The sequence below is a fragment of the Panicum virgatum genome, chromosome 7N, assembly GCF_016808335.1.
Source record: "Panicum virgatum strain AP13 chromosome 7N, P.virgatum_v5, whole genome shotgun sequence".
Lineage (NCBI taxonomy): Eukaryota > Viridiplantae > Streptophyta > Magnoliopsida > Poales > Poaceae > Panicum > Panicum virgatum.
The window spans coordinates 19556208-19627264 of NC_053151.1; the positions used below are offsets into that span (position 1 = coordinate 19556208).

The 71057-nt window shown below is 46.6% G+C and overlaps 3 protein-coding genes and 1 long non-coding RNA gene across 6 annotated transcripts; 1 reads left to right on the forward strand and 3 right to left on the reverse strand.

Annotated features, from left to right (window-relative positions):
• Positions 1-7731: 7731 nt before the first annotated feature.
• Positions 7732-9945, reverse strand: LOC120680652 (alpha-1,3-arabinosyltransferase XAT3-like). 2 transcript variants are annotated; one of them, XM_039962171.1, is made up of 3 exons: positions 9612-9945; positions 9380-9484; positions 7732-9134 (listed from the first exon to the last, which is right to left on the reverse strand). In XM_039962171.1, exons 1-3 carry the CDS (start codon positions 9769-9771, stop codon positions 7903-7905), a joined length of 1497 nt encoding a protein of 498 aa, XP_039818105.1. In that variant the 5' UTR covers positions 9772-9945; the 3' UTR covers positions 7732-7902. The 2 variants fall into 2 exon arrangements, with proteins under 2 accessions (XP_039818105.1, XP_039818104.1); XM_039962170.1 differs by having other exon boundaries at positions 7732-9137.
• Positions 9946-33827: 23882 nt separating this feature from the next.
• Positions 33828-39888, reverse strand: LOC120681494 (short-chain dehydrogenase TIC 32, chloroplastic-like). Of its 2 annotated transcripts, none has more exons than XM_039962999.1 (8): positions 39635-39888; positions 39003-39234; positions 38608-38687; positions 38194-38347; positions 37946-38024; positions 35558-35642; positions 35027-35073; positions 33828-34171 (listed from the first exon to the last, which is right to left on the reverse strand). In XM_039962999.1, the coding sequence occupies exons 1-8, from the start codon at positions 39771-39773 to the stop codon at positions 34013-34015; spliced, it is 975 nt and encodes a 324-aa protein (XP_039818933.1). In that variant the 5' UTR covers positions 39774-39888; the 3' UTR covers positions 33828-34012. The 2 variants fall into 2 exon arrangements, with proteins under 2 accessions (XP_039818933.1, XP_039818934.1); XM_039963000.1 differs by having other exon boundaries at positions 39662-39886.
• Positions 39889-50133: 10245 nt separating this feature from the next.
• LOC120682208 lies at positions 50134-51426 on the forward strand. The gene is made up of 3 exons (XR_005678287.1): positions 50134-50449; positions 50667-50729; positions 50812-51426. It is a non-coding gene; the product is annotated as an uncharacterized LOC120682208 (long non-coding RNA).
• A 506-nt stretch (positions 51427-51932) lies between these two features.
• On the reverse strand, positions 51933-58371 carry LOC120682207 (protein root UVB sensitive 1, chloroplastic-like). The gene is made up of 7 exons (XM_039964009.1): positions 57599-58371; positions 57234-57509; positions 56997-57053; positions 55893-56091; positions 53144-53250; positions 52677-52850; positions 51933-52593 (listed from the first exon to the last, which is right to left on the reverse strand). The coding sequence occupies exons 1-7, from the start codon at positions 58295-58297 to the stop codon at positions 52321-52323; spliced, it is 1785 nt and encodes a 594-aa protein (XP_039819943.1). The 5' UTR covers positions 58298-58371; the 3' UTR covers positions 51933-52320.
• Positions 58372-71057: the final 12686 nt, after the last annotated feature.

Genomic DNA, 71057 nt, shown 5'->3' on the forward strand with positions numbered 1-71057 from the left:
GGGGTAGAATTTTTAGCAGACTTAGTAGTACTAAAGTCCAAGGGAATAGACGTGATCCTTGGAATGGACTGGCTAAGCCGACACAATGGCCTCATAGGATGTACTGACAAGGTGGTACACCTCACGAACCCAGAAGGAGTCCGAGTGACTTGTCATACCCGGGAGAGTGGATCGAACCCGATGGTGTTTAGCATGGAAGCTAAGTCCCTGGAAGAAGTCCCGGTAGTGAATGAATACCCAGATGTCTTTCCTGAAGAACTTCCCGGTATGCCACCGGATAGGGATGTAGAGTTTGTTATTGACCTTGTCCCTGGAACCGCCCCGATAGCCAAGAGACCCTATAGGATGGCAGCCTCCGAGTTGGCAGAATTAAAGAAACAACTAGAGGAACTACAACGAATTGGCTTCATCAGGCCAAGTTCGTCACCTTGGGGAACCCCGGTTCTATTCGTCAAGAAGAAGGACGGAAGTATGAGGTTATGTGTAGATTACCGGGCACTAAATGAAGTCACTATCAAGAATAAGTACCCCCTTCCCAGGATCGATGATCTTTTTGATCAGTTAAAAGGAGCCAAGTACTTCTCCAAGATCGATCTGAGGTCCGGATATTTTCAGCTCAAGATCAGGGAGAGTGATATCCCGAAGACAGCCTTTGTCACCCGATACGACCAGTTTGAGTTCATAGTGATGTCTTTTGGACTGACAAATGCACCTGCTTATTTCATAAATCTCATGAACGAGGTGTTTATGGACGAGTTAGATAAGTTTGTTGTAGTCTTCATCGACGACATACTTATTTACTCGAAGAGTATTCAGGAGCACGAGCAGCACCTGAGGGTAGTTTTGGAAAAGCTGAGAGTGCATAGGCTATACGCCAAATTCAGCAAGTGTGAGTTCTGGCTGGAGAAATTAGCTTTCCTTGGTCATATTCTGACCACGGAAGGAGTAGCAGTGGATCCCGAGAAGGTCGAAGCAGTCTCCAATTGGCAGCAACCAGCCAATGTCAGTGAGATCAGGAGTTTTCTCGGATTAGCTGGGTATTATCGGAGATTCATTGAGGGATTTTCCAAGATAGCCCGGCCCATAACAGAGCTACTCAAGAAGGAGAAGAAATGTCGGATATACACCTGGTGTTCCACATCTCACAATTAAGAAGGTGTTTGAAGGTACCCGAAGCAGAACACGTGCCAGTTGATCCATTGGACAAATTTACCAGAAGCAGAGGCCACATGGGAAGATGCAGATTTCATCAGAAGATTTTTTCTGTCATTCCATCCTTGAGGATAAGGATGTTAACCGGGGGGGGGGGGGGGGGGCTTTGTCAGGCAACGACATCGCCATTCAGATATTCAGAGGCCATTCAGTTCGTCAGTAAGCAGTTGTAAGGAGAAGTCGGCACTCAGCGTACCGTTTCAGCGACTACGGGGATACCGTCCATCTATCATCCTACGGTGACCAGCACGCGATGATCGGCTACAGCGCTTAGGCGCCCTGAGTTTAGTCCTTCTGTTGGGTTGTCTTTAAACATTGAATAGCTTTGTTAATTAAACGTTAATGTAATCAACAGCCATCTGTTAAAGGCGGAGTGGGGGAGTAGTTGAACCCTATCGTGGATGAAGAACTCGTTCTGTGAGTTAGGGTTGTAGCTGTAGGCGCCGTCACGCTGTCGGCGTGCAGATCAGACCTCTGCCATGTATCGGTACTGAATCTTCTTAATGCAGTTACTCCTAGCTGAATTTTGCCTCTCGTTCTTCTGATCCATCGATCAATAGTAGTGTAGTTCAGTCGGTTAAGTTCGATCCTCACAATGTGCGGCTGCCGCAGATCTGCTGCAGCTCCAGGAGGCCGCGCTCCAGCTCCGCCACTTCCCTTGCCGCCTCCTGTTGCTCCTCCGCCACTGTCGCCAGGAAAGATAGCAGCGCCGCGTCGGAATTGTCAGTGTGGGCGAGGAGGCGGTCTAGCTGCTCCTCGGTGGGCGTGTCCTTGGCGACGGTGAGGTACTGCCAGACCGTGCCTTCACACCGCTCGGCGGAGACCTGGCACTGAAGGACCTGGACGTCCCCGGTGAGATCGTGCACGCGGCTACGGAGCCCCACCGCGGGCTGGACTGCGGGGGCTGGGGTGCAAGCGCAACGGTCCATGGAGGCTAGGCGTGCCCGTAGGTGCCGCGCGGAGCCGAGCAGCCGGATGAGGCGTTGGCCGCTGCGCAGCTCTCGCGAAGGGGAAAGAAACAAGCGCCCCATATCAATGGCTAAAACAGGCGCAGCTTGAGATCCGACGGATAGGGAAAACAACCGACGTGGCCCCAGTAAAATGCCTAAGCATGGCTCAGGTTTCGTTAGGGAGAGATTCATGAAGTTTCAAGGGAGTAGTTTCGATTCGAAGTTTCAGATCTTTTGTTCTTTTCCTCTTTTGCTTCGGTTCTTGCACTCGATCTCGGAGAACGATGCCCTGAGGCAGGCGCTTCAGAGCAAGTATTATGGTGGGCTAAAAGCAGGCTGAATACTTAGGTGGAGAAGAGAGAGAGAGTGGAAGTGGGCTGTTAGCTTACAACTAGTTTTGACACAAGAACTAATAAATTTTATAAGATAAACATGTGGGCCATATTTTTATGATGGAGAACTAAATCATTATACAAGTAGGCTAAGAGATTTGCTGCAAAGGCTTTTGAAGCCAGCTGCAGACTAAATCATTAGGCTTGCTCTCAGACTACGCTGTTGCAGGGGCTCGGTGCCGTGAGTAGCCGGCTCACGCGTGGTGCCCCACACGTCGGCGGCCACACGCGTGGCGCAAGTGCAGCGCGGCGGCGCTCGCGGGGTGCAGCGGCGGCGCTCGACGCGCTGGCGGGAGGCAGGCACCAGCGGCCGCGTTAGTGGGCCAGGCGGGACGCACGTGAGCTCGGCCCAGCGAGCGCGCGGGCTAGTGCGGGCCCAGCTCGGACGGGCCAGGGCCCAAGCCAGGCCTTCACGCGCGGACAGCAAAGCGTGCACAGGCAGCAGGCCAGCAACGGCCAAGGCTCGCGGCCCAGGTTGCTGGTCACGAGGTGCAGCAGTCCGACGTGAGCCAGTGCAGGAGCAGGCCATCGGCGGCAGCTTGCAGCCCATTTTGGTTTGAGTCGTCTCGTTGCACTTGTCATAGAATTTCTGGTCATTTATATAATCTAGTTGATTAACTTTTGCTCCGACTCTGAACTAATTTGCATGCTTGGTTTAGCTTTAATTAATTAATACATATGCTTGATAATCTTTGCTTGCTCAATTGACTTGTGACATTTAGCTTTATTTGTGAATCTTTGAATGCTTAGCTAAGAGGACTCTTTTGCAGCGTTTAGTTCTAATCTTTTTAGTAAGACTCTTAATTGGCTTTTTGGTTAAGCTTTCCTTCCGCTTGGCTTTAAGCTTTACTAGTTACTGTTGAATCTTCGCATGCTTGGCTTAGTGAAGCTTTTGTGAAAGTGTTGCTCGAGTAGATTGCCTTGAGTTTGCTTCCGCATAGTCTCGAGCTTCCGGCGTTTTGATTAATCTTTGCTTCTGCTTTGCATCGAGCTTTTCCTAACCATTTCTAGGGTGATGTTGTCATAAGTTGGCTTATCTCACCTTAGCAGTTAGAAGAGAGACTTGTTAGGTTGAGTTCGAGACATATACCTTGTTTTCTTGAAGAATTTTTAAAGACTCTTATTCACCCCTTCTGGTCACCCGTTCCAATCCAACAGAACCTGCAGATGATGTAGAACAGAACTCCACCTTCCTTGATCATGATCCACGGCTGAAGAGCCCGTGGGCAGTGAGACGGATGGCATCACACCATTTTAGGCAGACGGAGCTGATGTGAATGAAGTCCTTAGGGTTGGTGAGGTGGCCGGCGACGCCCTCAAGGATGAGCCACGGGAGGGCTGGCCCAATCGTTGGATCCCTACATGAGAACTTGGAGAGGGTATTGGAGGTATGAAGCCAATGGCGAAGGGGAACAACCTAGATGCACAACACAAGATCAAAGCCATACAATGGCCGACTACATGTTACTAACAAAAAGCTATATACACAAGACAAGTGGAATTTGATGCTATTAACTGATATGCTATGGATCACTATTAACTTATATGCTATGGATCACTATTACTTCTTTATGTACTTTCAGAGTGCATTTTCATTGGTTTTGAATTCTCTTTATATTCAGATCTGATCAATCGGCAGCATTCATGCCAAAGCTTTCTGATTTTTTTTTATGTATGAATCCCACCCGATGCAGCATTCATCCAGAAGCTCTGAATTCTCTTCATATTCAGATCTGACCATATCTTTCTTTTACTTTTTATTCTTTCTACTTACAATCGTTGGAAGGTACTAAGTATTCATGCCAAAGCTTTCTGATTTTTATTGATTGGGCAAATCCATTATCTTACTTGTCTATACCAGACTGGTACAACCAAAAGATTGGGTGGGAGGTGTGTGCACTGGAGAAATCAATGGGCATGTTTGGATACAAGGACTAGAGCTATTTCTAGTCTAAAATAGCTCAAAATAGCCCAAAATTCCCAAACATGAGGGCTAGTTCTTGGCTATTTGCAAATAGCCTACCTCAAAAAACTATCCCACCTAAAGGGTGATTATTTGAGCTATTTCAGGTGGAGCCCACCATAGCAAGAGAGGTAATAGGGCTCCAATGATTGGAAAAAGATGATTTAAAGGCTAAATAGCTCTTGGATCCAAACATGTCAAGGGTTATTTTATTGGAGAGCTATTTGATTGAGCTAATTAGCTCTAGCTCAAATAGCTCTAGCACTCGGATCCAAACACGGCCAATGAGTAATTTACGTAGGGATGCTAATTTACCATTTCTAATTTCTTACACTAGAATATTTGTCACGTTTTGCGCACCCTATTATAATTGTTAAGATGCATTACAACATAGATAAAATAGACATGGGCACACTTCGTGGTGTACCTCCCTCTTCAGTACCCCTTCCTAGTCCAGATGATTCCGACGACTCCTCGTGTTTCCTGAAACATCATCACAACTTATATTATTCCTGATCACAAGCTTTTACGGTATGCAAAGGAACATTGCCAATAATCTTATTGAAAGTTTTAGTGATGCAAATGTCAATCTGAGTCCCTGTTTGTTGTTTGATGAATTAGAGATTACAGATCTACTTTCTGAATGATATTTTCCTTTTTTTTTTGAGAATGCAGGTAGATGTTTCCGGGTTCTACCTGCCATGATTCTGGGTTCTTTCTCGCATTATTACATGACACGAAGGCAAAAGCTTCGTGTTACGTACTAGCCAGCTTGTTCATGCTGTTCGTGCTGCTCTAAGATGATGCTATCCTAGTGACAAGATTGATAGTAGCAGTGAATTGCCTACTTTGTTTTAACCTGGCTACGATTTCCGGTTGCTTTTGACATTTTAACAGCTCGTTAGACTGCAATCCAAGAAGCTGCTACAGCAGAATTGCTAAGCCACGTTGAGAAAGAATGAGGCGAAAAAGTGATGGATCCAAGTGCAGGTCTAACAGATTAGTGTGTTGTCTGAACAATTGTCTTGACTTGTTACGAAATGGAAGCCTTACAAGGTTCTGTAATTTATAATCAATTTTAATCTTTTGAGACACTGTCACCCATGTCATCATCCGATCCTGGAGCATATTTTTTTCGTGATCGTGCCTGAGCACGTTTATCATTAAGAAGAAAGCAGTTACAAATACAATTTTGATGCGGCCAAACAAAACTTGACCAACATAAAAGCACAAAAAACTAAAAATAGAGAAACACTAAAGAAACGCACACACAAACGAGAAAACACAACGACAACACAGAACAGCAGCAAGCAACATCCGGACCCACGACCCTAGCCAAAATCACACAACTGAACCTGCTAAAAGAAACTACACCGCCAAAGGTGCAAAGATCTGCAACACAAGCAAGGTGGCAAAGCATCCACCTGACCAACCAACAGCGGAGGCAAAGCATCCACTCGGAGAGAACTCGAACCAACGACGATGGCGGCAAAGCATCCGCCAGAGCAGCAGCGGCAAAGTATCCGCCAACGAAGAGAGGGGAGGCAAAGCATCCGCCAACCGACGACCAACGCGACTCAGACGATGTAGAGGAAACTAAGCGAAAGCAGGCGCAGAAGTGGATCCTCTCGGAGTAGAGCAGTCAATCACCACCGACAAGAGCTTCTAAGACAACGCCTCCATGGAGGAAGCGACGCAAAAGGCGCCGTCGTCGTCCGACCAACATGGTCTAGATTTTCACCTGGAAAGCTCACCAAAGAGAAGAGCATAGAGAAAAAGAGTGATGCCTTCAACAACGTAAGCGACGCTCTGGGATGATGCTGTCACTGGCGCGCAAGCGAAGCAAGGTTTTCGCCTTCACTCCGATCCCAACCCAGAGCCGATGATAGCAGACACCGCCGCGCGGGGGAGCACAAGCCTAGCAGGTTCCTCCACGATGTCGCGGCTGAAGGGTAGAGAGAGCCAACACGACGCCTCTAGGGAGGTAACGACGTCCGCGGACGCTGCCGTCGAAAGCACCGACAGCATGTCGAGCATGGCTTTCGCCTGGGCCTCCCCAAGACCCTCAACCACACGGCACCAGAGAAGCAAGCACCTTCACCAGAGGACGATGAAGCAGCAGCAAGGCCATCGACTACCAAGTGCTCGCTGGTGGAGTAGCGACCCGGCAGCGGACAACCAAGCCACCACCACCCCCCGCACAGCTCCCCGCATAGGCACGGCCGGCGAGCACAGCCGAGGCACCGCCGGCCAGCAGCGCACAGCGGCAAGCACAGCCAAGGCACGGCCAGCCAGGACGCCGCTGCCGCGAGCCGCGCCCCGCAGAAGTGCAGCGCGCGCCGGTGAGGCACATGGTGGATCTAGCCCACACTGGCGAGTAGCGCCGGCCACTAGCGCCGGAGTCCACCGGCCACCATGCTCGCCAAAGAGATGGGGGAGAGGAAAACTAAATTTGTGGGAGGAGGTCCCGCCGCCGCCTTCCTGAGCCCGGGCGGACCTCCGCGCGAAGGGCCTCCGGCGGCGGCGAGGTGGACGGAGGGGAGAGGAAGGGGCTGTTAGCCGGCGGCGGCGCTCCGCCCGGGTCGCCTCTGGGCGACACGAGCGTGGGGGTGTATCCTGGAGCATATTTGTTGTACATATTTGGATTTTGATGTGTGCTGTTGCAAAATCTGGAGGTTATTCATATTTGAAATTTGGAGAAAAAACATTTTTTAGGAACGGGTGAAATTGTTGTCAACTTTTTTAAAAAAATAGGGCATTCCTACAAATCCTTGCTGTAGTATGTTAATAATAAAAAGCACGCAGGAACGCGCTGCTAGCTTACTAGCACGGACGGTCTTCTCGCAGTCGCGGCGGCATGCTCCATCTCTCGCAAAAACTTGCAGCACTATGCGTGCGGGCTGCCGCAACTCACGCCGTGAGAGGTTGCGGCGCGTACGGACGTGAGGTAAGCAGCCGCGGCCCACCCCGCTTGCATCCAATTTTGTTTTTTAGATGTTGCATCCATATTTCCTATGAACACGTCAAACGAATTAATCCTCTTGCTCTACAAGCTACCGCGTTCGTCATCACCCCTTTTAACTCGTCAAACCAATGACCTTGTCAGCCAAGCAAGTAATGTTCACGACCGAGCGAGCCAGTTATTACTAAACGATTTTTTTTAACAAAATAGCACTAGCTAATGCGCTTCGCGTCTTTTTTGTATCTGTATGTCTGTTTGAAAAACTATTTTCTGTCTGCATCTCGCATTCTGCTTGTCCTTGTACACTCAACAATGATACCCCTTTTGTCTTGGTTGGGAAACCGGGACAAAAGGGGTTTCCCAACTGGGACAACATTACAGTTCTGTAGTAGTGAATCTACCATTTGTTCTTGAGCGCAAAACTTAGTCACTCTGTCGTCCATGGGGCAGCAGCTTGAGCGCCTCCATGAATGTGTTCTTGAGCCTGCCCAAGTGAGGCTTGACGTTCTGCTTGTCCAGGTAAACCGACTTGAGAGCGTCCCATCCCTGCTTGTGGATTGAGTAGGGATCCTTGAGCACCGGGTCATCCTTGGGGTAGTCCTCGCTCAGGGTCGTCTCGTCCACCTGGATCATGTACTCCAAGTAGTGGATCTGCATGTCCGGCGACGGCTCCTTGAACGTGCCGCGGGCAAGCCACTCCAGCCCGCCGTAGGGCACCACCTGGATGAGCACGGCGCCCGCGGGGAGGAAGACCATGTTGGTGAGCCCCGCTCCGTGCACGCCCACCATCACGTCCGCCGAGTTCACCAGCCGCGCAAACTTGGACACGTCGGTGCTCATGTCCGGGTCCCCCACGCGCACGTCGAACCCCAGGCTCATGGCCATGTCCACCATGGCGTGCTCGTTCACGAACCGGCGCGAGCTCCGGCGCGAGATGATCAGCAGCCGGGGCCGGCGCCGAATGTCCCACCGGTCGCCGCTGGGCGTGGCCGTCGCGCGCTCCAGCCCAAACGCGCTGCGCAGCATAGCTCGAAAATCCACCATGGAGGAACCCGCCGGCGTCTTGGACGCGTCCATGCCGAGCTCCTTGTGGAACGTCGGCCCGACTACCACGCTCGGGTAGCACCGGACCTCATGGTCGTCGTCGATGTCGACAACCTCGTGCTTGCTCAGCAGCTGGATGATCTCAAGGTACTTGGTGGTCCACCACGACTTGAAGCTGCTCACCAGGAACTGCACCTCGCCCGCGTATCTGTGCGCGGTGATGAACGCCGGGATGAGCACGTCCGTGTAGTCGTGGAACAGGTTGCCCGTGAACCCGCCGGTGGAGAGCACGAACGCGGTGGCCGAGCTGTTGATCGTGCAACGCGGTGCGTCGCCGTGCAGGGGGCGGAGCGCCCACTCCTTGACGTGGGCCAGCGCAAACGCGTCGTGCTTCCGGCAGTACGGCTTCACCTTCCACTCCTGTTCCAGCGGGCTGACGTGGATGGTCTGGACACGCCCCTGCACGCGGACGTCGCCGGTGGCCTCGCAAGTGTCCGAGCGGCGGCTCGACTCGTAGCACACCGGCTTGCTCAGCCTGAGATGGTGGTCAGCGGCAAGGGCGGTGCTGCTTGAGTTATCGCTGGGCTTGGGCTGAGTCTCCTCTTCCTCCTCTGCTGAAGATAAAAAAAGTCAGCTCAAATTGATCGGATCTGCTACAACTTTTTAATAGGCATTCTTGTTGCCAGAATTTAAAGCAACCGCCGAGAAATCTTGAGCTCAAACTGTATTGCAGTAATGGGAAAGTTCTAGCAGCAATCTCGCGGTTATCGAGCAAATTTAGCTCAAATTTAGTTTCGTTAAATCGATGCTAAATTCAGGTAGAAATGCGGAAAAAAAAAATACTAGGAACTAGTACCAACTAAAGCTGCAGCCTCATCGGCGATGTCAAGAGTCTCCATCCTGACGCTCTCTTTCCTCATTGCCTGCTGCTCCGCTGCTTTGATGGCCTCCCCTGTTTTGCCTGCGCCGCACAGTTCAGATAAGCGAATCATCACCCAAGAAACGAGAGCCTGATAAATGGCCGGAATCTGACGAATTAAGCAAAGACGCATAAAACAAACGAAAACAATTGAAGCGCCGGTAATTACCAGTCGGAGAGAACCTGGGCCTGAAGAGGGAGAGCAGCACGAGGGATCCCAGCATGAAGGCTATGAGTGCCACATTCTCCAGTCTCCTCCCCTCCGCCCTCGACATGTTCCGGTTGGACTTCATGGCCTCCCTCCCACCTATCTCAGACGGCCTTCGCATCTATCTCTGTATCTCTCTCTCCTCTGAGCTTTCTTGCCTCGATATGCTTGTCTTCACAGGGATGGTCCTCAAGGAAGAATCAATTTGAGCCTATATACCGCCAGCAAATGGAAGAGGTGTGCGGCAGCACTATTTCGATAAAGTCGTTGAACGGGGCAAAGGGGTTGAAATGGTAGTTTGGTTGGCCTGGCGACAACCATTGCTTAACGCACACGGGAGGACAAGGAAAAGCGGAGGAAACTCGACTTAGGGAGAGCACACACGGAAAGAGACCGGAGTTGACCTGCTGCGGTCCGCCGGTCTTCATGGCCCTTCGCTAGGGATGGTCCATCTCCACGATACCCCTTTTCTCTAATAATACAATAATCTTTGAAAACTCTGCTTTATATTGAAATCAAATGACGAAGTACAACACTGGGGATACCAGTTTACAAGTCTACTCTAGCACAAAAGAGAGGACAAGCAAAACACTAGTTTATTACAGGACAAGCAAAACTCTATCTCCTGCATTTTGTCTTGATCAACAGCTTTCAAAAGCCGGCGCCATTTCTGTTGCACTTAACCCTCAATTGATCACCGACATGTACATAGCTTGAGTTTGAGTTAGTTTTTCTTTCTGTTGCTATTCTCTAGCCTGTAAGTGCACGTTCTGGTGCACGTTCCGCGTCTGTAGGACGGTGCTCGCGGTGACCATGAGATGGCATGGGCCAGTAGAGACATGCGCACCGCATGTTCTGGTAGTTAGTTACTTTGTTTTTCCTTAAGTACTCAACTAATACATCAGAAAACGCTGCTGGTTGTTTGGGCGGCACCAAAACTTTGTGTCCTCTGTGATCACGTTGTGTGTGTGCGTTCCCGGCGCTCCGTGGCGAGCTACGGTGTCCCCGGCATATCGCCGGCGACGAACTTCCAGCGAACGACGACAATTGGTATCAGAGTGGTTACGTGCCCGGTGCCATGTCCGCATCGTCTGCGCCGCAGTTCGGTGACTGCTCGCCCTCGCCGCCGCCACGCCGTTGAGTCTTGGCGTCGCCCGCCCTGCGTCGCGGGAGTCATCGCGGAGAGGTCATCGTCGAATGCGTTGTGAAGGAGAGCTCGGGCTCCATCCAGTGGCCCATGCTCACATGCACAAACTACTAGGAGTGGTCGCTCCTGATGCGCGTGAACATGGAGGCGCAGGGCTTTTGGCACGCCGTCGAGCCTGAAGACGGCGATGTCATCGAGTATCGCGAAGATCGTCTCGCCCTCGCCGCCGTTCTCCGCTCCGTCCCGACCGAGATGCTCGGCTCCCTCGCGCGCAAACGCACTGCGCACTCCGCATGGGAGGCGGTGAAAATCGTTCGTGTCGGCGTGCAGCGCGTGAGGGAAGCCAACGCCACACAGCTGAAGAAGGAGTTCGGGGAGATCGCCTTCAAGGATGGTGAGTCCGTCGACGACTTCTCCATGCGCATCGTCTCCCTAGCCAACAAGATCCGCGTCCTTGGTGCAGACCTCACCGACACCGAGATCGTGAAGAAGATGCTCGAGGTTGTCCCGAACTCCCTCTCCCAGGTCGCCATCGCCATCGAAACGTTCCTCGACTGCGACACCCTGACGGTTGAGGAGGTGGTCGGCCGACTGCGCCTAGTCGAGGAGCGCCAGAGGAAGAAGAAAGTTGCGGCGTCCGCCCTGGAGAAGACCTACGACAAGCAAGGGTGTCTTCTCCTCACCAAGGAGGAGTGGTTCGCACAACTCAGCCTGCGTTCCAAGGATGAAGGCGAGGAGGGCGGCAGTTCCGGGGGGAACAAGCGCCAGGGCAAGCCTCACAGTGGCCGCGGCCGCGGCAATGGCGCCGGTCGTCGTGAAGACCGGCCTCCACCCAAGACCGCAAGCTACAAGTGCGACAAGGTAGGCAACTGGGCCAGGGATTGCCCCAACAAGCCCAAGAAGAAGGGTGAGGCCCATCTGGCACAAGGTGAGGCGGAGGAGGATCAGCCCTCTCTCCTGATGGCCCAGGCATCCGTCTCCTTCAGCGACACTCCCGCACGTTCCCAGTTCACGTCCACGCCGTCGTCGACGACTCGCCGCGTCGAGACCCAGGAGCAAAAGGTCTTCGCCCAGCTTGGTCCGCGCGCAGATCGAGATCCCTATCAATGGGTTCTCGATAGCGGGGCCACAAACCACATGACGGGCATGCGCAAGGCCTTCGCCGAGCTGGACACCAACGTCCATGGAACCGTCCGTTTCGGGGACGGATCCATGGTGGACATAGAAGGTCGCGGCTCCATCATCTTCATTTGCAAGAATGGCGAACACCGCGCTCTGACCGGCGTGTACTTCATCCCGAGGCTGACGGCCAACATCATTAGCCTCGGCCAACTCTAGGAGGCCGGCTGCCGCATCATCTTCGACTCCGGCGTCCTGAAGATTTACGAACCAAGCCGCAGGCTACTCACGCGGGTGTGCCTGTCCGCGCGGAGCGAGGAGGCGTCTTGGTGCTGGCACGCCAGATTCGGCCACATCGGCTTCCAGTCCCTGCGTCGCCTTGCCCACCATGACATGGTCCGCGGCTGGCCACCGTTGGAGCAAGTGGAACAAGTCTGCGACGCTTGCCTCGCCGGCAAGCACCGACGCAGTCCCTTCCCCGAGCAAGCTCACCGACGTGCCACCGGCATCCTCGACATGGTCCATGGCGATCTCTGCGGCCCGATCTCCCCCACTACACCGAGCGGCAACAAGTACTTCTTGCTTCTCGTTGATGGTCTCAGTGTAGGAATATGGGGTAGCAAAAACAAAAATTTTCTACCGCATAAACCAAGATTACTGTAGTTATAGATCACGGGATTACCACTAGACGCGCGGTTGCGAAACTTCTGTAGCGCGTCGGTGTAGTGCAGATGGAAGCCAGCAGTGCAGTTGCGTGAACCTAATCACGAACGGCTCATCCTTGTGCAGCAAGTGCAGCACCTCCACGAAGTCGTCCCCAAACCCTTGTATTTATAGCCCCTTTGGGCACCCCCTAGGTGGGCTTCCATGGGCCCCACCTTGGGCATCCCCTAATGGGCCAACAGAAGCCCATTAGTGTATCTAAGCCCAGTCTAATTTGGATCTCATCCTCATTAGGCTTCTGGCCCTTAAGTGTGTGACCCTATGGGCTCACGCGTGAATAGACATGGCCCAGTACTCCTACTGGCCAATAGTTGATAGCGGTCTCTAGCAAAACGTGTCAACTCCTAAGCACGCACGAATCATATCTATCGAGCCGTCACAATCTTATGCATGTTGTTCCCTTTGCCTCACGATATTTGGTCTAGCTTGAAGTCGACCACTCTTTCTCGATCCTGTGATTCGGAATCTTTGGTTAACTCTTAACCCTAGCATGGCCATGCATTTCTTGATCCGAATCACTCGAGGGGCCAGAGATATCTTTCTCTCTTGTAGAGAGGGGCAAATTTCATCTTGACCGACTATGTCTCACAGCATGCTTCTTGACAGACCCGAAAGCCACCTTTATAACTACCCTATTACGGTGTAGCGTTTGATGGCTCCTAAGTAAGTCGGTTCACATCTTGAGTACATACGACGATCTCAGGTCTTAGGACACAGCGTACATATTGTGTAATGAGAAGTCATCATCTCGTGTTGGGTCAGTTCTGTCTCATGTCTCACATGAACTCCGACTAGGAATATTTTAGAATATCCATACAAGTAAAGAGTTTCACAAATACTTCACATAAGCATTAATCAATACAAGTTGTCATCCATGGATATTCAAGGAACACTTTGTTAATCATGAATACAAGGAAATATGATTATCTCTAGGGCATATTTCCAACACTCAGTCGCTATATGTGGCTGGTGCTGCTGCCGGGCAAGGACCACGCCGCCTCCGTGATCAAGAACTTCCAAGCCAGAGTGGAGGTGGAGACGGGGCGCAAACTGAAGGCGCTCCGCACTGACTGTGGGGGGAATTCACCTCTGTTGAGTATGGCAGGTACTGCGCAGAATGCGGCGTGCAACAGACGCTCACCGCCCCGTACTCCCCGCAGCAAAACGAGGTGGTTGAGCGCCGGAATCAAAGCGTGGTGGCCATGGCGCGTTGCATGCTGAAGGCCAAGAATCTCCCAGGACACTTCTGGGGGGAGGCCGTCACCATCGCTGTGCACATCTTGAACAGGGCGCCGACACAAGCGCTTGTTGGCAAGACACCGTTCGAAGCATGGCACGGAGAGCAACCACACGTCCACTACTTCAGAACCTTTGGCTGCATCGCCCACGTCAAGAACACGCGCCCAGGTCTCAAGAAGCACGATGATCGAAGCTCTCCGATGATCTTCGTTGGGTATGAGAGCGGCTCCAAGGCCTACCGGCTCTTCGACCCCAACTCCGAGCGCGTGGTTGTCTCTAGGGACGCCGTGTCCAATGAGGCAAGCGAATGGTAGTGGAACATACACGACGTCGCCGAAGTAGCGCAGCCAGAGTTATTCATCATCGAGTACACTAACGAGTACGTGCCGGCCGGAGCGGTAGAAACAGCGAGTACGACTCCCCGCACCCCAACACCTACACCAGCCGCTTCATCCTCACCAGCTGTCACAGCCTCACCAATCTAGTTCGTCACTCCCCCGCCGGACGATGAGCTGGACCTCGACAACGACCACGACGACGCACCGCTCCGGTTTCGCGCCATCGACACCATCCTCGGCACGTCCTCACCACCAGGAGTGGCGCTGCGGGACCTGACACTCAGCTCCACTTCACATCTGCGGAGGAGCCATCGACGTTCGCAGCTGCCGAACACAAACTGAGCTGGCGGGCGGCGATGCATGAGGAACTGGACTCCATCATCGACAACAACACCTGGGAGCTCGTGGAGCTGCCACCGGGTCACCGAGCCATAGGGCTCAAGTGGGTCTACAAAGTTAAGCGCGACAAGCACGGCAACACCGTTCGCCACATGGCTCGACTCGTCGCAAAGGGCTACGTCCAGCGCGCCGGCGTCGACTTCGATGAGGTGTTTGCACCCATCGCGCACATGTAGTCAGTGCGGCTTATGTTGGCTCTGGCGGTGCACCAGGGCTGGCAAGTCCATCATATGGACATCAAGAATGCATTCCTCAACGGCGAGCTCAAGGAGGAGGTCTACATCGCACAGCCACCGGGGTTTGTCTTCAATGGCGCCGAGCACAAGGTCCTGCGCTTGCACAAAGCGTTGTACGAGCTGAAGCAGGTACCCAGGGCCTGGAATGCCAAGTTCGACGCCACGATGCTGGCACTTGGTTTCCAGAGGAGCTATTCGGAACACGGTGTGTACACACGCACCAGAGGCGCGTCGAGACTCATCGTCGGCGTCTACGTCGACGACCTCGTCATCACCGACCACGGGAACGATGACATCGCGACATTCAAGGCGGAGATGAAGAAGGTGTTCCGTATGAGCAACCTGGGGTTGCTCTCTTACTACCTCGGCATAGAGGTCCACCAGAGCAGCTCCGGGATCACTCTTCGTCAAGCAGCCTATGCTGGGAAGCTCTTGGAGCGTAGGGGGATAAGGGCTTCAACCCGGCGTTGGCGCCAACTGAACCACACCTGAAGCTCAGCAAGGAGAGCTACACGCCCACCATCGACGCCACTAAGTACAGGTGGATCATTGGCGGACTGAGGTATCTTGTGCACACCCGGCCGGACCTTGCGTTCGCGGTGGGTTATCTCAGTCGCTTCATGGAGAAGCCCCACGAGGAGCACGTTGTCACTGTGAAGCGCATACTGCATTATGTGGCAGGCACGCGTGGGTACGGGCTCTGCTACAGCAAGGGGGAGGAAGATTGTACACTACAACTCATCGGCTACAGCGATGATGATATGGCCAGCGACCCCGACACACGAAAGAGTACAAGCGGCGTCATCTTCTTCCTCGGTGGCAGCCCAATCACTTGGCAGTCCGCCAAGTAGAAGGTTGTTGCTCTGTCCTTTTGTGAGGCAGAGTACATTGCGGCGGTCACCGCTGCATGCCAGGGCGTCTGGTTCGCCTGTCTTCTGAGGGACCTTGTCGAGAAGAAGATTGGAGCGCCGGAGCTCAAGGTGGACAACATGTCCGCCATTGCTCTCACCAAGAACCCTGTCTTTCATGACCGGTCGAAGCACATTGACATGTACTGCCACTACATCCGGGAGTGCATCGACAGGGGGGTGATCGTCATCGAGTACGTAGCCACCGAGCTGCAACTCGCTGACATCCTCACGAAGGCGCTTGGGCGTGTACGCTTCCAGGAGCTGCGCATCAAGATCGGCGTCAAGGATCTTCCAGGTGACTCGATCAAGGCTTAGGGGGGAAAATGTTGCACTTAACCCTCAATCGATCACCGACATGTACATAGCTTGAGTTAGTTTTTCTTTCTATTGCTATTCTCTAGCCTGTAAGTGCACGTTCCGCATCTGTAGGACGTCGTGCGGTGCTCGCGGTGACCATGGGATGGCATGGCCCAGTAGAGATGTGCACACTGCATGTTCTGGTAATTAGTTACTTTGTTTTTCCTTAAGTACTCAGCTAATACATCAGAAAACAATGTTGGTTGTTTGGGCGGCACCAAAACTCTGTGTCCTCTGTGATCGCGTTGTGTGTGTGCGTTCCCGGCGCTCCGTGGCGAGCTCCGGTGTCCCCGGCATACCGCCGGCGACGAACTTCCAGCGAACGATGACAATTTCTGCATGAAGGAGATACTTGAGTAAAACACTTGCACGGGGGATTTGGGAGGTGAATGTTCAATAGCCAATTTGTTGCGAGTGTTCCACAGTAGCGCCCAAGCGAACCCAGCAAAAATAAACATGCTAATCCATTTAGGCATGCCACAATCTCTACGAGACCAGCGCCCACGCCATCTTCCCAAGAGAGATGGTAACCTGACCAGCCCAAAGCATCTCAGATCCTACACCAGATGAAACGAGCAAAGGAGCACTCAATGAAAATGTGGTGAAGACCTACTTTTCCACACAGAAAACAAGAGGAGCTCCCCTTCCAGCCTCTTTGTTTCAAGGCATGAGCCGTCGGGAGTTTGTTGTTGTCAATCTGCCATAAGAACACCTTGATCTTTAGTGGCAGTTTGACTCTCCATACATTATCTGAATTCTTAATTAGGACACCTCTGTTGGTTAAGCAGGAGTAGAGGGATTTGGTTGTAAAGGTTTTGTTTTCTCTAAATCTCACTCCACAGTGTCCCGTTCCCTGGTTACTTGATAGGAAAGAAGTTCCTGCAGGGTAGAAGGTCCTCCCTTTCTACCAAGGTCAGGCTCCTGAAATCAATAAGCCAATCACAATCAACCCAATTGTCTACTACTCGGAATTGGGAGTACTGCACATGCAGAAGAGCTGAGGGAATTGCAGTTTCAAGGGGGTGTCACCCAACCAAGTGTCTGTCCAAAAGAAAGTATTCAAGTCATTTCCCACTTTGTGAATTGCCCCCCAATTGAAAAGGTGTTTCACTTTGTGCAAACCCTGCCAAAACCGAGAAGAGTCTCTAACTTTTGAGGAGAAAAAATGCCCATTCGACATGTATTTTGCCTCTAGGAGTTTGTACCAGGTGTCAGTTGAGCCTTTCATGATTTTCCAAATCCACTTGACTAGAAAATGTTGTGCGGTATGTCTTAACGTTTATAGAGAGATCCGCGAGCGCACAGATAATACCGTTGTCGCATTTTACCGAGTATTCGAGTATCATTATTTATATTTTTGCAAAGGATGGTATGTGGTAAAGATACTTTACTTGGTACATAATTAAGATAGTATGCTTAAGCTAGTCCACATTTTATACAGGGTTAAGTCATAAAAAATGAATATCAGGGCAATGTTACACACACGTAGCCAATCTCAAGAATGAAGAATAACAAATAAACCAAAGGGCACACCAAACCTTTGCTTTAGCATGGATTTCTAGTCTAAACATATGAATTGCATAACTGAAGGAAGCACTTATCATGGCATACAAACTATCAAGATAGCAAGGCAACCATGAAGATACTCTAAAATAAAGATAAATCACTGACAAGTAGGATACAAAGCCATTACCAAGGCAGACGATCACTCTCCAACCCTGAAGATGACTTGTATTCGCTAAGGGCTCCCTCAATGTAGTGAAAAAGTAGCCCATAGGAGATAAAATATTCTATCTAGCCACCTTGTCCCATTGTGGAAGTGGTCTATAGGAGAGAAATAACAAAAGCTACCCTTAGCACTATGGGCTGCCCATAAGCCACTAAAACATTATAGCTATCAAGGAGGAGATGGGTAGCACAGCTGGACTAGGAATATCTCTTTTATTTGCTATTGGGCCACACCTCACTGAACATCCAGCCCTTACATTGTGGAAGTAAAATTAACTAAAGCCTACTGACACAAAGCTGCCACATATGTACTACTTCAACCATATACATTGGGGTCGCCCTAAGAGAGGTTCTAGCCTAGCTCCACTAGCACCAAAGGTTACAGGTAGCAAGAGTAGGAGGGAGAGAGGCTTGGATGTGGTGTGTTTTGGATGAGGGCTCCTTCTCCTCCTTTTATCACTTGAGAGGTCGGTTCCTGCCATCCGCTTGTATGGAAGCCATAGTAACCAATCTTGGGAGGATAAGAGCAAATCTCCTGCCAAAGTGCACATGGACGAGAGCTTGGCCAATTCAGCCTACCCCTGGTGGGCCCCCTAGCCACCGACTTCATCCCACTAGCTGACAGGTGGGTTTTTATCTTATCTTTTGGGTGTTGCTGTCTTGGAACGTCGGTTTGATCTAACATATGGTCCTTCTTTTAAGTGTGACGCAAGGTAGAATCTTCTCTGTGTTTCTGTTGCATCTTCGGCATGCTTTCTTTTTATTCCAGGCTTGTGAGGCGGAAATGGCTAGGTATACAAAATAGCTATGAAGTTAGGTTAGTGATACAAATATGTAAGTTGGGTGTATAGTTTTCCTTTATTTATGAGTATAGTTGACGGTCGAATTTTAGCACTTAAGGGTCATCGACAAGCATGCCTGGGACCCAGCCTCCGACATGGCTATCCATCTTGTCGGGTATAAATGTCCCGAATACCTAAAGAAGGAGGATTAGTGGGCCAAGCTGCTCCGTCAGGCAAGCTAATGGCGGTATCAGTGAGCCCGACCTACACGGAGGGGCTCCGCCTCGTCCGACCTAGGGAGGAAGACTCCTTTCGCCTGACCTAAGGAAGGATTTCGCACCCCGCCCGACCTATCATATGGGCCCCACCTCATTAGGTGGTGGGGTGGACGAGGCAGCTACGCCCGATCTGTAGTAGGGACCCACCATGACCCATGCCGCGCGAGTCTGACAGCGGCACATGCGGACAGGGGACCGGGCGTGCTCTGCCAAGGCCTGCATTGACACGGTGCACAATGGAGCGCCCCTTCCTGTCACGTCCTACGGTGTTGTATATCGTAAAGTAGGGGCCGGACGTGCTGCACCAAGACCAAGACACCGCTGCTTATCCCGCTCCGCAGACCATGGGGTTAGACAGACCCGGTCACGGAGGCGGAGGGTGGTGACGGCAGGGTCAGGAGGACCCACGATGACTGGCACGACGGAGAAGGAGCACACTATCGCCGTTGGGAAAGAGGCAGGCGGAACTCCGGGCAGTTCTAGCCGGCAGCTGCCCTAACCAGATAGGAGCCACGAACACTCTTTCTTGTCACCGATTTTAGAGATTTGGGATGCCATTTGTTGAAGTATTAGGCAATTGCATGATTAATTTCTGAAATAAATAAATTATGAACATAACTAGATCTAGCATGAACAACTCTATCGTACTAGCGGCAAGGCACAACAGGATGATTAACTCTGAGAACATGATTAAGAACCGGATGGAAAAACAGATTACGTACTGAGCCTTGGATTTTGGAAAGATGAACGGAGATGGCCGGACGAAGACAGTCCTATTGACGGAGTGCAGCAGTCGATGTCGCAGACGACGGTTCGCCGCGGCGCCTAACTTGGACGAAGGACGGGCCGTGATGAAAATCTTGGAGCAGTCGCGCCGAGCGCTTCCCAAAAACCTTATTCGTCCTCTCCTGGTGCAGGATCTCGAGGACGGAGGTTCCGGAGGCCTACTCTCCCGATCATCGATGCACGCCAATGCTCAGGATGGATTTAGACTACGATGGCGGCGCAGCAGCGAGAAAGAGGCAAAACTCTAGGTTTTGTAACCCTAGCTTGGTTTTATAACCTTAGCTTGAGTTGATGTGTTCTCTTGTGGTAGCCTATGGGTTAGATATACAATTTCCCCTAGCAATGTGGGATTAAAGGTTTGCACCCCTCCACCACTTTCTCATGCCCACATGGGCCTTTTAGATTTATTTGGAATAGCTGAAATATTTAATGGGCCAAGCCCAAATTCCAACAATCCCCCACCAGATCTCAAATTCCCATTTAGAGGTTTGCATGTTTCTCACTACTGCTTAATATACCAATGTTTCGATGAGGACTATTAAGTTGAACTCTCATCTAGAACTTCAAGCTACACTTATCCACAACTTGAACAATGGACTATGCCTTGAATTGCAAGTTTGGTGCAGACAAGTTTCACTTAAAGTCATAACCAGTACACGGCTGCCAGTAGCCTTCTCCGCGGGTGGAGCATATACGTCATACTCTCTGGTCTCTTCAAGAGCTTGTTAGAGATTACCCAAATCTCATAGACTGCGACGTTCAACAGTCGAACTCATATCGGTATGTTTCTTTCAAGAATGCTCTGTAGGACAACATCTTTGCTTATTAAAGCCAATAGAAACACATTAAGGCATATAGCCATCCTACCTTACAGCATTTGAGAGTATTGCATCTTCACTTAGAGAGGGTTTAGAAGGAATTACTCTCCTCAGTTCACCAATAGCTTGTTCTTCCCAAGTCCTAATTCACGGGATCTCCGATCACATAGGTTGGGTTACTACTATGGCAACTTACACGGGTCTCATACCCATCTCCCTCGATGCACCTTCTATCACATTCCGTGATAGCCCTTTTGTAAAGGGATCTTCCAGGTTCTTCTCTATTGAAATATAAGTCATACTTATCACTCCGGAGTTTCTCAACTTTCTGACAAACTTCAGTCATCTCTTGACATGTCTTGATGACTTTGCATTATCTTTAGCACTATTAACTTTGACTACCACTGTTTGATTGTCGCAGTTCATAAGGATAGCCGGCACTGGTTTTTCAACCACAGGCAAGTCCATCAAGAGCTCACGCAACCACTCTGCCCCGAACAGTAGCTGTGTCCAAAGTAGTAAGTTCTGCTTCTATGGTTGACCGCGTCAAAATGGTCTAGTTGCAAGGCCTCCATGATATCACACCACCTCCAAGGGTAAACACATACCCACTCGTGGCATAAAGCTCATCAGCATCAGATATCCAATTCGAATCACTATATCACTCAAGCACAGTGGGGTGCCCAGAATAGTGAATCTCATAACTCTTAGTACCAACTAGATAGCGCATAACCCTTTCAAGTGTATGCCAATGATCAATACTCAGGTTGGACATGAACCTGCTCAATTTGCTCACAACAAATGATATATCGGGTCTCGTTGCGCTAGCTAAGTACATGAATGAACCAATTATCTAAGAGTATCATAGCTGATCTTTAGCAATTTTCTTGTTCTTTCGGAGTATCACACTGGGATCATAAGGAGTCGGAGAAGGCTTGCTATTCACATAGTCAAAGTGGCTCAATGTCTTCTCCACATAATGAGATTGCGAAAGAGTAATCCCATTCTCATCCTTGATTAGCTTGATATTCAGAATCACATCAGCTTCACCCAGATCTTTCATATCAAAACTCTTTGATAGAAAAGACTTGACATCATTGATCAGTTCAATGTTCATTCCAAAAATCAGTATGTCATCCACATACAAACATAATATGACTCCTGCACCCCCACCATAGCGATAGTACACACATCTATCAGCCTCATTTATGACAAAGCCCGCAGAAGTTAAAGTTCTGTCAAACTTCTCATGCCATTGTTTAGACGCTTGTTTCAGACCATACAAAGACTTTAACAATTTGCACACCTTGCTCTCTTGACCCTTCGCTACAAACCCATCAGGCTGATCCATATAGATCTCCTCATCTAACTCTCCATTTAGGAAAGCTGTCTTAACATCCATCTGATGAACGATAAGACCATATGATGCAGCCAGGGAAAGGAGTGCTCGAATAGTAGTCAATCTAGAAACAGGTGAGTATGTGTCAAAGAAGTCTTCGCCTTCCTTTTGTGTGTAACCTTTGGCCATAAGTCTAGCCTTGTACTTCTCAATAGTACCATCAAGCCTAAGCTTCTTCTTGAACACCCATTTACAACCCACAGGTTTGCAACCATAGGGTCGTTCAGTGAGTTCCCACATACCATTGGATATAATCGAGTCCATCTCACTTTGGATAGCTCTTTCCAATCATCTGCATCTAGAGATGCATATGCCTCAGCAATAGTAGTAGGTATGTCATCCACAAGGTACACAATGAAGTCATCACCAAAGGATTTTGCAACCTTTTGTCTCTTGCTCCTTCGAGGAGCTTCACTGTCATCCTTCTCAAGGATTTCCTCACGCTCAACTAGTTGTTTAGAAGTCTCAGTAACATTGGGAGCAATAGGTTCAGGAGTAATCTCAAAAGAAAATCTAGACGGGCTATGCATATCTTTCATAGGAAAAATATTCTTAAAAATGTTGCATCACGAGATTCCATAATACTATCAACATGCACATCAAGTATCTCAGATTTAACTACTAAAAATCTGTAAGCTATACTCCTCTGAGCATATCCTAGAAAGACACAATCCACTGTTTTAGGTCCCAATTTGTGCTTCTTGTTGATTGAGACATTGACTTTCGCCAAGCATCCCTATGTACGCAAGTAAGAAAGCGATGGTTTTCTCTCTATCCATATCTCATATGGGGTATGATCTTTATTTCTGTTTGGAACTCTATTCAGAACATGACTCGTAGTCAATAAAGCCTCCCCCACCATGCTTTAGATAAACCAGCAGTGTTTAACATGGCATTAACCAAGTCAGTCAACGTGCAGTTCTTTCTCTCAGCAACCCCGTTTGACTCGGGTGAGTAGGGAGGCGTCCTCTCATGAATAATACCATGTTCCTCACAAAATTCATCAAAGATTTTAGGAAAATATTCACCACCACGATTCTGACCTTAAACGTTTGATCTTTCTCTCTAGTTGATTTTCAACTTCGGTCTTATAGATTTTAAAGTAATCAAACGCTTCATCCTTAGTTTGCAACAAATAAACATAGAAAAATCTAGACGTATCATCAATCAAAGTTATGAAATATCTTTTTCCACCCTTTGTCAACACACCATTCATCTCACACAGATCAGAATGTATGAGTTCGAGTGGTGCCAAGTTTCTCTCCTCGGCTGCTTTGTGAGGCTTTCGAGGTTGCTTCAATTGCACACAACTATGGCACTTCGAACCTTTGACAATAGTGAAATTCGGAATTAAACTCATGCTGGATAATCGAGATATTAAGCCAAAATTAACATGATATAAACGAGAGTGCCAAATACTCACATCATCATTAACAGCACCGCAAATCTGATTCACTGACTTATTACAAAAATCTGCAAGGGAAAGACGGAACAAGCCTCCGCAATTATAGCCTTTACCAATAAATTGTCCATGTTTCGACACGACTAATTTATTGGACTCTAACACTACCTTAAACCCATCCTTACACAGAAGGGAGCCGCTCACTAGATTCTTGTTGATAGTTGGGACATGCTGCACGTTCTTCAGCTGCACGATCTTTCCCGAAGTAAACCAGCCATAGTAAAATCAACAGATTACCTAGAATAAAGTTTTTGGATTGTTGAAGTATTAGGCAATTGCATGATTAAATTCCGAAATAAATAAATTATGAACAACTCTATCATACTAGCGGCAAGGCACAACAGGATGATTAACTCTGAGAACATGATTAAGCACTGGATGGAAAAATAGATTACGTACTGAGCCTTGGCTTTTGGAAAGACGAACGGAGATGACAGGATGAAGACAGTCCTGTTGACGGAGTGCAGCAGCCGATGTCGCAGACGACGGTTCGTCGCGGCGCCTGACTTGGACGAAGGACGAGCCGTGATGCAAATCTTGGAGCAGTAGCGAGCCGTGATGCAAATCTTGGAGCAGTAGCGCCGGGCGCTTCCCAAAAATCTTATTCGTTCTCTCCCAGTGCAGGATCTTGAGGACGGAGGTTCCGGAGACCTGCTCTCCCGATCGTCGGTGCACGCCGACGCTCGGGATGGATTTAGACTACGATGGCAGCACAGCAGCGAGAAAGAGGCAAAACTCTAGGTTTTGTAACCTTAGCTTGAGTTGATATGTTCTCTGATGGTAGCCTATGAGTTAGATATATATGAGATCCATAGGACCTCCTCAACTTCCCCTAGCAATGTGGGATTAAAAGTTTGCACCCTTCCATCACTTTCTCATGCCCACATGGGCCTTTGAGATTTATTTCGAATAGCTGAAATATTTAATGGGCCAAGCCCAAATTTCAACACCCATCCCTCTCTCAACCGTTTGTAGCCCCCTACTACAAACCAGTGGAAGATACACGAGTAACACAAACTAGACGTAGGGTATTACGCCTCCCGGCGGCCCGAACTAGTATAAATCCTTGTGTCTTCCTGCATTACCATCCCCCACTAAATGCGCATCTATGAGAATCACTTGCCGGTGCTAAAAAACACAGACAATTGGCACGCCAGGTAGGGGACTTTGCGCGTTTCATTCGTTTTTTCTACCAAGTGGCGGGTGGCCATCATCACAGTAAATTGGGTCCCGGGTGCGCCTGTGCACTTCGGCGGCCTACGCTTCATCGTCAACCTGGAGGGCGGATTGGAGCGCGTCTGCTCCTCCGAAACCGATGGCTCCAATTCCATCGTCGTCTCCCTATGGGGGCTGCAGGTGGAAGCCTCAGAGGCTAGCACCTCTCCACTAGCCCGATGCCTTCTCGCAGACCGCACGAGAGTGGAAGGACAACAACCGCGACGGCGGTCGTTGCCCGGTTTATCCCTGGACGATCGACCGTCCCTGGACGACTTCCACCAGGCCCTGCTCTTGCTCGTCAGCATGGCGGCGGAACTCTTCGGAGGAGAGCCGAGCTTCCCGGAGATTCCCGACAGGGACATCTTCGCGGCATTCCCCTTCGGCCTGCGCAACGCCGTGCAGGACATGTGGCGCCTCATCACACAGCGCATGGCATCAAAGCCGGCGGACACCGAGCCCATCGACACAACAGACACCGAGTTCGGCGACACGACGAAAACCGAGTTCATCGGGATGGCAGACCCGTCCGAGAGCCTTTCCGGCTCAGGCTCTTGCGATGTAAGTCACCACCCATCGCACGAGTGCTTCATGGCAGATTAGCGTGACGACCGTGTTGGCTTTGTCTCTCTGCGAACAGAAAATTTAGGTACCAGAGAAACACTCTCTCTGACAATATATAACAATGATTTTTATTTTGCAATTTAGGTCGCTAATGATCATTCGATCTTTTGGTTGAAGCAGGTTCAAATGGTGGGCAAGGATCTGTACCACTGCCTGACGCAGGAGCTGCGCCTAGAGCTGCACAAGCACCTGCTTGTTTCTAGCAGTTACAACTGCAAGGTAATTACATCTTTTTTTTTACCTTGATTTATGATTGTGTAGAAGAAGATGAGCAGATAAAGTGATTACTGTTGAAGAAGGGATGGTCCGCTTGACTCCCTTCTGGAGTCCGGCGACCGGTGTGGCGACCACGCCGTCGACGCGCCGCCGGAGCGACTCCTCTCAGGCTTCGTTCTCCTCTCCATGTCCGTCTGAGGGCTCCCTTCCGCTTCGGGTTCTAGTTCGGGCATGGGTTGGCGATCCAAACCCGCTTCCATCACCAGTTAACCATCTGGCTCCTGGGCCATGGCGGTCAGAGAGTTGCCCGAGTCCTGAACGGGGGGGGGGGGGGGGGGGGTCGACCAGGGGTTTTGCCTCCTGTCTCTGCTTCGGCAAAGGGACATCCCCCTTTATTCCCTGCGCCGCCTTCCATCTCTAGGGTTGGGGATCCGGTGAACCCTCCGTGTTCATCGGGGAAGATCCAAGAGGGGGCTCCTTCCTCTCGGAACCCTCGGTGTTCTAGAGACTGGGAGGAGAACCCGGTGCTGGCGGACCGACTAGAGCACCTCTGGAAATGCAGCAAGTCCGTGGGGGTCTGCTCTTCGATTCCGGTAAGTTTTCCCCAAGCGGTCGCTTCTCTGAAGCCTGCGTCCCTTCGTGATGCTAGGTCTGTGAGTTTCTCTACCATTGGGGGAGATAATCGTTCTTTCGCTCAAGTTCTTAAATCAAATACTTCTCGTACAGGAGGGATGGGGGATTCTAGAAATTTTGGTACTCGCAAACCCCAGCACCCTAATGAGAGAGAAAACTTTGGGGGTGGAAGAGGTAGGAGAGAAGACTTTCAGTATGAGGAGAGTTTCAATCAAGGGCACTGGGATGATAGAAGAGGAGGTTTCAGAGGTGGTAGATTCCCTAACTTTCAGTGGAGGCAGAGAGCCCCTGGTAGGGGGGATTTCCATCAGCAGAACGTTGACCCGCAGTTTGATCTGAGAAACAATCTTAATCATGGTCGTGACAGGGAAAGGGACAATAGATTCCAGGACGAGCTGAGAAGGAAAGGAGTTGAGAATTTGCAGGACACTACTCACTCTGAAACTAAGGAAAATGAAGATGCTGAGTTGAAGGAGACTTCTAGGAAAAAAGAAAATTCCATGAATAGACAAGGGGAAGGAAAATATGGAGAGTTGGGTAGCTGCACTAGATGTGGGAGATTTGGTCACAAACCTGAAGATTGTCTAAAACCAGTGGTCTGTAACAGATGCAGTAAGGAAGGTCACCTTCAAAGGGTTTGTTCAGAAACTATGCCCTGGGAGTTTATTGCTCCTTTTTGTGGTTTTGCTGCACATGGACAGGGTTTCCACATCATTCAGGAAGATGATTGTGGAGACAGAGAGAAAGATATGGCAAACTGTGCCTTGATCACAATTACCAAAGGAGAAGTTAACTCCAAACAGATTGAAAATGAATTTAAGGCTCAAGCTGGTCCTCAATCCACTTGAAGGTGGTTTGCTAAGAAAATTGCTGAAAATGTGTACCAACTTAGATTTCCTACTGCAAAAAAAGTTGAGGAACTCTACTTTTTCTCTGGTATGCAAATGAGAACAGTGCCTGAGGTGTTTTTCAAAGTTGAAAAGTGGAATTCCAATGCTGGGGCTAAATCTGAAATAGACTCAGCTTGGTTCAGAATCTTTGGGATTCCTTTGGAGAAAAGATCTGTTAAAAGAGTGAGTTTAATTGACTCTCTGGTGGGAATTCCTTTGGAGGTAGACACAATCAATCTCAAGAGGTGGGAATTTGTCAGAGTCAAGATAGGATGCAAAGATGTGACTAAAGTACCAGCAGTTGTAAAAGGATTAATGGATTTTCATTTCTATGACTTCACTTTCCAAAGAGAGGTTCCAGTGGAGGGCATTACTAATTCTGCTGGCACACAATGGACAAGGAAATCTAATAGGGCTAATGATGACAATCCCTCTCCCAAAAACCAAGATGGGGTGATGGTGGTGCTAGGCAAGATAACTTAAGTGGTAAAAGTGATGCTGGTGCTGGTCCTTCAGATTATCACCAAGGAAGGCAACATAAATCTCAAGCTGCAAATGGTGAGCCAAAAACTGATGAAGAACCAAGAGAGCGACCTACTCAGAAAATGGATAGAAATGAAGGGAAAAAGTCAGCAAACTCTCTCCCGTTTCATCAACAAAACAATCTGGGTAACATTGGGGAAAATGCCTACCCATCTGAAGAAAATCCTTCCCAAAAGGAAAACTACAAGCAATCTGTTGATACAAACAAAGGAAAATCACAAGAGGTGAGTGAGGATCAGGGGCTCAGTTTCGATGACATCATTTCTCCTGGTGGACAACATCTGAATTTTGGGACCTTTGAAAACATGGAGATCAAGAATATTTGGCACATGCAACTTGCTGACAACTCTATAGTACCTATCAATGAGTATGGGACAAACTTGTTTGGCTCCAAATTTGACCCTCTAGCTGCTATTGAAGCTAAATTTGCTTTGAAAACTGGTAAACTCCCTGAGCCTATGGAGGCTGGGATGACAAAAGGGGATGACAAAATCACAGAAATTGAGGGCTGTTTCAGCCAACAATTACAGGAGAATGCAGTCTATCCTAGCCCTCCTACTGGGACACAAGAGCCTCCTACGTTGGGTGTGTCTAGCCAAGAAGAACAAGAAATTCAAGAATCCACCATTCATAAGGAACCTGCTGAATCTGTGACTGAAAAAGAAGCTACTGTGACTGAAGAGGTAATTCATGGTGAACAATCCCTCCCTATTGAGCGAGACATCAACTCTGAGCTAGTTGAGAAGGTTGTGGTTAATCTGGTGGCAGCTGTAACAAATATTGTTCACACAGTAGACCCAAATGCAGCTAGTATTGGTCATTTTTCAAATGCTTCTGAGTCTGAACAGGCCCATATTGATGTGGTCAACTCTGTGACACCTGATATGAAACAAAACTACATGCGACAAAGTGAGATACTGAAGAAACAAGGACTGGGGGATATCAAAATTGCTGATAAAGCAGAGGCTGCCATGATTAAAAAGAATCTAGAAGGTACTAAACTCAACTCTAAAAACTCTTTTTCTGTTCTCAGTAATTTAGATTTAATGCTTAGATCTAATAAGATGGGTGTTGATACTAAAGAGTTGGCTTTAGAACAATTCGATATTATCAAAGATTTAGAACATGTTAGAATGTGTCTGGAAAATAAGGATAGAAAAGATGAGGCTGTTACAGAGGTAAACCTAGAGGAAAATCTTCCCCTAGGAGAAATTAAACTTTTAGATTGGGAATCGAATTGCTCTGATCAGGAAGGCTTCACTTTTGTTGAGAATAAAAAATCAAAGAGAAAACTTGGGAAAAGGAAAGTTACGAAAGCCAGGAATGGGAAAACCAATCCTCCTGATGGTGATCTCCATCCTGAAGAAGGAATAGCCATGACTAGCTCTGGCTATAACCTTAGGCAAGGAGTGGCTCGAAAAAAAACCAATTATCCAAAATGATAGGCATTACGTGGAATTGTAGGGGGGTGGCAAAAAAAGGTATGCAGACTTTTGTGAAAGACTTACTATGGGAATACCAGGCTGATTTTGTGGGCTTCCAGGAGACCATCAAAAAAGATACCCTCTGAGCTTTTTTAGAAAAATTGATCCTCAACAAAAATATGTCTGGCACTGGATTCCATCTAGAGGTAGATCTGGAGGAATCTTAAGTGGAATAAAAACAGAAAGATTTGATATTCTCTCCTCTAAAACAGGCACTTATTTTATAATGGTGAAAGTTTTTGACAAAAAAATGAGGAAAAACCTTTGCCTCGTAAATGTCTATGGACCAGCTCAAGATGAAGGAAAGGAAGTTTTTTTGACTGAATTGGCTCAAATTTGTTATGAAAACAAAGACCCTATGTTGCTAGGGGGAGACTTTAACATTTTAAGATTCAGTGATGAGAAAAATAAAAACTTTCGACCCAACAGGTACTCTGACATGTTCAATTTAATTATCAACTCCTTTGCTTTAAGGGACTTGACTTTGAATGGTGGGTTATATACTTGGAGCAACAATCATGAGGATCCTACTCTGGAAAAACTTGATAGATGTTTGATGAGCGAGAACTGGGAATCTCTCTTCCCTCTGTCCAATCTGAGAAAGATCCCAAGGTACCTTTCTGATCACAACCCTCTGTTGTTGTGTACAGATCAAGAAAAAATCAAGAAGAACAAAACCTTCAGTTTTGAGAATTCCTGGTTTAAACAGGAGAACTTTCTACCAAAAATACAGGAAATTTGGGGGAGAAAAGTCACAGCCAGCTCTGCAGTAGAGAGATGGTACATAAAAATAAATAGAGTTAAAAAATTCCTCAAAGGGTGGGGACTGAATTTGAAAGGACAAGTCCGACGATACAAACATCTCTTACAGGATGAATTAACCAAACTAGAGAAGAGGGAGGAAAGTTCCAGTTTACCTGCAGGTTTATTAGACAAGAAAACTTTTATTCAAACGGAGTTGCAAAAATTATTGGAAGAAGAGGAAGAATACTGGAATAAAAGGTCCAATCTGAATTGGCTGCTTCAAGGTGATAACAATACGGCCTTCTTTCAGAAAGTGGGTAATGGAAAAAAGAGGAAAAATACAATTTTTTGCTTACAAAAAATGAGAAATCCATAGTGGAAGATGAAAAGATTTTGGAACATGCTACTTTGTACTATAAAGATCTCTTTGGTCCCTCGGAAAATCCTACTTTTAAGCTAGACTCATCATGTTGGGATGAACAAGATAAAGTGACACAGGAAGAGAATGATCTCCTCTGTAGACCTTTCACTTTAGATGAGATACAAACAGTCATTTTCTCTTTGGAAAAAAATTCTGCACCAGGACCGGATCATATTCCAGTGGAGTTTTATCAAAACTGCTGGGAGATTATCAAAGAGGATATTATGGATATGTTCTTGGAGTTTGAAATTCACAATTTAGATTTGGGGAGACTCAATTATGGAGTTATCACCCTCATACCCAAGCTGAAAGAAGCAACCAAAATTCAACAGTATAGACCCATTTGCTTACTAAATGTGAGTTTCAAGATCTTTACCAAAGCCTTGATGATTCGGTTTGAAAATTGTATGAGCAGAATTACAAACGTCTGCCAATCAGCGTTTATTAAAGGAAGAAACATTATGGATGGAGTAATGGCACTTCATGAGGTGTTGCATGATACCAAAATTAAAAAGAAAGATGGGCTTATTTTGAAGTTAGACTTCGAGAAAGCTTATGATAAATTAAATTGGGACTTCCTGTTTAGCTGCTTGCGGCAGAGAGGTTTTTGTGAAAAGTGGTGTCGTTGGATTAAGCTGGTGGTTACTGGGGGTACTCTGAGTGTAAAATCAAATGATCTTGTGGGAAGTTACTTTCAAAGTGGCAAAGGTGTGAGACAAGGGGATCCTCTGTCTCCCTTACTGTTTAACCTTTGCAGCTGATGCATTTGCAAAAATGATACAACACGCCCAAAAAAATGATCTAATCCAAGGCCTGGTACCTGATTACGTTGATAAAGGCATGGCAATTCTCCAATATGCGGACGATACAATTCTATGTCTGCAAGATGAGGACGACACAGCTCAAAATATGAAACTTTTGCTTTATCTCTATGAACAGTTGTCTGGTCTTAAGATCAACTTTGAAAAAAGTGAAGTGCTTATGATATCGCAAGATGAAGGAAAATCCTTGAGATATGCAGAACTATTCAACTGTGCAGTTGGACAGTGGCCTATGAAATACATGGGGGTTCCGGTGTGTGGTTCTCGCCTTCACATTAAGGATTGGCTGCCTCTTGATGAAAAACTTACTAAAAGATTGGGAGGTTGGAAGGGGAATTCACTGTCCTTTGGGGGGAGGTTAACCCTGCTGAATTCTTGTCTTAGCAGTATACCAATTTATAGTATGTCCTTGTATATGCTACCAAAAACAATTCACAAGAGGTTAGACAAAACAAGAAAACATTTCTTTTGGCAGGGAGGTGGAATAAAAAAGAAATACTATCTAGTGAAATGGACAAAAGCAGCCCGACCAAAAAATAAAGGCGGGTTGGGCATCCAAGATCACTGGAAATTGAATATCAGCCTTCTGTGTAAGTGGTGGTGGAAGTTGGAGGCTTGCCAGGGAATTTGGCAGACAATTGTTATGAAAAAAATATGTGAAGGATAAAAATATAGCACAGCTGAAAGTAAAACCAGTGAACTCGCCGGTCTGGAACGATCTGTTGAAAATAAAGGACATTTATCTGAAAGGAAGAGTAATGTGTGTGGGAAATGGACAGTTTACTGATTTTTGGAGGGATTCATGGTGTGGCATGATCTCTCTCAAAGAGAAATTCCCAGATTTATTTGACATATGTAATGAGACTACAGGGTCAGTAGCCCTTTTTGCAAATAGAGGTTGGAACCTGTCATTTAGAAGATGGCTAGATGAGAGACAACAGGAGAGCGTGAGAAAGCTGAGGGATATGTTGGCTCCCTGTGCGTTGTCAAGTGAAAGAGACTATCCCAAGTGGCTGGGTGAAAGAGATGGTAAATTCTCAGTCAAATCCCAATATGCTTCTCTATGGGCAGCTGATACTGAAGATAAAAATAAAAATCTTTGGAAGGCAAAAATCCCTCTGAAAATTAAAGTATTTATGTGGCTAGTGAAGTCTAATGATATCCTCACTAAGGACAATTTGTCCAAAAAAGGGTGGCAGGGAGATCAAACTTGCTCCTTTTGCAGTACTACAGAAACTATTGAGCATCTTTTCTTTGGTTGTGCAATGGCCAGATACTGTTGGAGTCTAGTTTCTATTGTAATTGGAGCTGATTGTAGACCATCCTCCTCCTCACAATTTTGGGTGTGGGCTGCTAAATACATGCCTCATCATAAAAAGATTTTCATGGTCGGTCTGGCAGCCATTTGTTGGGCTTGATGGAGAACAAGAAACTCTATTTGTTTTGAAGATAAGAAATGTCGATCTCCTACTGAGATCATCTGCTTGGCATCATTTTTTCTCTCTTATTGGGCAGGATTGCAAAAGCCCCAAGGCAAGTCGGAGCTGATGATGGGTGCTGAAGCTCTAAAGAACACTGCTCTGTCCTTCCACCCACAGGAAGCTCCCCCTGAAGACGCGGGTTTGGTTCTTCTGCGGTAGACGCGAGCTGGCTTCCCTCTTTCTGCAGGAGATAGTTTCAGTACTTTTTACCCTCTGCATTCCCGGCTGGTGGTAGTCTTTGTTGGCTTAGTGAGATAGTTTCAGTACTTTTTGCCCTCTGCATTCCCGGCTGGTGGTAGTCTTTGTTGGCTTAGTTTTTGGTCTTGTTTCGGTTTGGGTGGCTGTGTCCCCCGCTTGGTAGACTCTGGCTCCTTAGCCTTTTGGTCTGGCTAGCAATCTACTGGTTACTCCATTCCTTTTCTTTGCAGAACCTATAAACTGGTACTTCTGTAATTTCGTTACTTCTTGAAGTAATGAAGTTCGGGCGCGGCCCTTGGTGGAAAGAAGAAGATGAGCAGGACAACGAGGGTACGCATCCGCGGCGAGCTCGTGTGTGTCCGTGCCCGACTCGGCATCCAAGGCACGGCGGGTGCGGGCCTGGAGGGTGCCGAGGAGGCGCGTGGCTACGAGGTGCGCCGAGGCGGTGCTCGAGGCGTGGGCCAAGTGGATGGGCCTCGCGCCGATGACCCTAGGAGATGGCTACATGGGGAGAGGGGAAAGAAAGGAGAGACTAGAGGCTTACCAGATGGGAGATCCAGAGGGGAAGGCAAGCTATCAAGTGCTACTGCCGGGGGGAGGACGGCATGTCCGCCGCCGCCTGCTCACTCGCCAAGCGAAGGAGCCTGGCGGCGCACTTGTGGATGGGGTCACATGGTGGAAGTATCACACCACGGGTCGACCATATCCACACATCGGGTCAACAGATTTTGGCTCTAAATGAACCGTTTCTCATTTGAGGCCGACCCGGTGGCCCATTGGCCTTGCTATTGTGGGTCGGACCCGGCCCATTCTCATCTTGAAGTACCGGGGGATTTGGAGAACACGTCGAACGCCGCTATTCTTAGATGGGACCGAAGCTAGTACACGAGCTGAGATTTCAATGGGTATAGCGGGCGGGTAACGGATCACTAGGTGAAAAAAATAATTTATTTTTGGCAGAAACATCTCCTAAATTGAGATTTTTATGGGTCTACCTTTTGTCCCACCTCTCCTGGCCCAAACAGGTGGGCCCAGCGTGAGGGGTAAGATGAGTCCGATTTAAGTAACACATATTTTTAATTATTTTCAATCTTTATAGTATAGGTATATAGATGCCAATTTTGGTCATCAACCTTAACCATTTAGTTCCAACTCTCTTCCAAGAGTTTCTAATGCCCTATTGTATAGCTGGGTAACATTGTACCAATGTAACCATTCATTTGGAATCCAGGCTTTCTGCCAAAAGTACACACACCCTTTACAATTTTTTATTTTTGGTACAAATCAGTGAAGACATAACATTGCAATTTTAGTTTCTTTACATACTTCTCTTTTCAGAAATAATACGACACATGGTTTATACCAATGAATCAACGGAGCAGGCTCATACTAAAATCCCAGAGTCGTTTGGCGAGCTCCTTGTCGGTCGCATGAGATTTCAGTTGAACAGTATTGCAATCCACAAAGTAACTCCCAGTGACTCCAGCAACCTGAGGATGCAATGCCAGATAACACACTGTGGCTGCACCCTGCAAAAGGATTAAATAGTGGCTCCATGGGTTTCAAAGATTGTTCAAGAGATTACATTCAGACACTGGAACAGGAGCATAAGTTGTTTCTTCTTTTTTGTTGACATAAATATGGTGCATCCACATCAAGCATTATGGAGTTAGTGGTACTGCTAATTGCAAGCAGAGAACCTTGAGAGATGCATTACTGCTAGATCAGATTATAACTGTTGAATAACTCATGGTCTGTAGCACCTTTAGTTCTGTAAACACGAAAAGCATTTGCAACTTTGTACTACAAAATTGCTAGAGAAATAGGTGTTCTTGGACCTACTTTGCAGTGCAATTATGATTATACCCTCGTTTTCCTTAACTTTGTGACTTTTCCCTTACTATTCACAAGTCAATGTGATTTTGCCCCTATACAGTGCGGTTTTGCCACTGTTTTGACGATTGAGTAGGGGCAAAATCGCTTTGACTAGGGGCAAAATCGCGTTGACTTGTGAATAGTAAGGGCTAAATTACAAAGTTAAAGAAAAATAAGGGTAAAATCACAATTGCATGGTAAATTAGGGGCAAGAACACAAATGCCCTTTAATATTTCTTATGGTAAAGTACCTCATCATACATCCAGGTCTGTGCACAGTTGACACTGGCAGACAAATGTACACAAAAGGCTGGGAACCGGGACAAGCTAACCGAAACTATACTATGTAAACAAGACAATGTACACTCTCAGCTTTAGCTTGGTGACAGAAATGGTATGAATGCCAATGCTTGTGCATGGTAAAATACAACAATTTAAATGTTCCATACAGTAGAAAAAAACACATCCACATTTGTTTATGAAGGAATAGATCATGATCGCAGACTTACTTGATCAACACCTTTTAGTACAAATTTACCAAGTAAGGAAACAAGACCTGAAATAAAGATAACACAAGAGATAAAGGGAGCAATTTAGCTTCCATGTAAAAGTACAAATAAAATGTAGCTACTGAAACAATGGACGTGTACAGTGAAATAAGATTAGATGACCTATAGGAAAAATATGACATTTTGCCTAAACAAAACCAATTCAAGATTAATTTTAATTATTCTAAAGAAAAGTATCATCATGTCAATATATGTGTACATAGTAAAAGAAAATTCTTGAGATACTCTTGATGCAATTGAAAGAAATAGGGCATTATCAATAAAATAAGTGTACACCTTCACCAGGTTAAAACTAGAGCTTTTACATTTGCATCAAGCTATAACGTGCATAACACGTCAAATAGCTTATCCATAGTATAAATATTAACTAGATATAATACATCAAGTCAATATTCATAATTATTAGGTGAGTTAACCATGCAAATCAGTTAAGGGACTGAACTGGATTAAATTAATCTGATATATCCGCACCATTAAGCAAACCCCAATAGCGGGCAATGTTGGTGACAACTTCTCCAGGATGAAGGGAGTTGACGACCACTTTTGAGTCTTGTTCCTGACCATAGATAGTTAACGTCAATCAAAAATGTAAAGCTGTTAAAAGATGGTGCTATCTCAAATCTGCCCCATTTCAGTATTCCACACATATAAATGTCCATGACAACCAATTATCAAACAGGAGTGAAGAGTCAGTAAGCCAGCCTTGATGGTAGTTACCATATGTCAACGCCAAGTTACAAGAATCAGTAAGACAGGAAATTTATCACTAAATAGGAAATTTATCACTAAATATGTTGTGAACACCATCTTCGGCAAGAAATACCAGCGCAGGAGCAAGACCACGGTGTCCACAACAAATTAGCTATAGTTATGCTGTTCTTTGAGTTGTTAGGCTGAATATTAGGAGAGGTTTGTTAAGATAGAGGCTATTTAGCCCAGGGTGTTAGCGTGAGAGAGTCAAGTAGAAGGATAGCCTGGTAGTGCTCAGAGCCTCCTGCGTGAGGGCGAGCCAAGGAGATATCCGATCTGCTGAACAATCTATCTGTATTCGGTTGGTTAATATAGCAGTCCACATCATTTGGTATCAGAGAAGACGCTCACCCGGCTGCGATCTTCGTTCTACTGCCCTTAGGCGACCAAGCTAGTCCGCGATTTCATCCGTGGCTGCCTTGTGTGTCAGCGGAACAAGACAGAACACCTCCACCCGGACAGCCTACTCCAGCCCCTCGACGTGCGCCATCGGCCGTGTGGAGCGACATCGCGATGGACTTCGTGGAGGGGTTCCCCAAGATCGGCGGCAAGTCGGTCATGATCATGGTGGTGGATCGTTTCCCCAAGATGGTCCACTTCGTTCCCCTGGGCCACCCGTACACGGCCCTCTCTGTCGCCCAAGCTTTCTTCGACAACATCGTCTGACTCCACGGGTTTCCGTGCTCCATTGTGAGCAACAGAGACCCGATCTTCACTAGCACTCTGTGGATGGAGCTCTTCTCCCTCGCCAGCGTGAAGCTCCATCTCAGCTCTGCGTTCCGGCCGCATACCAATGGCCAGTCCGAGGTCGCCAATCGGGTCCTCGGCGTGTACCTGCGGTGTTTGGCGGGAGACCGGCCGTGCAGCTGGCTCCGCTGGTTGCCCTGGGTGGAGTACTGCTTCAACACGTCGTACCAGACTGCCCTACGGGCAACGCCATTCGAAGTCGTCTACGGACGGTCGCCGCCATCCTTGGTGTAGTATGATCCCGGGTTGGCGCGCGTCGTCGCGATGGAAAAGCAACTCCAGCATCGCGACGTGTTCCTGGCGGAGATTAGGGAACGGCTACTTCAGGCGCAGGATTACATGAAGTCGTCCCATGACAAACTCCACCGGGACCTGGCATTCCAAGTGGACGACTGGGTCTGGCTTCGTCTCCATCAACGCACCGCGACCGGCATCACTGACGGCGCCAAGTCCATGCTCTCTCCACGCTTCTACGGGCCCTTCCAGGTGGTCGAGAAGATAGGCTCTGTTGCCTATCGGTTGCGGCTTCCAGCCAAGGCACGTATCCACGACGTCTTCCACGTCGTCTTCCTCAAGAAGCACCACGGCGCGCCTCCGATGACCATGGGTTCCCTGCCACCTATTGCGAATGGACACGCGCTGCCTATTCCAGCCAAGGTTCGACACGCCATGCCAAGCAGGAACTCGTGGGATCTACTTGTCCAGTGGGAGGGGCGTAGCTCGGCGGAGGCAACTTGGGAGCCTCTTCAGGAGTTCAAGGATCTCCATCCTGATTTCAAGCTCGAGGACGAGCTTTTTTGGTCGGGGTGGGGGGGGGAGTGTTGTGGACACCATTTTCGGCAAGAAATACCAGCGCAGGAGCAAGATCATGGCGTCCACAACAAATTGCTACAGTTATGCTGTTCTTTCAGTTGTTAGGCTGAATATTAGGAGAGGTTTGTTAAGATAGAGGCTATTTAGCCCAGGGTGTTAGTGTGAGAGAGGCAAGTAGAAGGATAACCTGGTAGTGCTCAGAGCCTCCTGCGTGGAGGGCGAGCCAAGGAGATATCCGATCTGCTCAACAATCTATCTATATTCGGTTGGTTAATATAGCAGTCCACATCAAAATATGGAAGTATATCTTTTGGGAAGCTGACTATAAATATGATTGTGGCCTCATGTTATCATTTAACGAAAAAGTAAAGAGGGAAAACCCTATATCCTTCTCTCTTCCTATCCTGCTGCCCACTGAGTCTGCCTGCGCCGATCGCCTCCTCCACCTCCCCTCCCCTCTTGAATAAAACAAGCCCATAACAGAAACACCAGACCAACAGAAAGCATGTCCAGCTTAATCATTTGAAGGAGAAAAAAAAGAATTGGTACCTTCAAGTGGCTAGACAGTTCATTTGCATGCAATATATTTGCAAGCTTGGAGTGGCCATAAGCTGATATTCTGTTATAGCTGTCAACAAAGACAAAGTTTCAACCTCTTGCGATGAATAAAAACAAAAGAGACTTCATATTCTGTGATGAAGTTTTTCAAATCAATTGAAGTTGGCATGAATCATAAAAATGTTAAAAGTGATGGACATGGAAAATGACAAAAAATGTAGTATAGGTGGAAACAGTACCTAGACTCATCATTGATCTTATCAAAACGAATTCCCTCTCGATATGAATGCTTGTAGCCGTCAGAAGCAACTATCACAACCCTTCCTTCTATGCCACTCTCTTTAGCCGTAACATGGATCTTCTCAAGTAAAAGATCAGTCAGTAGAAAATGTCCTGCACAACAGGACAGTTACTTTATGAAACCTGAAATTTGGCATTAACTAAGAAGCATGGGTAGTAACATCAGCAGTCGAACAATTTATTTCATATAGAATTTACTTTGTGCCTCCAAGTAACTGAAACTGTAGAAATTTGTTGTTCTCCTTGAGAAATAAAACAGCAGGGTAAGAAAAACTTATATTTTTCGCATAAAAATACGTTTTGATTTCATACAAAGGGTGATCTATAAGAGTAGCACCACAAGTGTGGCATACCAAGGTGATTCGTTGCAAAATGCAGCTCAATGCCGTCCTCTGAAAGCTTGAAAGGAACAAATGCAATCCCTGCATTATTACTTGAAACAGAGCGCAATTGAATCAGTTTGGATGGTACCAAAAAGTGTTTAATACAATATGTTTTGCAGAGATGCGTAGAAGAGTTAATGAACGAACATGGGTACCAAAACGCAGTTCATAAAAAATCCTAGTTCTAGTTGTACAGCTGGCTGAAAATCCTTATTACTTAGATTAAGTTGGAATCTGATCCTAAATTTCACAAAGCAACCCTCCCTGTGAACTGACCCTTGAAGCCCAGCATATCGCTGATGTTCTGACATGCCATGCCACAGTATCAAGATTTCCCGGTGTATCTCAATACAGCATAGTCTTACACAAGAATGTTCAGTGGGAGGTCCAGCGCATCAAAATTGTCCACGAATCTTCTCACGGATGACATTGAGCTAAGGTCAAGCTCAAGGATCTCAATCTTGGCCGTGGGGACTTGTCCCACAATCTTCTCCCTCACCTGTGAGGCAGTGGACAGATTCCTCACCCCCATAACGACATGCACGCCACGCAGTGCAAGAACTCTGCATGTTTCAGCTCCAATCCCACTGGATGCACCTGTATGTTAGAAGCTTTTCTGTCAAGAGAGTCTCGACTAAAATTCCAGAAAGCAGCCCGAATTGAGTAGCTGAGTACGAACTGGAGCACAATTAATGATGAAAGAATACATAAGGAAGATGAACTCCGGGCTTGTCCTGACAGTCTGTTAGACTGATAGTACAAATTTAATTTGCCCAAAAAGCTAGTACTGAACTACTGATACAGTGTGTTAAACGCAAGAGAAGCGACTAGGAGAGGTAAAAATAATCAAAAAGATCATGTGCGAATTAACAGAAACGATTCTTCCCCCTAGAACTAGTCAAATAATCAGGAGGAACAAATCAAGTGTCACAGAAGGAATCGAAAGGCAGATACGGCTACTAAAAGAGGCTGAGTAGACTTGGTTCCGACGACTTGCAATGAGAAGGAGAAAGCAGTAAGTAACCGGTCACGATGGCGACAAGGCCGGAGCCGTCGATGCCGGCCGTGACCTCCTCTGCCGTGGACGACGGCGAGAACCCGGAGGGGCTCTTCCTCCGCCGAGGTAGGCCCCACATGTCGTCCCCCGGGCAGGCTGGCCCTCGGCGATGTGGTGTCGCAGCCGCAGACTCGCAGTTCTGCAGTAGGTGGGAGAGAAGGGGCGGGGGGCAGTTTGGACCTTGGTCGACTAGAATTCATTCAGTAGTAAAAGCACGGCCGGGCAATCTGTCAAGTGTCAACAAGGTGACCATGATTGCCCTCAAAAAAAAAAACAAGGTGACCATGATTGGAGGGAGAAATTAGGCACTGTAGTTCATACACCATCGACAAAAATATTACAAATATAGGAAAATGGTCTCAAAATATCTAAATATAATGTAATATCAATAATTTCACATTAGTTTACAGACCATTTTGACACCATAAAATAGTGCAGTTACAAATGTGTTCTCCCCTGCCTAGATGTCAACTTCCAAATTATTTTTTAGAAAAATTATAGTTATAACACATAAAAATTACAGTATTTTATACTGCTATTTTCGTACAATATACTAATTTTATTTTCAAACACTTAAGTTCGACAAAAAAAAGTTGTAATCTCAATTTAGAAGCATGGACTTTAAAAGACGTCATTTATTTGTAATGGAAGGATTTATCTCTTCGATCTGGGAACAAATTACTCCCTTCGTTCTTAAATATATGATACCGTTGATTGTTTTGCTTAAATTGACCAAATATATTTACTTAGTTAATAAGTAAAATATGTGTCACGTGATATATTATCAAATTTACTTAAGGTTTGACTTATTGATTTATATATTTGCATAATATTTATAGAAAACACATTAAGTCAAACGAACAAAAAAGTCAATGATTTTATATATTTAAGAACAAAGGGAGTATACAAGATAAGTAGAAAAATGGACTGTCTATCAGGTTAGATCAAGAGTGATATATGCTTGCAAAACATGTGAAAACTGCAAAATAGATGAGATTTTGATGGAATAAAGTAAAACTATATAGAAACTAAAAAAACATGTAAACTGCAGCATGTTTGAACTTCTCCAAACTCCAAAGTACTTGGATTTGCCGCTTTCATGTGAATTTCGTAGGTATTAAGGAGGCTTGGTAGAATGTTTCTACTTCCTTATTAGACACTGGTATAATGAGTATTTCCTTTCTAGACCTTAAAAACTTTAACATCCCTTATTCAACACTAGTTTTAAATTTTATGCCTTATTCGACACTCTGTTAGCTTTTCCATCCAACAACTGTTAAATATCCTCAAATGATGAATTTTCCCCTACTATCAAAGGGTGAGCTCCACTGCGGTCGTGCTTCTCTCTCCTCCCTCTTTGTCTGCTGCTACGTCAAGCAGGCTGGTGGCTGCCTTTGTATGTACCCAAGCAGTCTGGTTGCGGCATTATAGACCTGCAAATTAGAAATCTAATTTTGTATGTTTGATTGCGAATTTGCGAGATCCACTCCGGTTCCTTTATTTGGATTTGATTTGGTTTAGTTTGCCATAAAAGTCTTTATGTGTGCACTGGTGTCATTTTGTTTATTCAAACTGGACTAAAATTCATCAAAATGTCATTCTTTTCCTCTTACGACAATCATGACTGTGAACTCATTAAAATTAATCCAAACCTTTTTGTGTCCATGTATTTTATTTATATCATTGAATATTACTATGTTGATTATAGTCACAACTGAGGGCAAAATTTTCCTTTCACATAGAGTTTAACTGTCGGTCTGATGCAAAAATCTCACGGACATATAGGGCATCAAATTTAGAGTCAGTGTCAAATAAAGGATGCCAAAATTTTGAGGGCCAAGAAAGGAACAACTCATTATTCCAGTGTCAAATAAGGAATTTGCTCGTAGGAAGTTTCATCAGGCTAGCCCAGAAATGAGAATCTCCACTCTTCCATTGGGCTTGGACAATGGGTTTACTCCCTAGATACTTATTTTTAATAATCTGTTGCCAAGTGCCCTCTGTCGTTAATAGTTGATACAACCATTTGCTTAGCAGTGCTATATTCTTTAATTCAAGATTATGTATCATTAGTCCTCCTTGTTCTTTCGGTTAACATAGGATATCCCACTTTGCTAAGCGATATTTTCTCTTGTGCTCATCACTCTGCCAAAAGAATCTAGAATGGAAATAATCCAACTTTTTACGAACACCCGTTGGTATCTCAAACAAAGACATCATGTACATGGGTAGGCTGCTAAGGACCGAATTGAGTAATGTTGAACGGCCTCCAGTTGAAAGGTTTTTCCCTTTCCAACTACTGAGGCATTTTTCAAATCTGTCTTGTACCCTCAGCCAATCGTTATTTGATAACTTCCTATAATGAACCAGGATTCCTAAATACCGTATTCGAAAGATTCCGGTATTGCATCTGAACATCTCCATGTACTCATTTTCCATATTCTTAGTATCTCCAAAGCAGTAAATTTCGCTCTTATGGAAGTTTATTTTCAACCCTAACAGCTGTTCAAAGGCACAGAGAATTGTCCCCAGATTATGAGCATACTTGAGGTTGTGTTCCAAAAAGAGGATTGTATCGTTAGCATACTGCAAGATAGAGAGACCCCCCCCTCAATTAGATGAGGTACAACTCCTCCAGGTTGATTGTCTGCTTTGGCTCTGTTGATAAAAAGTGTGAGCGTGTCGGCTACTATGATGAATAAGATAGGTGACAGTCGGTCGTCTTGGCGAAGTCCCTTTCTTGTTTGGAAGAAAGGACCCACCTCATCATTTACATTTACCGCTATGCTGCCACCTGATCCTTTCATCCGAAGCGTTTGCAATAAAAAATCACACCTCACCTTGTCATAAGCCTTTTCGAAATCTATCTTAATGATAACCCCATTCTGATTTTTGTGATGGAGTTTGTGTATGGTTTCATGAAGTATAACCACTCCCTCCAGAATGTTTCGACCTCGCATAAAGGTAGTTTGCATTGGGCTAATAAGATGGTCGGCCACCGAATTAAATTGGGAGGTTGCCACCTTTGTGAAGATTTTAAAACTTACATTAAGTAAGCAAATAGGTCGGTATTGCTGGATTTTGCTGGCTTCTTGGATTTTGAGCAGTAATGTGATAACACCAAAATTTAGGCTGAATAAAGGAAGGTCACCTTGATGTAAGTCCTGGAACATTGACATTAGGTCAACTTTGATGACATCCCAAAAATGCTGGTAGAGCTCCGCTAGGAAGCCATTTGGGTCTGGCTGATGTATGACTAGCCCGATCTTCCGAGAGGTAGGGTAAATTCGATTGGTAGAGTATATGACGTTGGCGATCCGGCTTCTTATTAGACACGATTCGAAGTCCCTCAACCGTTACACCACTGCTCCGTTGGTTATCAACCAAGCACAACTTGATTGACCTCGCCTAGAAAGCTTTTTCTTCAAGCGAATCGAAAATGACTTGTTATGTTCCATACTGAAAATGGCATCCCGAATCTCATGTTCTGTGAATGAAGCCGTGAGGAATTCATTTTCAATCGAACTTACTTGGGGATGTATTCAGTCCTACCACACAAGAAAAAAATATAATTTTCCTCCGCAAGACCGAAGAGCTCTTTATAGAACTGTGTGATATAACCTTTAAGGTTTTGTTGTCCCTCAATTTTCCCCCTTCATGCTCCAAAAGAAAAGATAGCTTCTTACGATGCTTGCCATTGGCAACCAACTGGAAGTATCTACTGTTATCTCCCAGAAGGACGTCAGTGGCTTTGGCCCATTGATAGAACTTGAGCTCCTCTTCCATGAGGAGCTTAATCAAACCATCACGAGCCGATTCCAGAGTTTCCCTTTCTCCATCCGAGAGCGTATTCCAGAGTTTCCCTTTCTCCATCCGAGAGCGTTCTAGTTTCAGCCATAGTGTCAAGATTTGTTACAACAGATTGGAGTTGCTCCTTTTGGGCTTTATACACCCCATGGTGATGGCGAGCCCATCCCCGCAGGTGTTTTCTGAGTGCTCCCATTTTCCTATTCCAGTGTTGCACTGAATTTTGTCCGCCCACCGGTTTATTCCAAATTTTGATGACGCGCTCTTTGAACTCATTATGGGTTAACCAACTGAGTTCCATTTTGAACTGCTTAGCGATCCCAGTAAAAGATGGATCCCCCGTGTCTAAAAAGAGAGGAGCATGATCAGATATCCCTCTATCCAATGAATGAACCATGACCATAGGGTATTTGAATTCCCATTCCGATGTCATCAGTGCTCTGTCAAGTTTTTCATAAGTTGGATCGGCAAGAGAATTTGCCCAGGTAAATTGTTTACCTGTCAACTTTTTCTCACGAAGATCGAAACTATCTATGTCAGTGTTGAAAAGGAATGGCCAATGAGGGTTAAAGTTATCTTTGTTCTTCTCTTTGCTATATCTCATGATGTTACAATCTCCCCCTATTAGAGTTGGCAATGGGTTTTGCTGGCATGTACATACGAGTTCTGACAGGAAAACTGATTTAAAATTATCCTGTGCCGGCCCATAGATTGCCATCAAAGTCCATTTGAAGTCATCAGTTTTTTTTCGGAGATGGAATTTAATAAAAAATTTCCCTTCCACAATTAAGGATACATCAAGAACAATTGCATTTAGTATCCCCCCTCCCCGACTGCCCTCTAGGTGGGAGACAATGCCAGACAAAATTCGCACCTCCGGAGAGGTGAGTGAGATTCGCTCTAGACATATTTTGTTTCCCAGTCTCCATCACAACGACGAAGTCAAGCTTGTTATCCCTAATGGCATCAGAAACATAACCATATTTAGCCAAGTCCGAAAGACCTCTGCTATTCCAGAAAATACCTTTAATATATTGTTCATGCTCCATATATATCTATCCAAGAAAAATATAGGAGCAAATCAGCAAAAGATTGAAGGTAAATGGGGAAGAAACAACATTGTCACGGTGATAGGATTTGCAGAAGTTAAAGGAAGTTGGATTAAGATGTGAGGAATGAGAGGAAGCAGGTGCCGAAACCCGAACTGGATCCGGAGCCGAACACGTCCCCTCCATGGCGTCGCTCATCAGATCCGCCGCCTAGGAAGACCTTCCGCGCCCCCACGGCGAAGAACCGCCGGCGGCGAGAAACAAAAGCCCCGCAACGAGTATATTGCCGTGGGGAACCCTAGCTACTCTATCTAGATCTAGGCTAGAAAGGAGCTATACAAGCCGGCCGCCAAATCCCCCGGTTCCCCTCCCCCTCCGGCTCCTACGCGGCCGCCGGAGAAGAGGGGGGACTGGAGAAAGTGGCGCCGGAACACCGGTCGCCTCCGGTTCGCCTCGCTGGGACTGTAGCAGGAGGGGATCGGGAGAGACAGAGAAGAAACAGTCCAAACGATGCGTCGTTTCCCTGTCTGCGTCGGATGCGCCTGCATCAAGGTTAGGGTTCCTCAGCGATTCTCCGGCGGCGGCGGCGGCGTCGTCCCCAGCATGGTCATCTTGAGGTTAGCTTTGGTCTTCCTCTTTGCGTTGGGGAAGTATCTTGTGTGCCCCCTCGTGGGCTGCTTGTTCCAGGTCGGAGACTGCGTCGGCGGCCGCGAATCCACTGCTGGGCTTCTGCTTCCCCTCGGATGTGGAGGCGCCGGCTCCTCCTCTGACCGGCTGTGGCGGGTGCGGCTGGAGGTTTCTCCTTCTTGTCCTCCTCCGACGAGACTGCCGATTTTCATTCAAGGATTCAAATCCATCTCGGTCCGAGCTCTGGGATGGTGGATGATGCGGCTACACCAAGATTTGGGGTCTGTTGGCGGAAGATTTGGAGGTGTTGGCTTCGACTGTGCTCCGGCAGCTCCGCCGGGTCGATCGGAGCCAAGATGGAAGATGAACAGGGCTTCTAGGGGCTTCTATGTAATTTTCTTTTTCTTTGAGGTCCTATGTGTAAGTTTGGGGTGTAAGTTTGGGGGTGCACTGTGCTCCAGCTTTTTTAATATACCTTCCCTTTCGCAAAAAAAAAAGATGTGAGGAATGAGATTCTGCATCACTGATGTTGATCACGGCCGGACTATTCCTTCAAGAGCGCATCCTACTAACTAAAATACACGGGGTAGAGATTTCCTAGTAAAATCTAATCCAGAGACGACTTGGAGTCCTATCAAGTTGTATCGTGTTAATTAGTTGCCTTCGAGGCCAAGGATAGATTGTTGCTCCAATACAATTGGTCTGCCGGTGGCCGGTGGCCGGTGGCCGGAGCATAGGAGACAAATAATATACACATGCTTATCGACAGTGCAAGTGAAGGTTTAGTCAAGAGGTCTTGGATCCACATCAGATCTCCCTGGACCTGTAAACGAAGTCAAATTGTTGCGTCAGTCCATACCGTATGGTGCAAGCTTGTGGCAGAACCGCCCGACATAAACCGGCTTAAGTGCGCTAACTATCATTACAAAGGTAATTAGGTTTAACCCGCACAACAGACGGAGCACATCAGAGGTCCTGTCGGGTAAAATCTCGATAAAACCACTTAAACCTGGATCGAACAAAGCAGCATAACTCACGCGAAGGCGAGTCCAGAGATTACAACACCTCACAAAATACTACACCACAAAGTTTAACATAAACGCAGAATTACAAACCAAGTTTTAAATTTAACAAAGTACTTTTCAAGCCAATGTAACAGAAGTTCACCAGAGTCCTTTATTATAGCGGAAAGTAAACACGAGAACTAACGACGATATGGATGTCTCGAGAAAGCCCGATACAAGACATCACTCGTTCTTGTCATCATTGGCCGGGGACGCATCCCACTCCACGGACCAACCAGGCGGAAGAGTGCAAGGCCAAGTCAAACTGGCAATCATATCCTCAAAGGTTTCACCTGAAACAAAATATAGCCACAAGCAAGGCTGAGTATTCTAATACTCAGTAAGGCTTACCCGACTGAGGGTATACTTAGCCCTTTATCTAGACATGTAAGGCTTTTGGCTTGAGGGGTTTGTTTTGCCGAAAAGCAGTAAAGAGTAGATCCTTAAATGCAGGTTATAGTTTTCAAGTTCTAGTTCAATTAACCAGTCTAGGTGAGCATCTATCCAAAAGCATGCATGGTGAAAACAATTATCTTTTATTATACAATCGACCATATTCACCATCCTTATCTTTTACTTCTTACTCTATGCAGCAGAAGTGTTAAGCAGTCCCAAACCGTGAGAAGCGGACAATTCGAATCGAATTTGTTAACCTTGCAAGGCAGACCTAAACACACGTCACGTGGATACTCCCAGAGTCACACGTGCAACATTTCCCCTTTCTTTCCGGGTTGTGGATCAGGGTCACCGTCCTCGACTATAGAGTACGACGACTCTGCACCCGCATGTGCGCGCATGAGAAACGACGTTCAAAGAAGGTGAAAGTAAAGTCCACTTGCCGGTCCAATCAGGTACTTATGCTTACCGATTATCATATTTCTCGGCATGTGGTTAGTACGTTCAAACGCTTAACCACCACTACCACACACTGCGGCCTTATCAAATTTCACTAAACAAATGGGGCATCACTGGTACCACAGCCCCGCTCGTAAGCCTTATAGTTGCAGCAGGTATTAAACAACCAACTCCTATAATTCTCGCGAGGGACGGTAGGAATTTATGAATTATTTCACAATAACGGTGTAACGCAAACAAAACCCGAAGTTAAAGAGTGAAACATTTTCATTCATATTTTACTGGGCAATCGTTTATAGAGTAGTAATATAACCTATCTAACTACACAAGACATCATGATCAATAGCACAAGAAAGCTAGACTAAACTCCTAAACAAGTGGGAGTAGTTTCCTATAGCAATTAAATCATGGTTGGTTAATAAATCAACAACTCAGCACACATATAGTATTAAATTCAACAAAAATTACATCAAACAGAAGGGAAACAGAACTAGCTATCCTGCAAAATTCATCCCAAAACCTGTAGCCAAAAATCCAGAACAATTCATGTAATCAGACAACTCCTAGAACAAGATTGAATTATACAGGTTAGACCAGAGTATAAAAAAATCTCAAACTTTAACAGTAGGTCTAAAAAGGGATTAATTAGCTACTGTGAATTTTTCAGGATTTATTTTGCACAGAAATAAATAGGAGAAAATAAACAAAACATACACCAGCTTATCAAGATTAATTTTTAGATCCTGTTCTAATCATGAACTAGAGCTCAAACTCCATGGACAAGCTAAACTATGCAAAAAGAACACTCAGAAATATTTTCATGATTTATTATCAATACAAACTATTTATCATAATTAATATCTACTAAACAATCATTAAATCAAAGAAATAGATACACAAATCTAAAAATATTGAAACTTGGGTAATGGTGCTCATTTAGTATTGGAAATATACAGAAAAAGTTTCATACATATATCTAAGTCATAACATCCAGAAATAAAAAGCAAAATATTTTACTAGATCTAGCCAAGACTAGGGTTTCATCTAGTTACAAAGGTCAAATGGTGCTAAAATTTTTACACAACACTAAGCATGGCATGTACTACCTACCAGCCAAAAATCAGAGATAGATACTGAGTAGAACTTCTAGAATAATTATAGTCTATGAAATCTAATCGTTTTCCTAGATTAAAATACAGACCGAAAATAAACATGTGTATGTAATGAAAGTTGTAGATCTTGTTGCAAGGATTACAGAACATTTGGATTTGCATTTTTATGATTTTTCTATGAATTTATATTGATTTTACAAGTTTGCTGGTTTGGAAAACAAAAAGGAAAAAGGATTTCTTTTTGCACAAAGGCCCCTGGAAGATGTTTTCTTCTCGCGGATAGGCCCCTGGCCGGATTTGGGAGCAGGGGAGGCGGCGGTTAGCCGGATTCCGGCGCCTGCGGTGGCCAGCGGCGAGGGGGAATAGGAGGAGGAGCATGTGGGCGGCGAGAGCAACCTCGGGGTGGCCTTGGTTGGGCGCGAGACGGCCGGAGGCGGCGGCTCCGCGGAGCAGGAGCTCCGGGGGCGGCGTTTAGCGGCGGCGGCGGCGGTGCGGTGGGCCTGGGCGGCGTCGAGCAGGTCGGGGAGCACCGGTGAGAGGCAAGGAAGCTAGCTGCGGGTGATGTTGGGCACGAGGATGGGTGGAGGGGTGAGCTCCGCGGCGAGCTAAGGGGTGGCGGCGGGCATGGTGGCGGCGGCGGCCGTTCCAGGCGGAAAAGGGGCGCGTGGAGCTGGCTCTCGCGCTCAGGGAGGAAGGAGAGAGGGGTGAGGGCATTGTGGAGCTCACAGGATGGTTCTAGGAGATCCTGGGCGAGAGAGAGAGCGAGTGCGGTCGGCCGGAGCGATACGGCATCGCCGTGGCGCTTCGTCGGCGGTCCTCGGCGTGCGCGCACGGGATGGCGCCGCGTGGCGAGGCCGAGCGGGTTGGGGTCGTCGGTTTGGGCGAACCAGGTGGCGGGGAGGCGGCCTGGCTGGGCGGGCGGCGCGTGGCATGAGGCCGGTCGGCCGGCAGAAACAGGGGAGGGGAGGGAGAGCAGAGAGAGAGAGAGATTAAATTGATTCAAAAATTCAAAATTTTTCTCACAAATTTCTGTTGAAACATGAAAAGCTTTGAATATGAAAGTTGTAAAGAATTTCAAATGCTACACTTTTTGTTTCAGGCACTAATTCGTTTGAGAGTTCGTTCAAAAGTTAATTTGACATCCCGACGAATGTACGTTATTAATCGATTCGAGTTTGAATTCAAATCTTCTTCAACTTTTGTATGGAAACTCGATAAAATTTTAACATGAAAGTTGTTTCACACTGAAAATGCTAATACTTCGGTTTTGGGCAAAATGTTGGTTGAGCTATACTTTTGAAAATATCCTCTAAGCATATTTGTTTTAAAATCTGAAAAGAATTCAGTTTAAATCTTTAAAAATCTTGATTCAAAAGATTCGTCATTTCATGTGAAAAACTTCATATACACATAAACACACATACATACACAAGCATACTCATACATACACATATATTATCTTCCGAAAAGAAATGTATATTTAAATTTCTCTTGTTTATTAAGCATGGAAACACACTCAATATTTCTTGCTTAGTATTTTTAAACTCTAGGATGTCACAGCCTACCCCCTTAAAAAGAATCTCGATCCGAGATTCGAGTAATTAAGCTAAGTGTGGAATGTGCGTGTACCTTGGAGGGAAGCTAGAAAACCACGATAATGTTCATTTAGATAAGTTTCGGTCTCCCAAGTGGGCTCATTAGAGTCGTCTCGCGATTTATAAAAAATCTGTATAAACCAATTTTATTTAATACTTCTAAATAGCAAAAAAAAAATTGATATGACAGAGTGTAAATTTTTTGGGAGGGAACTAAACACCTTCGAGCGTTCAGTTGTCGATGACTTCCTCAAGGTCAAGAGTGAGTTATCTGGATGGCCGGCCAACGATTCAGCGTTGCAGGGGGATGATGCCAGCGCTTACGATACCTATGCTTAGATGATTATGCCTGACTCATCACTGGTAGAATTTATATAAGTTGGTGGCTAGGCCTCCCCTGAATCCTAGTCTGAAACTGTAATCCAGATCAAAAGTAGAGGAATACTACCGCCTTCCCAGTGCCTTGTTGCATCAAGCGACTGAATCGCTCAACAGCGCTGCTTCTGTGTGCTCATTCCTCTGATAATTCCAAGACCCGGAGCTGGATTTCACTAATCATTCCTGTTCTCATGGTTGCACCTTGTGGCAATGAACAGTGCTGCCAGTTCTTCCGATCGTCATAACCTGTCGCTGCTGCGTGTTTTCGGTCAGCTTCTTCTCTCCCTACCAGCAGAAAGATTTCACAAGAATTTGTTGTGTGGCGTACAACGTCGCGGTGAAATTTCCCTGTTACAAAGATGCCAACCACGGGTTTGTCCTTATGGAGGGAAACAAAAAAAAACGTCCTCCAAAATTGTTGCTTTAAGTTTTTTTTCATAGTTTATAACCAATATGATCAGCATATTCCCCTGCTTCTAAAATAGGCCAAGGAAAGTGGGTCCTGAAGAGGGTCAGCACCGGATAGCACTCCATAATACCAGTCCAAGGTTATTTGCTCACTTAAAATAAAATTCATACACAACGGTACTATACTGTTTTCATCAGTATTTTTACTTCCGTTTCCTTTAGGCACAATCCTTACACCACCGCGATTCCGGTCCCAAACACACAAATTTGTTGGAAAGTTCGTCCTGTGGCTGGTCGAGCCAAAGGAAGAGGCACAGAGCAACGAGGAAATGGCAAGTGAAGTTCAGAGCCTGAGAGCTGCTGGAGCCAGTAACCACATGACCTTTTCACTATGCCTGATCACGGCTTGCCTCCTGAACATAACAACCTTGCCACCTGACCCGGAGCAAGGCAGCTACATCATTCTCTGGTTTAATCTGGCCGTCGGATATCTGCTGGCAATGGCCTCAGTGTTCTCAGCCAACGCAAAAACAAAGGCAGTAGTGGCGAAAATGAGTGGTATCTCAGCCTTGCTTTCCATGGTTCTGGTTATGATGGGAGAACTCAGCCGCACACCGATGCTCAGTAGGTGCTTAATGTTCAGGCATGTAACTGGGTTCAGTGACAGTTCTTGCAGAAGGAATCCTTCAGCAAAGTGGCCAACACATGTATGTACAAAATACAAAACTAGTTTGTGTTTGCATTATATATTCACATTATGCTGTATTGCAATATGGTTCAGTATGTATAAAGTTGTAAAATTTGTTGGATGATAGACGTTCTGTGAATTATGTGGCATTTGCTTGCTCAGAAATAAAACTGATAAGAACCTGAAGAATACACTCTCGGTATGAGTCTTCACATATGGTCCTCACAGTTGGTGAAGCTGTTCTCGCAAGCCAGCTATGTTACCATAACATTCTGCAAACCGGAAGATACTAAACTCCAATTTATAAAGCATTGGCACAACAATATACATGTCTAACTGCAATTTTTAAAGCACCGATGCGGTCCAAGTTACCAGTATAAAACATAAACACAGTGAACAAAACAGAAAGAACTGGCAAAACAAACTGGAAGAGGGAAACTTCAGCTGTAGAGTCACATTAGGAAAACTCACATTGGCTGTGTACCTGTGTACATGTTGCAGAAGGTACGTTATTTGGTTCTGGATAAGCTACGAATAGCTGCCAGACCATGATTCAAGCCAGACATAACTTGGCACGTTAACTAGTTTACATTGTAGGACATATTGCATTAACATATGAATGTGAATTTTATTCCAATAAAAAACCGGACAAGTATTATCAGTAAAATTGACTCTCAACCACACAATGTGGCATACTGATAATACTCCATCATCTGTCTTTAATCTCTGTAGTAGCCCAAAAGTGCTCTTAACCCTCTGAGCACTTGTACAGGCTTCAAAAGCCAACCAACTAAAAAAATCCCATTCTTAACAAAAACTATACTAGAAATGTTGCCAGCTCCATCCTATTAAGTGGGTAATCATTGAGGCTATTTGAGCCTCAGGAAGATTGAAGACTATTAGTTTAGAAGGCTTATGTGTAAAGTGTTGAAACACACTACCAGTTAGACAAAATAGAACTCTTCCAAAAAGTTGTATCAGATAATGAGCGCACTGCACATTTCCATGGGCGGAGCTCTGAGGACAGCCAATCGTGCCATGTCCTAAGGAGTAACATCTCCTACTTGTATTCTTACAGGTAAGGGCCTCGCAATCAGACCATCCATCACCCAGCCACCGACAGAACCATCATGTTTGACATGGCTGAATTCTCTCTGAGCATAATCCAGCGATACTTCAAGCCTTCCACCTGGCCTACAATCTGAGGCAATTTTGCTTGGTTTGAAGCCCATATATCTTTCCAACCAATACAGATAACTAACATGGAACAAAGATTTGAGCATGTCTTCAGGAGAAGATCCCTCTTTAAGTACAATCTGTAAGCAGATAAAATGTTATTAGCTTAATGCATAACAACAGAACTGACATTTAGAGAATACATGCTTCAAGATGAACTTACACAAAATTTTCCCTTGTAATCCATAAGCAGGTATTGCTCATTTTTGTAGAGATCAAACAATGCACATGCATCTTCTTTAGTCTCAATAATTTCACTTAGCTTAGAACCCAATTGTAACCGCCGACAAATTCTATCTGCAGCATCTTTTGTTTCTGCTGATAATATCTTGCATTCCTGTTGAAATAAAATTCCATGAAACCACAGAAAATGAGAAATATGAAATAAAACAAATGAGGACTGTGTTCCAAAGTTGAATACATACAATGATGTCACATGAGCATTCCTAATCAGAAGCAAGTTGGATCCAATAGAATGACAAACTCATAATTTGGACATTACTAAACACATCTAGATTGACACATGTCTTATCAATATTGTACATGGGGGCTCTAAAGGCTTAACAGTTGATAATATAATGGTCGGGATAGAAAAAAAAATGGTCAGTTGTACAAGTAACATTGACTTACTTTGCTTGAACCACCAAGTGACAGATTGAAGAACAGAGGTTCCTCATCGTTAACCTCTTTGACAGATGGAACTTGTCCACTTAATAGATATTCACTAAACACCAAACCTACACGAAAAGGACAAGGAAAAAAAACTTCACTTACATCCTGTAACATTACATTCTAGAGAACGAATGCTAACAATGTCAAAGAACAGAACACTAATACAAGGATAGGAAATAACTATAATTGTAAGTTTCTACAACATCGAATTCCATACAGAAATAAAATATAAAATTTGGAAGAGATAGGAGTATTATATGAGTAAAATATCTGTTAGAGGAGTCGAGGGCCTATTGGGCCTTAGCCCATTAGGGTTAATTAGTTGCTTGCTTAGGGGCAAAGTCAAACCTCTCTATATAAGGAAAGGAGATGTATTAATCTAATCAAACAAGAGATTACAAGGAACTCCCTTCCCTCTTGCCGGCCGTGGGCAAAGCCCCGCGGCCGGCGTTCCCAGCGCCCCCAACTCTAGCCGCCGCCATAGCACTGATGTGAACAGTACCAACGGGGCACTGTAGCTCCCGCGGGTACTGTAGCACAGCAGCCCCTCTCTTCCTCCCCAATCTCTCGATCCAACAACAACCATAACATCTGGTATCAGAGATCAAGACCCGGTCTGCCCACTCTGCTGCCCGCCGTCCATGTTTCCCACCACGGCGGCCATGGTTGGCCCTGGTTCACCCACCGCGCCGCCAGTTTTCAACACCGCCACGGGCCACCACGCCGCCGCTGCCTGCGCAGTAGTCTGCGCCCCCACGGGTGCTCTCAACGCATTGACGGCGGCCTTCTACGGCATGCAGCGCCAGATGGACGACCTCTCAGCGCGTCTGGCGGCGCTCGCAGGCAGGCCATCGCCCTCCACGCAGCCTTGGGTCGGGGACATCCCGGCATTTCCGGTAGCGGTTTCGGTCGTCCCGGAGAGCTTGTCCGCGCCGCGGGTCCTTCCTGCAAGTTCGGCGCCCGTCTCCTTCCCGCAACCGCCAGCTGGCTACCGCCGATTGTCCCTCGCGGGACGCCGGGGTATAGCACGGCTGCGTTCCCCACCTACTTCACCACCGCTCCGCCGCCTGGCCCCAGCCGTCCGCGGCCATCATGGTCGCACCAGCAGCCACGGCGGCCACCACCAACATCACCACCACGCCGCTGCCGGCCGCCTTTCCGTCGTTCACCGCCCCCAGCCCCGTGCCAGCACAGCAGCACTGCGAGGGCATCTTCTATGGGGCGTGAATGGCATCCAGGCAGCGGTGGCGCAGCTGTAGGCAGCGGCGAGCTGCTGGCGTCCAGTCGTCCCTGCAGCAGTAGTCTTGCCGCCGCTCGGGAAGAAGAAGGCGTTTGCGCGAGAGGATGTCTGCCATGTGTCTGCGGCAGTGCGGCTGCAGGCTGCAGCACGCGGCCTCCTAGCGCGGCGTCGGCTGCAGGAGATGCGCCGGCAGATGCACGAGGCGGCCTTGACGACGGTCGACCTTGGCAAAGGAGGGCGTGTCTTTGTTCCGTCGGACGGCCACCAGCAATCGCGCCGGTCTGCTGCTGTCTTCATGTGCGAGCAGGGTGTCGTTTCTGCGGTCGGCGAACTCCAACTCTGCGACAGCGGCAGTAGGGGAGGCAGTTTCCTCTTTTTCGCCGGCGGGGACGCACCGTCTAGCGCCACCGCTTTCCGCTACCGGCCACCGCGAGGACGTGTCCGCTGGTCGCGGTCCCGATTAATTCCAAGTGGCCTTACCTATGCACCCCTCTCATTCCGATGGTCTCCATGGGATCCAGGCGGCTACAGGCGTACAGGTCCAGCACGCGGAGGGTGTCCGCCGTATCTTCAGGAGTCAAACATAAAGAGTCGCGGTTTATTTCGAATAAGCCGGGATGTAAAAGACTTGTTCTTAGGTGTTTGGTTTGCGTCTAGTGGAGTCATCGTTAGATTGCAGCTCGAGGACGAGCTGCAAGTCCGAGTGGGGAGTAGTGTTAGAGGAGTCGAGGGGCTATTGGGCCTTAGCCCATTAGGGTTAATTAGTTGCTTACTTAGGGGCAAAGTCAAATCTCTATATATAAGGAGAAGAGATGTATCAATCTAATCAAGCAAGAGATTAGAAGGAACTCCCTTCCCTCTTGCCGGCCGTGGGCAAAGCCCCGCGGCTGGCGTTCCCTGCGCCCCCAACCCTAGCCGCCGCCGTAGCACTTCTCTTGCCGGCCGTGGGCAAAGCCCCGCGGCTGGCGTTCCCAACGCCCCAACCCTAGCCGCCGCCGTAGCACTGCTGTGAACAGTACCGCGGGCACTGTAGCACATCAGCCCCTCTCTTCCTCCCCAATCCCTCGATCCAACAACAACCATAACAGTATCACTACCATAGTACACATACGCTTCTAATATTCAATATCATATACAAAATGTGTCCAAATAAAATGAAAGACATTATAATCTACAATCTCATCTGAAACTGTGTTACAATTGAATAATAAAACATACATCTTTAAGACTGAAGAATACATTGAATGTACCTTTAATGTTTACCAGTTCATTGGACTATTATTAGAAATAAACTATCAGCCTTTACTCCCTAAACATTTTAGGTTCCATATCTAGTTCAGTAAAGACAAAGCTGACAAAGTAGCCTAATTGATTACATGATATCATCTATACACAAGTTGTGGCAATACGGAGACAGTAAAAATCAGGGAAGATTGGAGATAAAGAACTGCAAAGAAATCAAATTACTTGCACGGTACGGATTCAGTGTTCTCAGCTGAATTGATTGGTATGACTTCAGATTGCAATACATGTGGACAGCAGTAACTCCGGCAAACGAAATAAGAGCTAATGGTACAGATGAACCAATGTGATTAGCCAACACAATGCCAAGCCCTATGCCAACAAACTTGCTAACCATTCCTTGCGCTTCACCCTTCGCAATAACCTGAATATTCATTTCATTTCATTTCAGACACAGATTAAAATGTATTGAAAAGGGCATACAACGTACTTACTGAATATAATACCTTAAGTGTTCTTGTCATCATGTGATAGTGATTCTTGAGTTCCTCGTACTATTCTATACTATACTATTCTATTCTATATGGTACCTGTTGTTTCATGGAATTTGCTTCAGGCTCGCGATTCTACTTTGATCATTATGGATTGGTACCAAGGTCGATTACTTAGGATCAGCTTGCGAAGTTGCAGCGCCGTAGTAGAATCATTACCAACGGCACCTAGGCGAGGCCATTTCCATCTCAAAGGATTCAATCCAGTCACAGGTTCCCCTACGGCTACCTTGTTACGACTTCACCCTAGTCGAAGACCCCACCGTGGTATGTGCCAATAAGACCACCAAAGGCCTTTGTGGCACTAGTGGTACACAAAAGTCATGGGTGATCATTGGGGAATAAAAATGGAAGGGATCAAGACTACTGGGTTGTAGGCAATGCAAAGAGCCAAAGACATGTATCAAGGCACTGGGTGGGTGCAGCTTTTCTAACACCACCGTAATGTGGGTTGACAGCAGACAGGATAACTCTCGTATTGGAACATGCCAAAATACTTGAGAGAGACCATAAAATGTTTACTTGAGAGAGACCATAAAATGTTTCCCAGTTCCTTATTATCTAAGCTGGTAGGATGTGAAGATCAGCAAGATCTATGTCTATGTGATTAAGTTTCTTCTATAAGGTGGATAATATGATGTTGTAATACAATTTCACATTGATTAAGTAATAAAGGAACATCAGCGCTATAATCTGATTTGAAAGGAAAAGGTTTTAAGCAGGTAACATGATCAATTAATAATAAATGAAAATTTCTTCACATATGAGGATAGTGCACCTCAGCAAAGTTCCTTTGGACTGCAAATCCAGCATAGAAACAACTTCTGGTGGCAGCCTGCAGACAAGGAAACTTCCTCTATTAAAACTGTTGCATCATCCTATTCACAATTTCACATAAGATAGATAACAGTAGCATTGTAGATAATCTGTCAAAGTTGAATAATGATAAATCAAATCAATAGTTTACTCTACTAAAAACAACCACAGTAGTTTACTCTACCAAAGTAAGTCTAACCTGTATCAAAGCAGCAGCCGAGCGACCAGCTCCAGCAGCCGCCCCTATCGGAACAAACAGGTGAGGGAACATTGGAGTTAGAATTTCCAGCCCATAAGCCGTGTTCTCCAGAAGATCAGCAAACAACCGCCATCCTTTGGGGTTAACATCGAAATGCCGGCCAAATTTGGACAACATGATCTTGCTCAAGTATCCAAGCCCATCTTTAAGCACCCAATTCACCGCGGCTGCAGTGGGTATCGCCCCTTTCCCTAACCCAACGGCATAGAGAAGCGCCTGAACAACACAATTCAGGGAATACAAACGCTACACATTACCTATCAGCTTGAGAGAATTGTCACAGATACTCGGATGTCCACCGATACCTGAGTGGAAAGCACCCCGCTGATCTGGCTCGCCACGCTCTGCCCGGCGCGCCAGAGCGAGTACTTGAGGTAGTCGCTGCTGACGCTGTGCGGGTACCCGTCGGGGAGCAGCAGCTGGACAGCAACATCGGTGCACCGGCGCCACGAGCGCTCCAGCTGCCTCCGCAATGCGGCCACGTCCACACTGGAACCTGCGCCCTTGGCATCCCCTTCCTCCAGCTTCGACCCGTCGTCCCCCGCGATGAGATAGGAGGTCCAGGTCGGGTCCGGCACGAGCCGCGTGCGCGCGCCGCCCCTCACCTCCCACACGCCCCCCGCGTCATCTCCTGTGGCGCCGAGAGCCTCGGCGAGCGCGGACGCGGCGCCGGATTGGAGGAGCAGGAACAGGAGGAGGAACTCGGGGTGAAGGGCCTGGAGCCACCGGCGCCACCACCCGTCGCCGGGGTCGGGAGGGTCCGTTCCTCCGCTGCCTTCACCTCCTCCTCCTCCATCGTTGCCGCCGGTGTCTACACAGCCGCGGAAGCCGCCGGGTGGAGGGGGCGATGCCGCGAGGGGCGGCGGCGAAAGCTTGGCGGCGAGGCGGGGGAATCGGAGGGCGATGAGGGGCGGCGAGGAGGGCGGGCGCGGGGTGACGCGAGCGAGTGGAGATGGGGGTGGTAGACAGGAAGGGAGGAGGAGGACGGACTGCGGCGAGGACATCTCGGAGGAGGAAGGAGGGGGCCGCCTGGCTACGGTGGCTTTGGAATTTTCAAGCTTGGAGGCGGAGGCAGCGTGGCGACGACGGTGGTGTGGTAGCGCGGCTGTTGGGCCAAATGGGCTATGCGTTATATGGGCTCTCTCTCTATTTTTTTTTTGCACGTATGGGCTTTCTTAGATTTTTTTCCTCTATAATGTTTTTTTCATAAATTGGTTCATGTTAGAGAAAATAGAATATGAATGTTGGAGCTTATAGATAGCTTCAAATTTGAAAATAAAAAAATATGAACCTTTTCCTTATGCTTTTTATAGTATGAAACAGCACATGTATCAAATGATTTTTTTTGTTAGTGACTTTCACGAATGTTGCAACGGGTTCTTGGTCACTTGCTTGGCAAATAGAAAAAAATGACTATTTCCATGAACGCTGCGGGATAAAGTAGTTGTTCATTAGTGACAGACCATGCCAATGTTTAGTGTAAATGATACATGTGCCATGAGCTAGGCACTTCAAACTACATGATACTCATTTATCCAGAGGATAAAATGGATATTTTACTACGAGATGCAATTCTAAGTTAACTCGTCGCTGACAAGGTAGTCCATCAGGGTGTGCCAACTCAGCATAAGGACGAAAACTGACCCATCTGTATAGTTTAGGGACGAAATTGGACTTTTTGATAGTTGAGGGATAAAATTGAGCCAAACTCAATAGTTCAGGGATGATTTTGGCTATTTTGCCGAAGGAAAATAGATATATCGTAGAACCAGCTAGCACCAAGCCCTTCTACTATCAGAATATAGTTTTTTGATGAACTATGTACACTTGCGTAAAACGGGGTTCGAACCCCTTACCTAAGCCTCACACGTACTCTGCTCTCCACCCCACTACACAATCATTTATGGGACATGCTATTGTTTTATATTAACTCTGAAATCGATTTGTAGGAGCTAGTTAGGCCATGCCTACAATCCATTTCCAGGGGTGGGTGACGCCATCCTCACATCTAAAAATATTTTTTTATTTTATTTTAAAATTCATTTAAATCTAAATCATATTTGGCATATTTTAAAAGAAACTTCTACAATATGATTGTTGTGAACTATAGATATAGAAAAAATATGCCAAATATATTTCAATGTATATAAAGATTTAGATGGTGGAAACTTTACAAATATGACTTAAGTTATACGAGATACTATATAATCATAGTCATATGTAGAGCAGAACTAGTAAATGATCTTGTGATACTAAATATTCTTAAATGAATAATATACAAACTATAATATTTTAGATCCTACCACTAAAACTTTGATATGGAACAACTCTACATTCTACATTCGGGGTTTTTTGCAAATCAAAACTTGTAGATTTTCAAACTAGAGAACTTATAATTATTTTTGGACTTTAATGGCCTTAAATGATAAAGTTGTAACTACAAATTTTAGATTTCGTCAAACTCTATAATTTTGTTGTAAACTTTTTCTTCATTCGAGATCATATGAAAAAGTTATGATTTTTTTTTACGTGAGAATATTTGTAAGGGCGGGTCATATCATCACCCAACCTGAAAATCAATTTTAGGGGCGGGTGACGCCACCCAACCAAAGAAATAGTAGTCATTTCTAAGGGTGGGTGATGGTGTCACCCTACCCTAAAAGTGCATTTCTAGGGATGGGTGATACCATCATTCGTGCTTAAAATGGTGGCCATTTTCAGGAATGGATAACACCATCATCCGCTTCTAAAAATGCATTTTCATGGGCCGATCAACTACTACAGTGGCTCCGTTTCATTTGTAGGAGCGAGTTATCTTTTTACCTGCCCTTGTAAAAGGGGTGTTCCTACAAATCATTTTTGTAGTCGCGTGACTTCATCTTTCCGATCCATGGCGAGGTCGTTGCGAATGGGTGTAAGCCTCGCAGCTCGGATCTCAAAAGTTGAAGGAACTTGATATATCAGAGAACAATGTAAACTCTGATCGTAGGGAGATTATAGCGAACGGAGTGAGTCTATGCGCGCGCATGCGTAAATAGGCTTTGACCATATCTCCCGAACAATTTCAATACATATGGCGCAAGATGATTCCATATATATATCAAGGTCGGAATGGGATCGGAGTAATTCAAAGCGCATTCAATAGTTGTATTAGATAGTTTAGATATAGTGACCCACTAGTTCGAGATACACTGACCTTGGCCATTGCCTGCTAACTGTTGGCACTCTTTAGCCTAACGAATTACTCCGCAAGCGTACAGAGACCGATTGTACCTTTCACCAGGTGAGTAAGACTGGGATATCGAATCTAAGGAACGATAAGCGTCGACTAGTGGTCTAGAGCGATTCAGCCGGATCCGCTAAGGAGCAGTGGTACGAGGGTAGAGGGTTTATCTCTAGATAGAATCCTAATTACTAAGATAACTTGAGAAGCTACTGTCTTGATCTGTTTCGGCGGCCTAAGTAAAGGGCTCAGAAAGGGATGAGAAGGGGCCCAACATACTTTCGGCAATCCTACTGCTATGAAAACACCCGAACGTGGTGGACTACTAGGGACGGACAAGGCTGTCACCACTTACCGCCTACCACTGCAGTACCATGGGGTGGAACACAACCCAAGGTAACTGCCAAGCCTAAGCGCCACGCCTGAACTATCGAGTCACTGATTTCCGCCTCGCGCTAAGGTAAGAAGAAACCCCAAATGGACAGAACTTGCTGCCCACACAGACAAGGGATCCCACAGATCAAAGAAAGCAACTAAGCAAGTAACTTCAGTAAAAAGTAAACTAGCGAGGAATTAAAAATAAGCGAGGAAAACTTACTTGATTATAAGATTTCCAGAGGTGGGTACAAGATGGGGTAAGGTCGAGAGAACTCGACTCCGCCCCTTTAGCCCGGCTTCCACCAAAGCTCTCACCTCACACTCTCCCTATTCTACTAAGGATGAAATTGAATTTGTGAGGCACTCAAGCTCCCAAGGTGTGTGTTACAAGTGAGGTGAGGGGGTCCTATTTATAGTGTGCCAAGGTCGGTTCTTGGCGGTTATTTCAGGTAGCGCCAGTTGTACGCAGCAGAGGAGGCGATGCTTGATCTTCACGCAAAAGATGGACGCCACAGCTACAGAGTGGGGCCGAGCGGCCTGGCCTAGGCCTGCCGGCCTGGCCCTGCCTCCACGTGGCACCGCCTTTTCATGGGATAGTCCTGATCTCCTCCAGGTGTCGGTTCTTCAGGCGGTTTGATCAACCGACCTTGTCTTGGGCCGGGCGGCCTCCTTGGGGCCGGGCGGCCTACCTCTGGCGGCCTCTCTGTCCTTCGTTGCACTGACACGTTCCTTTCTGACCATGGATCAATGTTGGATAGGGTGTTGGTTGAATACTGGACCATGGCCCATGTTGGCTTCTCTTTTGGATATGGGTTAAGCCTTCCAGGTCCAAGTTATGCATTTCTTGATTTAGCCCATTGGAATGGCTTGGATTCTCCCTCTATGTGACTTTGGTAAAGTCTCATGTCAAGATTCCACCGAAAGTATGCCGGTCGGTCGGATTCGGGCCTTCCGGTCCAAACTGCGTCCGTTTCACGTCAAATTTGGATATGTTGTTCTTGAGGTCAAATAAACACCAAAACTTGTGGAACTCATTAGTAATAATGGTTATGGCATGATTATGGCCTACATTTCATGAAATCAGACGGAGCGTTGGTGGCGAAAACCATCGTTATCGACCGCGAACACTAACTACAGTCATTATATGTAAATTCGGATCGCACACCGCTTTCCTTTCCTTTCCTTTCCTTATAGGATCATCTTTGTTTTCACTGAAGACCTGGTCGCTAGCCAAGCCTTGAAAGATCTGTTACAGGCATTTTTATTGAACAAGCGATTGAAGACCGACGGGTATGCGGAATCCTTCGGATATGACCGTGCTCCACGATGTGCCTGGGGTAGACGGCAGGTGGTGACAGCCCTATCCGTCCGGCGTAATAGCGGTGTTGCATTTAGCGTACTCCCCGACATTCGGGTTCGATGTAGGAGTTCATGCAAAGAGGTAACGGGACTGGATGTACTCTGGTGCGGGACCTTCTCCCCGCTATCCCATTTTCCTGGCACCTATAGTCCTAACCATGATCTAACATGACCCCAGCTTTGGATAGAAGCACAAGGACACCTAACCTAGCCTAAGCTCCAGCTGACTTGACGTAGGATAGATTAGTCCTTTGTTTTATAGTTTCTCTCCTTTATTCCTTCCTCTTGGAGTGTGCATGTGTGCTATGTCTCATTACCCTTGCTTATTCTTTATCTGTACTTACCCCTGTTAGAGTATTGCCTATTGCTTGAGGCATAATGTCATTGTTAATGTTGAGTACAATACCTTTGCCGCTGCCGTCCTTTGGGACACAAATAAATGACGATACCCTTACTCTCCGGGTGAAATGCTACAACGGTATATCCGTGCGCTTGCGGATCCATCTGTAATCGTATTGATTATACCACGAGAGTGGCACCCCTTGGGTGCAGTTGCTAGGATGGGTTCGGCGCCCTCATTTCTAGTGATTGCACTAAGAACTGCCAACAGGCATTTCTGGCGCTGTTGCTAAGGATTATCCATTCCTAGTGATTGCGATAAGAAATGTCAACAAGGATGCCCAAGAATCACATGTTCAATCGGGAGTCAACATTTCTCACACGCTCTTTGCGACCTGGGAGCAAGTGTCAGCGTCACGCCTAAGGTAGTTTACGATAAACTAAATTACCATGAGCTTGCCCCTACTGCCATGTGCTTGCAGCTAGCGGACCAAACGGTTCGTTACCCCGCGGGAATTGCAGAGAACGTTCTGGTTAAAATCCGGAACTTCTTTATTCTAGTTGATTTCGTCGTCCTCAACATGGAAGTCGACGCCAAGACGCCCCTCATTCTGGGAAGGCCGTTCTTGAGTACCGCAAACACACACGTTGATGTTGGAGCTGGAGAGATTCAGCTCAATATCAATGGGCAGACAGAGAGGTTCGCCTTCCGACCGAAGGTCGAGCAGTGTTCCCAGGTCAAGACGTTCAACTGGAAGAAATCCGAGAAAGAGCAGGAGAAGCCATCAACACCCACAATCGATATCCTTGCCGAGCTCTTGGAACGACTAAGAATCGACGGGAGATCAGAGTGCATAACTACAGGAACGCAAGACGACGAATCCTTCGCAGAGAATTTGAGGAATCGGAGGCGAAAGCGATCAAAACAAAACCCGCCACCAAGAAGGAATGGCGGAGGAAAGTGTCCTCGTCTGGAACTCCATCCGGCGACGACAACAGAACTTGAGGTATGGAGAATCCTGCTTCGGACTCAAAACCCGAGCTATCGCCATGAAAACCATGGTACATATCCATTCTTGCATTTGCATATAGGATAGTTTAAATTCTTCTTGCATAATCTTTGTTTTCAAAGTCACGGCATGTTTACAATTCTAAACCAAAAATTTAAATTTTTGTTTTGCATCAGTTATCTTTGCATATGAAAAAAAGGCCAAATTGTAGGCCGGCTGGCCCCATTCTCACTCACTTGATCAGGGGGCAGCAGGAATCCGAGACTTTGAGTGGCCAGGGAGTAAAGCAAAGTGGCCACACTCATCGTGCAGAGGGGGGGGGGGGGGCAGGCCGTCCGGCCTTATCATGGCCGCCAGGCGCCTCTCCACCCCTCCCGTCACGTCGTCACCAACCGGAGCATGAGCACCTGCAGGTCTAGCACCTAGGCATCGAGGTGGAGGAATGGAGGCCGCGGGAGGTGCCGCCCGGCACTCCACAGGCTGGCCGGCCTGGCCCCTACGCATCTCTATAAAAGCCACTGCATCGTCGTCATTCGTCGCACCATCGCTCTGAGCATGCAGGTCACTCTCCCGAGCACACTTTCTCTCTTCCTCTCTCTGAGCTTTCTTGCCTAATGAAGCTCTTAGGAGTTAATTAAGTTATGAAACTCAAGTGCTAGCCCCACACAAAATAGTAGTAGTGCTGAGATTAGGTCAACACTAATGCAATAAAATTAGTAGTAACTCTCTCCCAAATTGAAAACTACAAAAATATGTCCCGTTGAATAAACAAGCTCTGAATGAAGAATGATTGCGGTGGATTGATCCCCACAAGAATGACTAACCACTGACCCCCTCCGATTATTTTCCCTGCATATTCTCTGTACTGATCTTTTGCAGGAGTTATGTCAGTCTGGGGGAACATCCGGAACAAGGTGAAGAAGCTCGGCTCGTCGTCCCGATCCTATAGCTCGCGAGCGTCATCAGGCTCCCGGGATGACATGTCAGTGGACTCTGTTCGCCGACTGTCACGATCCCAGGAAGAGGAGGAGGAAGCCCCTGCCTCTCCAACAGTCCCGAATCCCCATCTCAAAATCAGAGTTCTGACTTCGGTCGATCAGATCGTTGTCTGGACTGATTATGAGCGGGACGCCCTCGAGCTGTTGAAGAAGCAGTCGTACGGCCACGCCAAGCGGTTTGATACAAAATTCCTCATGATGACGGGACTCCTCCAGGACATGAACCGCGCGTTCACAGCTGCGGGATGGTCACTCCTCGCCGACATCACCGAACCAGGTTCGCACCTTCTCACCATGGAATTCTTATCTACGCTACATGTCGAAACCGTTGGAAAAGAAACTAAAATCCACTTTCGCTTTTTCAACGAGTTCTTTGAAATGTTCTAGAGACTTTAGTAATGCACTAGGCTTCAGTAAGAAATGTATATTAGAAGCTAATGCATTAGCAGATGATCTTGAGTATGACTGTAGTGCTTGGTGGAACGAAATCTCAGATGAACCAGTGAGTAGTAAAAACAGCATAATCTCCATCTATAACCCAACTCTGAGAGTTCTAGCCAAGTATCTTGCTATGGTAGTCTTCTCCCGAGCAGACCTCAGGCTGTGTAGCTCCTCGGAGCTCATGTGCCTGTATGCCATGGCAAAGAAGATTCGCTACTCACCCATCATGGGCAAGGTCGCATACTGGCAGAAAATGATCACGTGCAAATCTCCCATCGACATAACCTCACTGGTCACCCGCATTGCGCGGTATGTCGGTGTTCTGGAGAATGCACAAGTCACATATCTGCCCGCGATAGATGAGTACCGAACCTTCATTGGTTATGGACCACTTTGTTCGCGCGCACATGATGCATGAAGGTCCCGGGAACTCAGTGTTCATGTGCTATCCGAGCTATAAGAGGGAGTTCGAGCTGCCATGCCCGAAACTCTCACTCTACTCCATGAAATGTCTGACTCTCCAAATGGAAAAGAAGGAGCTAGCACGACACAGCATAGCTGGCCCTATGACACGGGGCAGAAATCGGCGTGACGCACAGTTTGCCGAGGATGGCACATCACAGCAGGCAGGAGCTTCCCGTCAGGCAGGCACATCCCGCCAGGCAGGAACTTCTCGCTAGCCAGGAGCCTCACGCCAGGCCCGTGCTTCTCAGGAAGCCAGACCATCACACGCAGCACCCTCGCCAGATGCCTCAGCACAGCCTCACCCAGACACTACTCACATGAGCTTTGAGGAGGCCTATGGGTTTTACACCCAAGGTGGCCAAACCTCGTACCAGCCTAAGGGTAGCATGGGGTACGGGCACGACCAGGGGTTTTACTACCCCTCGGGTATGGGGACCTCCCATGGCCCACAGGTTGGCCCGTCCGCAACAGCACGCTTTGAGTACGACAACCCGCTCACACGGGAGCTGTCGGGCCTCACTGCTCGAATGGGTGCCATAGAGCTACGTCAGGAGGAATTGGGACACAACCTCGATCACAACACTAGTCTCACACAGGAGAGTTGGGGGATGTTATCCTCCTTGTCCTATGATTGGCACCATGGTGCGTACTACCCCCGCCACATCCAGACCAGTAGTCCCGAGCTTCGTTGAAGCTTGGGGAGAGAGATCGTCAGTATCTAGGTAAGTCGTCATACCTGCTTGTTCAGCTTATCATAATCTTAGTTAAAAAAGAGAGAGAGAATTGCCATGCTTAGAATAAATGTGTGGAAATATGTGCAAACTCTTATCTTGGAAATGATGAATAGTTGCTCTGTTTGAGCTTTGCATGTGCCCCGTTTACAATTTTTTACTCATCTAGTACCAGAGCTAGTTGGCACATAATAGACACTTTTTAAATCTGTATGGGAGCATTAACATGATTTCTAAGTCTAAGTTGTTGTGGGATTCGAGATGACCTACATTGGAATTAAAACTGTTTACCTCAGTAAGGGAAATTCTCGAAATAACATTAAAATATGATAAAATATTTCCCTGTTGGTTTACATATCCCATCCAGAGCCATAATGTTTTATTATACATGAGCTATCATAGGCTATCTTGATTTACTTTGAGCTTTGTCGAATGGTGAGTTCACTCGAGAAAAGGTACTTGTCATCTGCCGGTCTTTCTCCTTTGCGTACCCATTTCTTTGCTAGCCTCAAAATGTCTGGTACGACAATTACCTACTCCGGGTATTGTCATCCACTTTCACCCAGACAGTTCCACCACAACTCCTGCCCAAAATCTCCACTCTGTGCGTATTCACTCCAAAAGGGTCAAAGTTCTTCAAAATCTCCATATGAAAATATTCAATTCAGGAAGGACATGGAGTAATCTTCTTCATTCAAAAAAAAAAGAGACAAAGAAGTGCCCATGATCCTCAGCAAAAGTAGTTCAAAAGAGGAGTTCAATAAAATAACCTGAAAATGTTTCCAAAAGTGTGAGTTCATTTCTCCCTATCCCCTGGACATTTATGATTCCATAAGATCAGAATTTGATCAAGTACCTACCTCTTGTGAACCACTCTTTGGCTCGGAAACACAGGTAATCAATGTATGTCATACTCTTCCTACCCATAACTCTAGATATCAGCCTTAGATTAGGAAGAAGTTGGTCAGGTTTCGACCTTGGTGAGGATCATACACCTTGAGCGATTGAGAGTACCTTCAAGGAACCTTAATTATATGCATACTTAAGAAATATTTCGAGAATGAACCTGAACAGGGAAGACAGGAAAACATTCCAGTGAAGGTTGTTCAGTCCTCCAACCGCTCAAGGCAAAGGATGAAATGTGAAATAAGACCAATCATTCAGAACAAATAGGTATGAGCCAACTTACTCGAAGTACATACGGATAGAGTAATATGCTGTGCGCAGGGTACCTGCAGAGGGCAAACATCGATGTAACTCCTGATCCGCCGAGCCTCTGTATTAAGCTTTGCTCGAGGACGAGCAAAAGTTGAAGCTTGGTAGGGTGTTGACGGCCACTATCTCACGTTTTGACCGTCAACTTCTCGGAAATAAATTGAGTTTTGCACCATGTTCCATGCATATTTTATTTGATTCTAATAAGTTCCACAAGTTTTGGATGAGTTGTGCTTGCCGGTATCTACTGTCCAAAGATGGTCGAAATCAGAGAAAATCCCGGCCGCCCGGCACATTCCGTGCCGATCGGCCTGACACCTCCATATACATGGGTCCAATAAATTTACTGGAGCAATGTGACACGTTCATAAGGTTCCAAAACAAGGCGAACATCTCATATCCTATCGGTGGACCCGGAAGGCACAAGGTTCAACCCAAAGACCCACATGCTAGTGCCAAGATCGTCAAATGAGGAAACCACCCATTCCAGAGGCAATGTGGAGTGTGGTTGTGCAACTTCGGTGATGTGGAGGACCGAGGGGCCCCGGAGGCAGGCCGCCCGGCCAACCTCAGGCCGCCCGGCCCAAGAAAGAAGCATTCGAGGAAACTACCCAAGGAGCCGACGTCCAGGAGCAATCAGGAGCCGTCCACGGGTGTACGGTGGCCAGATGGCACACCCCTAGGCCGGCCGGCCTAGGGAGGGCCGCCCGGTCCCACCTTGCAGAGACTCGGCTCCCGGCTTCGCGTGGAAGTTAAGCACCGCCTCTACAGTTGCGTGCACTGGGCGCTACTTGAATTACCGGCCTTCTACCGACCTTGGAAGCCTATAAATAGCACTCTTCCCCTCACTTGTAAACACACACTCAAAGGAGCAATTCTCTCTTCTCAAGTCTAGAGTAGGTTAGTAGTTGGGAGTTAGAGTCGAGTCGAGCTTGTCTCGGGGATCCGGAGTCGTCATCGGAGCTTGGTATAAGCTTTTGTATCTTTTCCTTTGACTATTTTAATATAAGTTATCTTCTTTATTTACTTGAGTCAGCTTTACTTTCCGCAAGTATTTATCTTTCCAAGTACTAGTACTTGTCTGCGGGAGTAAGTTTTACCTCTAGTTTAGTTTAAGTTCTCTTTCTTGCTTGTCGGAGTTAGTCTTATGGGTTTTCTCGCTTGTACTAGTGTAACTCAAGTTAATTCACTAGGTTGAGGGGGATTTCTCTTGAAGGCCTCAAGAGAAATCCTAGTACCGAGAGCAGACATGGTGTCTGACTCAGTGCTAGCTAGAAAGTGTGTTCCACCCCACGGTACCGCAGTGTTAGGTGGCAAGTGGTGACAGCCTTATCCGTCCCTCGTAGTCCACCACGTTTGGGTGTTTTCATAGCAGTAGGATTGCCAAAAGTATGTTGGGCCCCTTCTCACCCCTGTCTGCGCCCTTCGCTTAGGCCGCCGAAGTAAGCTCCTGGTTCCGACATCAAGATAGAAGCTTAGATTAGTTCTAGTGAGGCTAGCTTAGTAGTTTAGAGGTGTTTCAGGAGTCCTTTCTCGCTCGTTGTCCTCTCAGCTGTTACCTCTCTAAGGTATAGAATCTCTTGTGTGTCACGCGGTCATAGACTGGCCATTTACCTCATTAGTTATCTGGCTTACCCCTGCTGAATTAGTCGGTTGATAAACTTAGTAAAGGTAGTCACTACAATTTACGATACACTTTACCATAGTGCTTCCCTGAGGATTTCACGATACCCTGGAATACTCCAAGGTGAAGTGCTACACCGGTGAATTATGTGCGCTTGCAGAATACCTATTCAGATTGAGCATAAAAGACACCAACAAGGAGATGCGCGATAAACTCATACCAGAGGAAAATATTATAGCGATTCAAGAACAATTGTTCGGATTTATTGTTGAGCAAGTTCTCGACACAAAAGGCGAATTCTACTATGATGGACACTCTCACATTAACGATCGCAACAAATATGATAATATACGCGTATATATGTAATTAAGAACGAATATACCTATGTAAATATATATGTGTGTATATATATCTAAGGATATCTATTTATGAGTATGTATGTATTATATATAAGCCCTCCAATAATATATATATATTTGTTTATATAGTATTTGTCCTAGACATTTTCATATGTAAAGAAATTCACACATATAGATATGTGTATACATATATATAAGTGAATTTTTTTTCCACCATGGGCAAAGCCTGAATTTCATCACTAAAAGCAACGAAATTACAGAGTTTCAAGGTTCAGAATAGAAAAGAAGAAATCCTCCCTCCCATGGAGAGGCTAGCTAATCTGAGCAGGTCACGACAGTACTTCTAGCAAGAACAGACGCAGCAGCTAAAAGAAAACGGTAAGAAAGAACTGCCGCGCAGGGCAACATGCACAAACACGACAGCCTAGTAGCCAGCGTCTAGCAAACTTTCCCAGGCGTTTACTGAAGTAGAACCACACCAGCATCTTCTCCCTGTGTTTGAGGATGGAACTGTAGCACCGTCTTCATGAGGGCCTCAGCACCTTGCTCCAACTCCTTCTTGTCGTCTTCCTTATGCAGTCCTGCCCAGTATATTACAAAGGAACTAACTGAGTAGATTATTTCTGTAGGTAGGCGGGTTAGTTTTTTCTCAAAACAAAAGGCATTTCTCGCTTTCCAAATAGCCCAGCAAATGGCTGCCAAGCCAACCATAATGAACTGCTTTCTAGTCCCTAGGCGCCTGTCAATCCAGACCCAGTATTGATCAAAAGAACTAGGGCGATTATCAGCCCCTATAACAAATGCCACAAGGCTCCACACATACTTTGCCATGTCACAGCCAAAGAACAGGTGAAGGATCGTTTCATCCCCATTGTAGAAAGCACATTTACTATCACCAACCCAGTTCCTCCGAGAGAGGTTATCTTTAGTAAGGATAGCATTGTGTTCAATCAACCACATCCAAATTTTAATTTTCAAGGGAATCTTAGCTTTCCAAATCATCATGTATGGCACCCAGATTCATTACTACATAACTTATTGTAAGTGGACTTCACCAAGAACCTTCCGGATTTTTCCCAAACCCACATTGGGTAGTCTGCTTCCTCATTGACTGCAAAAGAGGTTAATATATCTCTTAGTGTTCTTAGATCATTTTGTAGTCTTTCATCTAACCAGCGTCGGAATGTAAATCTCCACCCTTTTCGAGCCATCTGGGCTACTGTAGTTTCCTTTTCATTGCAAATGTCAAATAAACCTGGAAATTTCTCGCTCAGAGTAATATCTGCACACCAGACATCATGCCACAAATCAGTTCTATCGCCTTTTCCCACAATTATTTTCCTATTTTTCATGTAGATGTCCTTTACTTTTAGTAAATCATTCCACACAGGGGAATTGAATGGTTTTTCCTTTAGCATGGTAACACAAGTATTTTTTAGATACTTCTCCCAACATATATCATGCCAGAGTCCTTGTTCGCATTCTAAATTCCACCACCACTTGCACAAGAGACTGGTATTCATTTTCCTGAGATCTTTAACACCAAGCCCCCCCCTCTGTTTTGTCTTACAAATTTTTTCCCATTTCACTAAGTGATATTTCTTTTTCATCCCACTACCCTG

Bases quoted from the DNA above. Each gene is read 5' to 3' on its own strand.
- LOC120680652 (XM_039962170.1), bottom strand. From the start codon at position 9,771: ATGCGAAGGCCGTCTGAGATAGGTGGGAGGGAGGCCATGAAGTCCAAC. The intron at 9,485-9,611 runs GTAATTACCGGC...TGTGCGGCGCAG, and splicing joins GCCCAGGTTCTCTCCGACTG to GCAAAACAGGGGAGGCCATC. The intron at 9,138-9,379 runs GTACTAGTTCCT...TTTTATCTTCAG, and splicing joins TGAGGCTGCAGCTTTAGTTG to CAGAGGAGGAAGAGGAGACT.
- LOC120681494 (XM_039962999.1), bottom strand. From the start codon at position 39,773: ATGTGGGGCCTACCTCGGCGGAGGAAGAGCCCCTCCGGGTTCTCGCCG. The intron at 39,235-39,634 runs GCAAGTCGTCGG...TCTAACATACAG, and splicing joins ACTGCTTTCTCCTTCTCATT to GTGCATCCAGTGGGATTGGA. The intron at 35,643-37,945 runs GTACCAATTCTT...ATCTATGGTCAG, and splicing joins AACTGTCTAGCCACTTGAAG to GAACAAGACTCAAAAGTGGT.
- LOC120682207 (XM_039964009.1), bottom strand. From the start codon at position 58,297: ATGTCCTCGCCGCAGTCCGTCCTCCTCCTCCCTTCCTGTCTACCACCC. The intron at 57,054-57,233 runs GTTAGACTTACT...CCTTGTCTGCAG, and splicing joins CGGCTGCTGCTTTGATACAG to GCTGCCACCAGAAGTTGTTT. The intron at 52,594-52,676 runs GTAAGTTCATCT...ATCTGCTTACAG, and splicing joins ATTACAAGGGAAAATTTTGT to ATTGTACTTAAAGAGGGATC.